This window comes from Gossypium arboreum, chromosome 4, assembly GCF_025698485.1.
Source record: "Gossypium arboreum isolate Shixiya-1 chromosome 4, ASM2569848v2, whole genome shotgun sequence".
In the NCBI taxonomy this organism is placed as follows: Eukaryota; Viridiplantae; Streptophyta; class Magnoliopsida; order Malvales; family Malvaceae; genus Gossypium; species Gossypium arboreum.
This window is the reverse complement of record NC_069073.1, coordinates 115,318,310-115,390,398: the sequence shown is the minus strand read 5'-3', so window position 1 is coordinate 115,390,398 and position 72,089 is coordinate 115,318,310. Positions and strand designations below refer to the sequence as shown.

Here is a 72,089-nt window from a genome sequence, read left to right as displayed (position 1 = left end):
AAAATACGATCCTCTTTTTTTATTAATGTTAATTTTACAAAAAATATTTGGGTAAATCGAAGTGGAAACTAAAGACCTTATCCCAAAGTAATAAAATGTCACATCAGTACGTTAGGACACGACATTTTAAACCCACGAGAATAAGCTTGTCTTTTGATTTTCGAAACTCATGCATTTTAATTTTAAAAGGATATTCGGTCATTTGGATCAAGCGAGAAAAATTGAAACCCAGTATGTTAGGGCACGATCTCTCGAATTTCTAAACACGAAATATTGCCTTTATTAGAGAATTTTATTTTTATGAAATAACAGCAAATATGGAATTTAAAACGATGTGTATTTATTTCATTGGAGTAAAAATACTTAATCATTTCTAAACATAATGCATGAAGTGGGGGCGATGAGTCTATACAAAATGATCGCTTAGATAGCTTGTTGGAACGATAAAATATAACATAGATAAAGGCATATTTCAATAATAATTTAAGTAAAACTAAAAAATGAAAAACTAACATACGATTTAAGAAAACGAGACTTAGAAATAAACGGGAAATAATAAAATCACAAAGAAAGAGGAAAAACAAATAAAGTAATATAAAATAAAATATGAAATACAAGGATGAAAATATGTATAAAATACGAACCGAATGAAAATGGAAAAACAATAATAATAACAGATGGGTAAATATACAGATAATAATAAAATGGAAATGTTGAAATAGTAAAAACGAGATAATAAATAATAATAAAATAGTAAAAAGATACGAACGGGAAAATGTAATTATTTTGATTTAATACATAAAAGCAAATAATCAATAGTAAAAAAGAAGAAAATATATGAACATCAAAATATATATAAAGGAATAAATAATAATGAAGGAGGAAAAGATGAAACAAATAGGTAGATTCTCGAAAGAAATAAATAAAAAATATTAAAGTAGAGAAATATTAAATAAGCGACTAAATAAAGAAAGAAAGAAATTAAATCGAAAAGGGGACTTAATTATAACCAAAATTAAATTAAAAGAATAAATTAAGATACAAAAAAATGAATGACGGATTAAAATGAAGACTGCGAAAACTATTGAGGACTAAATGGGAAAATAACCCGACTCCCCAAAACACGTGTCCTTTCCTCTGCAGGTTAACAAACTTGGGACTAAATTGAAATGCGCGGAAAATTACGGGGCAAAATTACAAAGCCAAAAGAAATTAACAGGATTTAATTAAAAATAGGGTGAAAAAGCGGAGGGACTCGTCGCATAAATATCCCATTTACAAAGAAAACACGCGGATCTTAGCTCAAGCTGGTCGGGTCACAAAGGTCAGCCTTAAATGGCGCCGTTTTGGCCCTTAAATGGCTAAAGCAAAACGACGCCGTTTTGCATCATCTATTTAAATAAAAAAAAATTTAACTTCATTTTCTCACTTCTTCTTCAAAAAAAAAAAAGCAAAAGAAAGAGCTCTCAACTCTCTCCCTCAGCCCCCATGGTCGGGCTAGCTCCGACGCCAAACCATTGTGGCTGCCGCCGGTCACCGGCGACGGTGCTGCTGTCCACAGTGGCCGAAAAAATAAAAAGTCCAATTTTTTGGGTTTTTCGGCTCGCCAAGCGTAAAGACATTGTTTTTCATCGGAAATAACGAACCTCGACCACCCACGGCGGCGTAAAACGCAAGAAAAGGTCAATTTTTGGCTCCTTTTTTAATCTTTGTTCGTTTCTTTCAAAACTAAAAGAAAAAATCAAACGAAAAAAACAAATAAATAAAATAAAAAGACAACCTTTAATATGTTGAATGTTTCTCTTTGTATTTTTGAAATCGTTTATTCGTAAAAAAAATGAGAGAGCATACATTTGTTGTTTGTGGGCTTTTATAGCCGAAGAAGAGAAAAAATACAATGTTTTTCTATTTTTTGCTACTATTTTCCTCTTTCTCTGTGTTGTCCTTGTAGGTACGAAAGCCAGTTGTGGCATGTGGTGGTGGTACGGGCTTGTTGACATGGAGGCATGAGCGGCAGCGGCAGCTAGGGTGCTATTTTGTTATTCATTTGCTGGAAATGTTAATGTCTTGGGCCCTTGGGCCATTAGGTCTTTATTTCTTTTGGGCTTGTGAAATTGGGTAGCACAGGGCCTGGTATATTTTGTATTTTAGGCTATTTTGTAACTGGACTTTGGTTTATTATTTTTTGGTTTTGTTTTGTTTTTGTTTTCCACATGGGCCCGGGCAAATTGGGCTGATTACAGCTGCCCCTCTTTACTCATTGTCGTGTAGCGAGAATAGAGCAAAAACTTTTAAGAAAAACCAATCTTGCAGGTCTCGCTGAATCTTGACTTCTTTTGGTGCTCCACTTCTTCAAGTAGCCTCGTTCTAATCCACTGCAACTTTAGGGAGATGAGACTTGTGGCTTCGATTTACTCCAATGTAATTTCAGGGAGATGAGATTTGTAGCTTCGATCTACTCCGCTGGAACTTAAAGGAGATAAGAATTGGTAATTTCAACCTGTTCCATTGCAACTTCAGGGAGATAAGGTTTGTGTATTTTCCTGCTTCACTGTAACTTCAAGGAAATAAGGATTGTGGCTTCGATTCGCTCCAATGTAATTTCAGGGAGAAAAGATTTGTAGCTTCGATCTACTCCACTGGTGTAATGGGCCCATTTTGCCTGGGATCCAAAACTAAAATAATAAACCAAAATTAAAACAAAATAGATAATGTTAACAGTCCAAAGTCCATTTACATCAAAAGCCCAAATAGCCCAAATTACATTTAACCCATTTTACAATCAAAAACCCAAAGTTCTAGCCCACTAAACCTAAACACTTTCAGCCAAAAGAAACCCTAGGCGTCGTTTCCCCCCACGTGCCTCGCGCGCGTCGTCCGCTCCTTGCACCAAAGCGGAAACCTTCTCGCTCGTTGATCTCCTCTTAGACCTGCAAAAAGAGCAAGTAAAAGAGTAGGACAGAGACAATGCAACATGCAAACAGTATGCAGAAACAGTAGAAAGTAAACAGTGACAAAAACTTTTTGTAACCAGCTATAAAACCACGAACGAAAAAGAGATTGTATTACACACATTATTAATCAAAGAAACAAAGTTCAAAAATTAAAAAAAAAAGGTGATTTTTTTATGTATTTCATATTTTTTATTTTTTTAAATAAACAAAGAAAACAAAAAAAATGATCGAAACATACCTTCTTCTCCGTATCTCGCCACCATCGAAGCATACCTCTATTTGCAAAAGACACAAGAGACCTTTAGAGTTTCATTTCGGGTTTGTCGAAAGAAATACGAGGGGGCGAAGGGTGGAGAAGGGCGTCGACCAAACTATATTACTTCATCTCTTTCTATTTTCTTTTCTTCTTTCTAGGCTTTTGCCTTTAGATCTAGGTTAGGCTTAAAAGAGGGGAAAAAAGGGAAAAAATTTTGCCCTTCAACCACCGTGGATGGCGTAGCCTTCGCCGGCAGCCGACAGCCGCCACGGTAGTCCGGTGACGGGTTTGGCCAGACATGGGGCTGAAGGGAAAAGAGAAAAGGGTTGAGAGAGTTTTGAATTTTTTTTAAAAAAAAAGGAAGTGGCTAAAATAAGATTTTTTGGTTTATTTTTTGTATTTATATACACCCCAATATGACATCGTTTAGGGCAGTCTTCTAAAGCCCTAAACCAACATCGTTTTACTCAGGACCCGAAACCTGACCCGCTCAGGATTGAGGATCCGCGCATTTTATTAAATGGGTTATTTACCCTTTTGGTCCTTTCGCATTTTTTAAAATTTTAAAATTATTTTTTTATATTTTTTAATTTTCCCCTTTAATTTTATTGCTGTTCCACTTTAGTCCTCGTTGGAATTATGCGTTTTGAAGGATAAGGATAATTTCCCATTTGGTCCCCCATTTCATCTGCGCACTTCAAATGGGTCCATTATTCTATTTTTATTCCGATTTTTTCCTTTAATTTTGTTCTGATTTCAATCTAGTCCATGTTTGATTAATCTCATTATTTAAATTTTTATTGTTTGTTTCCTCTTTAAATACTCAAACTTAAATAATATCTATATATTATATTTATCTATCTATTTATTCATTATTTGTTTTTATGTTTAGACTTGATTTATCACATTTATTTATTTATTATTCTCTTACCCATCTCTTAATATTTAAATTTAGAATCATTTACTTGTCTTATTTATTTGTTTGTTTTTTATGTTATTTGTTTGATTTATTTTATTATTATTTTTACTCTTTAATATTTAAGTTTGATTTTATTTATATTTTCTCTTCATTTATTATTATTATTAGTATTCATGTTTTATTTACATATTTCACTTATTATGTATTCTATTCATTTTTTTATATTTTCATATTCTTTTATATTCTTTTATCTTTTATTATTATTATTATTATTATTATTATTATTATTATTGTAATTTATTTATCTACTTATTACCTTTTAGAAATATAAAATTATCTATTATTATCATTGTTATATTTTTATCTCGTCTTTGCTATTTTTATTATTTTTACATTTTAAAAATTTAAATTTAACATTATGCATATCTATTTTACCCAAATCCGTAAAAAAATTGAAAATAAATGCAATGTTTCGTATTTGGAAATTCGAGAAAATCTTTCCCTAACTTATAGGGTTTTGATTTTTCTTGTTGAACCAAAATGACCGAATATCCTTTTAAAATAAATACATGAGTTTTAAACAAAATTAAAAGGTGAGCTTATTTTCGAGGTTTCAAAATGTCATGTCCTAACTTATGGGACATGACATTTTGTTATCTCGAGATGAGAGGGTCTTTAATACTCGTTTCGATTTATTCAAGTAATTTTCAAATAAATTAGCATTAACGCAAAGAGGGATCGTAATTTAAACTCCTTTCAAAGTTCTCAAATTTTCGACACTAAGATACTAATTAATAAACTAGATACCAATTTTGGGCGTTACGAGGGTGCTAATCCTTCCTCAGGCATAAATGACTCCCGAACCAATCTTTCTAAATTTCATGGACTAAAATCGTTGTTTAAATAAATAAAATTGTTTATTAAAAAACCACTTTTACAAGGTGACCCGATCACACCTCATCAAAAAGGATTGGTGGCAACTCCCGTTTTTATTCGTTTTCATTTTCAAAATCAAATTCGATCCCCTTTTTCAAAAAAATGGTTTCGACAGCTGGAACTTTAAGGAGATAAGAATTGGTAATATCAACCTGCTCCACTGCAACTTTAGGGAGATATGGTTTGTGTATTTTCCTACTCCACTACAACTTTAGGGAAATAAGAATTGTGGCTTCGATCCGCTCCAATTTTCAAAGAGAAGAGATTTGTAGCTTCGATCTACTGCATTAGAACTTTAAGGAGATAAGAATTGGTAATTTCAACCTTCTCCACTGCAACTTTAAGGAGATAAGGTTTGTGTATTTTCCTACTCCACTGCAACTTCAGGGAGATAAGGATTGTGACTTGTAGCTTCAATTTGTTTCGCTGCATCTTCAGGGAAATGAGATTCACTATCTTCAGTCTACTCCACTGCAACTTCAGGGAGATAAGGCTGGTGGCTTCAATATGCTCCACTGCAACTTCAGGAAGATAAGATTCACCGTAATTTGTAGCTTTAATCTGTTCCACCGCAACATCAGGGAAATAAGATCCGCTGTCTTCAGTCTGCTTCACTGCAACTTCAGGGAGATAAGATCTGCCATAATTTGTAGCTTCAATATGTTCCGCTGCAACTTTAGGGAAATGAGATTTGCTATCTTCAGTCTGCTCTGCTATAACTTCAGGGAGATAAGGCTGGTGGCTTCAATCTACTTCACTGCAACTTCAGGAAAATAAGATTCGCCATAATTTGTAGCTTCAATCTGTTCCACTGCAACGTCAGGGAAATAAGATATGCTATCTTCAGTCTGTTCCGTTGCAACTTCAGAGAGATAAGGTTTTTGTCTTCAATCTGCTCCACTGCAACTTCAGGGAGATGAGATTTATGGATTCATTGATCTTGCTACACCGTCCTTTAAGGGACATGACCTGTAGAATCTATTTCATTGGCCTATGCTTATGCCAAACGATTAGGATGCCATGATCAGAATGAATCAAATGCTCCTAACTAGATGTGTATTGAATGATATTTGCATGAATGCAGAATGTCATTTTGCAAGAATAATCCCTTTCTAATGCTTAGGTTGTCATTACTCATTGTTCAATCAGGGTTTTATCACTAACGTATTATGTTGTCTTCTTGCTCAGCTGGTATCTTTGACAGAAAACCCAAAGAAACAATCACATTTGCTCAGCTGGTTCGCTCCACTGCAACTTTAAGGAGATAAAATTTTGTTTCTTCCATCCATCCCACTACAACTCAAGGGTATAGGATTTGTATCATCTTCAATCCATCCCACAGCAACGTAGAGGTATAGGATTTGTATCTTCTTCAATCCATCCCACTGCAGCTCAGGGGTATAAGATTTGTGGCTTCTTCAATCAATTGGTCTAGGTAACATGACCAGATGTGTATGTAGGAATGTAGAATGTCATTTTTTTTAAGAATGATCCCTTTTAATACTTGGTTGCTCGTTATTCGTCGAGGTTGTATCACCGACACAATATCTCGTCTCCTCTTTCAACTGATATCTTTGACAGAAAATCCGAAGAGATAGTTACAATTTAGACTCCCCTTTCTTAAACATTTCCAACCCTTAGGTTTGGTGAGTTCTAAACAATAGTCCTATTTCAGGTTTTTGTACTATTTAGAAGCTTCCAGAGTAATATGTAGAGCTTCTTTTGTGAAAGTATTATTAGCTTATTAATCGTTTTTTTAATGAAAAATGCTTGGAACAGATCATAACAATGGACAAGAAGGAAATTGATCAGGAGCATAGCTCAAAATGAATTAATCAAATATAAAAAATGCAATAAGAAGGAAATTAACTTGAAATGAATAAGTTAATCAAAGATAGAAAATATAATAAGAAGGAAATTAACTCGAAATGAATAAGTTAATTAAGGATAGCAAATGTAATAAAAAGGAAATTGATTGGGAGTGTAGCTCAAAACAAATACAGTAATCAAGGATAACAAATTCAATATGGGTAAGATGAAAACTAGGTGCCCTAGATATTGCAGCCTGAGCTTCTCTGTACGAACTTCTTGAGAACCATTTTGAGCTCAACATGTTGTCGATGCCCCAGGATGTAGCATATCTCTTCCTTGTTAATTCAGGCATAGCAAGACTACCACATACCCTATTTTTTACCAAAATTTGAATTGCCCTTTATGGGTTTTCAATTCAAAACCCCTTTGGTCTCAAAGAGCCCTTTGTGGGTTTTCGCCTTGGCCTCTCCTTTTTTTTTTTTTTTGGAAAAATTTTTGACTGAATCTAAATTTATGGGATTAGGCAGGTTCTTGCCATCTATCTAGGTTAAAATCAACGCTTTTCTAGAGAAGGTATTCTTTACCACATAAGGTCCTTCCTAATTCAGCATCTACTTTCCTCTGAAGTTCTTTTGTATATGAAGGATCCTTTTCAAAACTAAGTCATTCTCATAGAATTCTCTAGGGCAAGCCTTCTTGCCATAAACTTGCATCATTCGTTTTTGATACGTTTCACCATGATGGATACTTTCAAACTCTTTTCTTCAATCAAGTTCACTTGATCATATTGAAACTAGACCTATTCTGCTTCATCCAATTCTTGACTTAATCGAAGCTTGGAGAGAAGGAATCTTGATTTCAATGTGCAAAACTACTTCCATTCTATAAACAAATAAGAAAGGTATTGCCCCGGCAAAGGACTTGGCCGACATTCGATGAGCATAGAGGGTAAATGGTGATTTCTTATGCCAATATTTACAAGTCTCGGTCATTTTCCCCACGATCATTTTTTGTTTTGTTTTTTTATATATTTTGTTGTTTTTTTTTTTGCTTCCTCTACTGCATCGTTCATTTTGGGGTAATATGGCGTCTGATCTTGAACTGATTGCAAACTTTTGATATCGTGCTGTTGTGCATTGTTAGATATGATCCTTTCTGGCATTCTTTGTCGGCACATGGTCTCTTTTTTTTTTGGAATTTGGTGACTGTGGACTTTGTAATATTGGCATATGAAGCGATTTTTACCTATTTAGTGAAGTAATCGACGACTATAAATATTACGGTGTTTGCTAGAAGATTTTGACGAGATCGGCCTAATAACATCCACGCCCTACACAGAAAAAGTCTATGAACAAATGAAGGAGACACATGAATCTTGTCTCCATGAATTTGGCATTTACGACATAACTGATGCGATCCCCTTCCATGGTGAACCAACAGTATCTGAACCTCATGATTTGCCTGGCCATTGTAAAACCATTAACATGTTGTAAAACCATTAACATATGTTCTTCAGACATCCTTATAGACCTCTTCTAAGATTTTCCTAGCCTTAACAGCATTCACACGTCTTAGTAGCCCATGCGTATCTTGATACGATCGTACGAAAACATCTTTGAATTCTTGGAATAACTTAATAACATCTTACTTTGTCTCTATGGAGATATAGGCTCCAATCTTCACCTCTTTCTGTTCTCCTAAGCTCGCAAAGTCCATTGACCCTTTGTAAGGTAGAGTCTATTCCACATCTTGTTCAACCATCATTAACAAATTAGAACATAGGCTACAATCTCTATCATCTTCAAAGTCCTGAGATCCCTCTAGACACATATCTTGCTCAAAAGGAGATTCTAGGTAAGTAGCAGCGTCGTTCATGTCATTGATATTTGAAGACCTGTTGTAGGTACGAAGGAATATTCCAAAGAATAAATGAATCTATGAATAATTATTTGTATGATATGATCATGAATGAAGCATAAAAGAATATTTGAAAGAAAATCCAAGGAACTAAGAATAATAAGTTTGTATAGAATAAAAGAATATTTGCTCAAAATGATAGCAAAGATGCATTTTATTGAAATAAAGATTTTGGACATAAACCTATTTCACAAAAAGATTCTTATTGCTTCTAGGCTTAAAGCAACAAGCATGTTTTGAATATTATTCTAAATTGGCTCTAAGAAATATAAGGATCTCTTCCATAGTCACATTGTTCAAAACACTCCCAAGTATGTAAGGGTAGATGCCTAATAAATTCTCTTCCCCATCTCTTTCTTCGGATACAGTGTTAATGTTCAGATTTCCCAACATTCCTTTCGGGTTTCTAACCTGTTCAAAGAATTCCAACTCTTTGTTATCCATTAGACTTTACACCAAAGCTGCAAATTCGGTGCACTCTTGGATTTCATGACCTTCTTCCATGTAGAACTCACAGTAGCTCCTCATCCCTTTGGGTATCTTCTTCGAATCCTGAATGATTAATCCCATGTCTATCATTTGTTTCAAAACCCATTTTAGTGAGGTTTTTACTTCTGCAACATTGGTTTTGGTTCTCTTTCCTCCCTTCTCAATTATCGCGTTTACCCTTTGATCTGAATGACTGGGTAACGGATTTCCTACTACATAAGGTGCCGATGGATCATCGAATTTCACGATGCCCATCTTATTGAACCTTTTGATTAACTTTTTAAATGTGGTATAGTTCTCAATTGCGTGTTCTGTTATTCCTGCATGGTATTCGCATTGAGCATTCGCATCACCATTTCGGGAATAGAGGTTGTAAGGGTTCCGAGTAAAACAGGGATACCCTATATGCGTCAAATAAATTCTGGTACAGCTCTCTATATGTTATCAGGATGGGTTTGAACTAGAGCCTTTCTGTATTTGGCCTTGAGTTGGATTCTTACCTTGGAGGGCTTTGGTAACTAGTGCACTACAAGAAAATAGGTTTTTAGCGGCGTTTTAGTAGAAAACGCCACTAAAAAGCTAATAGATAGAGTATTAGTGGCGTTTTTAAAAAAAATGCCACTAAAGGTCGACCTATAAAACGCCGCTAAAAGATTAAGCCGAACTACGTCGTTTATTTTGAGCTTTAGTGGCATTAGCAGCGCTTAATCAAAAACGCCGCAACAGATTGAGCTTTAGCGGCGTTTTCCAAAAAGCGCCGCTAAAACTCAATCTATTGCGGCGTTTTTTATTAAGCGCCGCTAAAAGATTAAGCCAAAGAAGATTTAGTGGCATTAGCGGCGTTTTTCAAAAAGCACCGCTAATAGTGGCATTAGTGGCGCTTTGTCGAAAACGCCGCAATAGATTAAATATTAGCGGCGTTTTTTGAAAAATGCCAAAAAACACCGCTAAAGCTCTATGACTATTTTAAGGTTTAGGGATTAATATGGGTTTAAGGGTTGTGGCTTAGGATTGATGGTTTATGTTTTATGATTTAGGGTTTTAGATATTGTAGTTAAGGGTTTAGGGTTTATATTAATTAGTATTTTTTAATTTATATATTAATAATCTCTTATATAGCTTTAAAAGAGATAATATTAATTTTAATATATTAAAAATATAACAAATTGTTTATTGAAAATAAATAAAAAAATAATGATTGATATGGATAGGTAACTATCTATTTTAGATAGGACCAAATTATAACAAATTAAATAAGGTCTTATTTTTATTTTGATTTCGCTTTTATTTAATTTGATCATATCTGAAACCGACTTTATAAACAATATAAATTAACTACACCATTCACTTAGTTATGGGAAAGTTAATTTCATTTTAGTTACTTAATTATGAAAAGTTACAATTTGATAACTTAAGTTACCAACCTGTTAAAATCAATGTTATGATTTTCTCTAAACCCTAACGCACTAAACCCTTAAATCGCTAAACCTTTAAACCCTTAAAACTCTAAACACTAGACCCTAACCCATAAATCCTAACCCATTAACCCTAAATCCTAACCCCTAACCCTTAAACCCATAAACTATAGACCTTAAATCTCAAACCTTAAACTATAAACCCTAAACTCTTAAATCATAAACCCTAAAATCTTAAAAATAAATTTTAATATAATATTAATGTGTATATAGATATTAATATAAAAGCAAAAAAACAAAACACAAACCATGAAAGAGGGAAAAAAAGTGAAATCACAAAATGATGCATTTGGCTAATGGAAGACTACTAATATATTGAAATATCAATCCAACATATATTTGAAGATTACGTTTATGTTTATGAAAATTATTTTTTCGAAATTAATAATTATCTCACTTAAATTATGGTTAGCAAAAAGTTTAACAATGGTGATGTTGTTTCTGACTATTAGTGGGTTTAGTGATTGGGGACTATTAGAAAAAATCAAATGATTTTAAGGTTTAAACAAGCAATAAGAATCTTGACGTTTATGGTTACGAATTTAAGGTGCATGGAATTAGGGGTTAAGGTTTAAAATTTAGGTTCAAGGTTTAGGGTATTAGGTTTGAAATTTAGTTTATAAGGTTTAGGGTATTGGGTATTGGGTATTGGGTTTAGGGTTTAGTCTATAGGGTTTAGGGTATTGGGTATTGGGTTTAGGGTTTAGGGTTTAGTTTATAGGGTTTAGGGTATTGAGGTTTAGTCTATTGGTTTTGGGCTTAATTATACTTATAAAAATTTGTGTTTAAATTAAAGGCATTAGCGGCGTTTTAGTCTAAAACGCCACAAAAAACATTTAAATTTAAACAAAACGGCGTCGTATTGGTTTTACATATGGGAAATTGAATAAAAACGTTGTCGTTTTAAGTGGCACGGTTAGTGGCGCTTATTAAAAAATGCCACAAAAATATGATTAAAAGAATGAAAACGGCGTCGTTCTACTTGGAAGGCCAGTGGAGTTAGTGGCGCTAGGTCATAAACGCCACTAAAAGTATGAGAAATTTTATGGAAACGTCGTCGTTTTATTTCGCGGGTAGTAGATTTAGTGGCGCTATCTTATAAACCCGCTAAAAATATGAGAAACCGAATGAAAACTACATCGTTTTATGTGGCGCGATTTAGGAATTAGTGGCGCTATCTTAGAAACACCGCAAAAAAACTGAATTACTGCGCTTCTTTATAAATGCCGCAAATGTCATTTTGTTTATACCAAAACTGTGTCGTTTTGCGTTTTGGTTTCATTCGTTTTAACCCATTTCACTCCCCCGATACTTCTTGTTTTTTCCCTTAGCAAAATTTCCCCAATTCAGGCTATTCCCCCCAAATCCTTAAATTTTCCCTAAGTCTAAATCCCAACCGATCCGCTGGTGAAGACGCTGACCCTACCACTGCTTCATCGCCCTCGACTAACCCCTCTGTTGCGTCACCGTCGGTCTCCGCTGTTGCAGTCAATCGGTAAATGTCTCTCCTCTTTCGACACTTTATGTTGTTTATTTCAATAGAAACCCAGAGAACGCAGATTTCTATTGTTAATGCTTTCTGTTGTTAATGCTCAGCACTCAACCTTCCTTCCACTTGTAAATTTTATAATAGATGATGTTGGTTTAGTAGTTTAATCAATTTAGGCCCTTAGCGTTTATTGTTTTGAACTAATTTCATTGTTGCGGTAAGCTTCTATGAGGCTTCAATAACTGCGTGTTCTGTCACAATACTTGACCAGAAGAGTAAACTAGTTCACATTGGAATAAGACATTATATCTTTCCATGTAATGTCGTATATGCATGTATCTTTATTAGATTGTAAAGGGTTGTTAATAATTTTCTGATATATAAGTTCCAAAAAAGGAGGGACCTAGCTAAATTTATTATTGCTGCATTAAGTTTCCTGCTATCTGCAACAGTGTTTTCGAATGGAATCTCACTCAAACTATAATATACATGCAAAATCTGAACCTGTACAAAACTTGAATACCGCCTATATGAAATTTGTAGTGTCCATAACTAGAAAATAATTTGATTTTCCTTTTACAACTTGTTTTGTATTTACCTACTATCTGATTTTGGTGGTAAATAATTTTATTTATAAAGATTTGGGTGAATTGCACTCGTGGTTACTGAAATATTAATAAGTTTACACTTTGGTCAGAAAGTAATCCGGTGGTCTTCATTTGAGTTTTACTCCTAAAAAATCTACTTCATTTTCCTTTTGGTTTGAAACCTTGTTGCTTATCTGATTGTATATATAGTCTATCTAGCTTGATTTATTTGGATCTTCTTAACCCTACATTTTTGTTTAAACAAACCCTAATTTTTACATTTTTGTTTCCTTGGTGTTGTAGATGATTCAAGGGCAGGCATAGAAAACCCATTGGAGTGGCTCTTTTCTAGCAGTTTGGCATCAAATTATCAGGACCTGCATTTGTTGCTCTTTTCATACACTAAAGCAATACACAGAAAGCCTAGATAGCCAAAAGGTTAGTTAATCTTTTATTTTATTTTTTTCATTTTTTAAATTACTATTCTTGTTTATCCTTAAATTATTTTTCAATTTCGTGCCTGTTCATTGTTTGCAGGCGTAATTTAAATTGCCATCCAATTTAATCGACTCTACCATCCAATTTACAATTTTTAAGAGGTATGTATATTTACAAAATTGTTTCTCTTGTCCCCATTTTAGCAGAAATATTATCCATGCTATTTATGGCACAGTAGGTCCATTCAACTCTTTTAAGTAGAACATATTTATCTTATATTAAATATTAAAAATTTTATCAGCAAATTGCACACTAAAAAAATAAAGCTAGTTTTAAACTTTAAAATGATATTATTGAAAGAAAATGTTGAAATGTAAAAGGGAATGAACTTTAATGAATGTTGCCCAAAGCCAGCTCTTCAAAGCAGTCTCAAGCAATTCTGGTAGACATTACCATGAAATGCTTACCATTTATCAATTTATGATGTCTTTACATTTAGTTTCTTGGTATCTATCAAATCCCTTTGTGATCTCTTTATTCATTTGTGTTGGTAAAAAATTGAATGGCTGCCACATTACACATTTTAGAATCATCATGGTTTGGGAATTTGCAGGCATACATTAGAACTTGGGCTAGAAGTCCAAACCCCATTTGTTATATCAAATAAAAGTAAAAAGTTGAACACTAATATGAGGATTACCACTTTTATTTATTTATTTATTATATTAACAACTCCTCGTTCTTGAATTTCATTCAGAAAATTGAAAGAAAACTGTTGTTGAGATGTCTAGAAGGTTCTTAGCTCGTTGTTTAAGATATTTGGGAAACTAGTCTTTTTTGGTTTACTATGATTGTTTTTTATTTGAAGTAGTTATTGTTGATAATAATTTTGCTGCCGATCCAATGTGTGTTATTAACTTTAGAATTTCTTTGCTTTTAACATGTCTCTATTCGGTCAAATATATTTTTCATAAAATCAATATATTTTTCATAAAATCAATATATTTTTCATAAATTATTTTCCATAAATAGTTTACACAAAACAAATAGATCTTAAGTTTATATATTCTATCAATTTGATCTTGATTTAACAAATTAAATCGTAATATTTATATCTTCTGTCAATTTAGTCATAATTTAACAAATTTAGTGATAACATTTATACATTATGTTAACATTTTACACAAATTACATGAAAAATAAATATAATGCCAAAGTTAAATGTATTTAATTGTTACCTTTTGGAATTAACATGAATTAAATTTCTTTAATTTATTTAAAGATATAATAAAAATGTTTTTATTTGATATTTATTTTAATATAATACTTATTCTTACCTATAATCTTTAAAAATACTCTTTATTTTTTAAAAATTACTAAAATTAGATAGTATATATAGGAAAGACCCTTATAGAAATTCAAATAATTTAATACACTTTTGTAACTATTTATATAATTAATAATTTAATAATCTAACCATTGAAATTTATATACATCATGCATGTTAAATTCCAAACATCCAAATTCTAAACTATTATTATTATTTTAAGCTTTAATAATAATAATAATAATTATTATTATTATTATTATTATTATTATTATTATTATTGTTGTTGTTGTTGTTGTTGTTGTTGTTGTTGTTGTTGTTTGTTGATTCGAGTATTAATTTTCATTTCATTAAAAATTCAATATTTAATTTTTTAAAATGAGTTTGATAATTATAATAAATTTTATTTAATTCAAAATTTTAAAAATATTGATTACTTATCATTTAATGTAGAACATAGTAAATCGATTTTATTTATTAAAACATTAAAATAAATTATCCTTTTTTGAAAATAAGATATTCAAATTATCATATGTATCTTTTATTCAAAATTATTCAAAATAATATAAAATGTTATATTAATAAAATTAAAAATAAAAATAATTAATTTTAAAATCAATATTTACTTTTACCAAACAACATAATTATATGTTTTACTCATATTTATTAATTTACTAAACTATTTTCTAATATAAACTCATCACTTATAAAATTAACAATAAAAATTACTTAACCCACGTAATACATAAATATATATCATAAATATATATCATATCATAAGTTACATAACTTACATACCTTACATAAATGTATATCATAACATAACTTACATAACTTACAAAACTTACTTAACTTACGTAATACATAAATATACACTTGAAAATCCTGTTGTTCTAATTAGTTTACACCCATTAGATAATTTATACTTGATATATATTATCTATTTTAGTAAACGCAATTTATTGTCAACTTTAGAGTTCAAGAACAACGAAATGGATAGGAGTTGGATGAATTTGTCAAGGGTAAGCAACGACTACCGAAATGGAGTACAAACTTTTCTAAATTTTGCATTTCAAAATGCAAGCCAAGAGAATATGATTCTTTGCCCATGTAAGAGGTGTGGCAACATCAATTGGCATTTTCGTGAAGTTGTCTACGAACATCTAATTGTTGATGGCTTTATTCGGAGGTATAAAAAATGGATTTTCCATGGAGAGTGTACATCTAGTCGAACTTCTTCAACGATTAATCTGACTTATCCTGATACTGATTACCACCAGTATGTTAGACAAGATGACATGGATGGTATGTTGCGGGATGCATTTAATATGCACAGTCATGGTGAGCAATCATTTCTACCTAACTTTATTGCATCCGATGATTGTAATATTGGTGGAAATGTTTTTTTGCAAAACGGGAACTAGTGTACCTGATGAGGAGCCAAATGAAGAAGCGGCTAAGTTCTACAATTTACTTAATGAAACGAATGAAGAACTTTACGAGGGATCAAAATATTCGAAATTGTCCTTCTGCATTCGTCTATTTCACTTAAAATGTTTGGGAAGGTGGACCGGAAAATCTTTTACAATACTGCTAAAGTTTTTGAGAGAGATGTTTCCATTTGCAAAAATCCCCCAGTCTTGTCAAGATATGAAGAGACTAATAAAAGATTTGGGTCTTAGGTATGATAAAATTCATAGTTTCCCAAATGACTGCATGTTGTACTGGGGTGATCAGAAGAACCAACAGTCTTGTCATGTTTGCGGTAAGTCTCGTTGGATGAATGGGAATACAGAAAATGTGAATGCGGATGAATGTGGGGCACAGTTAAGAAAGAAGCCAGTCAAGGTTTTACGATATTTTCCCCTAATACCAAGACTTCAAAGGCTTTTCATGTCGTCAAAGACGACCGATTCTATGAGGTGGCATAATGATCAACGAACCGATAATAGATTATTAAGGCATCCTGCTGATTCTTTAGCTTAGAAATCATTTGACAGTAAATTTCCAAGCTTTGCAAGCGATCCTCAGAATGTAAGGCTTGGGCTAGCAGCTGACGGCTTTAATCCTTTTAAAATCATGAGTACTTCGTACAGTACTTGGCCTATAGTGCTTGTTCCTTACAATTTGCCTCCATGGATTTGCATGAAGCAATCTTCATTTATTTTATCAATGATTATCCCTGGAGAGAAAGGTCCCGGAAATGATATTGATATCTATTTGCAACAACTTATTGAAGAGTTAAAACAGTTATGGTCGGGTGTTGAGACACACGATGTATTAAGAAAGGAGAACTTTAATTTACTGCAGCTTTGTTGTGGACAATTAATGATTTCCCGGCTTATGCTAATTTATCAAGTTGGAATACTAAAGGACGTTATGCCTGTCCTTGTTGTGCTACACAAACTTGTTCAAAGTGGTTGTATAATGGGAAGAAGTTCTCTTACATGGGCCATCGTCGGTAGTTAGATGGAAATTATAAATTTAGATTTCAAAAGACTCTATTTGACGGTACTGAAGAGTACAGAGGAGTTCCTGAGAAGACCGTTGGATCTGAAATCTTATTTATGTTAAAAGATATCAACTTCAGTTATGGGAAGATGAATCAACCACCTAACACGCAAACAAAGAGAAGATCGAGGGATGAATCTGACGAAGAGAATGATCCTAATGAGGCGGACTTGTGGAAAAAAATGAGTATTTTTTTAGTTACCTTATTGGGAGCACAACATTTTACGCCACAATCTTAATGTCATGCATATTGAGAAGAATGTCTGCTAGAACATAATTGGGACAATTTTGAATGTCGATGGAAAATCAAAAGACAATCTCCAGAGTCGACTTGATTTGGTTGACATGAGAATTCGGCGTGATCTTCATCCTCAAGCACTTCAAAATGGGAAATATCGGTTGCCGCCTTCTATTTTTTTAATACCAAAGAAAGAGAAAGAAGTGTTCTGCATGGTGTTGAAGGATATAAAGGTCTCAAATGTGTATGTGTCAAATATATCTTGATGTGTGAGTCTTAAAGATCGAATATTATATTCATTAAAATCACATGATTACCACTTCTTGATGCAAGATTTACTCCCAGTTGCTTTACGGTGTTGTATGTTAAAAAATGTGACGTCCTGTATAATTGAACTATCCAATATAATGAAAGCTAATTGTGGCAAAGTTTTGGATGTTGAAGAACTTGAGAAAGTATAGGATCGAGCGGCTTTGACTTTATGCAATTTGGAGAATATCTTTCCACCTTCCTTCTTCAATATTATAGTGCACTTGGTAATCCATCTCCCTCACGAAGCAATACTTGGTGGACCGGTTTTTTATCGATGGATGTATCCTATAGAAAGGTGCTAATTTATTTGTCAAGTATTCATTCATTTGCCTCTATACATTTAGTTACAGCTTTTGATAAATATTGTACATCGTGTTTAGGTTCCTAAGCAAATTGAAGTCTTATTGTCGTAATAAGCATTATCCAGAAGGATCAATTGCTGAAGGCTACTTGGCAGAGGAATGCATGACCTTCTGTTCTAGATATTTAGAAGATGTTGAAACACGATTGAATAGACCAAGTAGAAATGCTGGGCTCAATGATCATAACTTGGCCGAAACTTATTTATTCCAAAGTTATGGAGAACCAATCGGCAAAGCTGAAATTGCAGAATTAGATGATATATCGTGGATACAAGTACATCGATATGTACTTTTTCACCACAATTCAGTTGAACCGTTACGCAAGTAAGTTCTAAAATTTCCTCACATATTCGTCGTTTTGATTTGTTATCTTCTTTCCAATTAAACTTGTTTTTAACATAGTAAGTACAAACAAATTTTGAGATCTTGTCCATGCTCTCAGAGATTAAAACATCGAGAGATTAATAAGTTATTCACAGAATCTTTTCATGAATGGTTAAGCCAAACGGTATGTAATTAAAGTTAATAAGTTACATATAATCATGAAATTTAGTTAATCAAATAAGAATGTTTTTACATAATACATTTATAATTACTCAATTTACTTTCAATTCAATAGGTTTGGAGTGGGAGGGACGTCAATAACGAAATTAAATGACTTTCCCAAGGTCCGAACAGAGTAATAAAAAGATATAGTGCCTTCCTCATCATTTGATACAGATTTCATACAAAATATCGTGAGAGAATGAGGAGAACTCAAAATTGTGGAATTGTTGTTAATTCTTCAATTACAAGTTATGCTAGTGCTAGGGACAGTAATTCGGTTGAGGGTAATGTGGAGTATTACGGACTTCTTACCAACATTATTGAGTTGGATTATTATGGCAGATGGAAAGTTGTCTTATTTCGGTGTGATTGGGCTGATGTTAATACTGCTCGCGAAATTAAAAAAGATCTATTTGGTTTTAAAATGGTTAATTTCTCTCGCTTGATTCACACTGGACAACAATTGATGGACGAGCCATATGTATTTTCTTCTCAAGTGAAACAAGTTTTTTATTCGAAAGATCCAACTGATGAGGGTTGGTATGTTGTACTCCGGAACACCCCTAGAGACTTGTTTGACATGGGTAATGGAAATAGAGATGACATCGTCAAAAGATCAGAAACATTATCTTTTCCAGAACAAAACTTAGATGAAAATATCCCTAGTACTAGTACACAACATCAATAGGTTCGACATGATGTGGATGAAGATATTTACAAATAATGATGTAGTAATATTTTATGATTTTTTAATTATATTTAATATTATAATTTTAATGTTGGTCATGTTATATAATTTAACTATTTTATATGTACTATTATTGTTGTAATTTGTTACTAAAACTTCAACTATTTTATGTGTATTGCAGGAAAAATGCGTAGAAGAAGATTACGAGATTTAAGTATTGTCCAGAATACTCCAAATTCGGAAGAAGCAAATAGTGAACAGTAGATAATTGTTGGATCTTCGAATGTGCTGGAGACACTTGACGAGCCTGCAGAATTTCAAAGTAATGTTAAGTTCATTTTACATGTGTTGACTTTTATTATTGATTTATTTATCAATTTTAATATAATAATAATATACCGTTTTTCAGCTAAAAGTGGTGGGACGCACAGAGGTGGAGGACATACGCTGCTTAAAGATTTATACGACTTAAATCCTGTCGAGCGTGTCAAAGTAAGTAGAAACAGTCATGGTCAGCCTGTTCGATCTGAAGCTTGACTTTTAGCAGGCTATTTAGGCATTATATCACGAAATGCCAATATGTTGCCCATTAACTACGAATCATGGCATCACATGCCTGATAGCAACAAAAATCAAGCTCTCGATAATATTAAGGTAACAAAATGTAAATGTAATTTATAATACTTTGGTTTAAGTTTCATTTATATTTATATTCTAAACTTGTGTTTTTTTAAGAGAGATTTGCTTTAGAGGTCTCTGATGACTATATCAAGAAGGTATTGGGTAAAAAATGGAGAGACCATAAAAGCAATTTGAAAAAAAAACTATATTTTAAGAAAGACATAAGCCTCGAGGAAAAATTGAGAAATGTCCCGCCGGGAATGCTGAGGCACCAATGGGAAAATACGATTAGATTTTGGAATTCAAAGAAAGGAGAGGTATTATGTATTTCCAAACTCTTATATATAGTGTTTACTATATACGTAATAATAATTTCATTATGTAGGACCGTTAGCGAGTTGGAACAAGCAGCAGGCAAAAACAAAAATTCACGCACACGGTAGGGTCGAGAAGTTTTACTTCTATAGCTGAGGCAGAGGTATTATGAATTTATTAATTCTTTCAAATATTAATGACTTTCTACTATTAAATAATATTTTTACTACTATATTGTAAGAAGTCTCGTCTGGTCAAAAAGTTGGACGCCTTTAGCTTTTTGAGATTACGCATAGAAAGAAAGATGGATCTCCTATGACATCCGAAGCTGGAGAAATTATGGCATATTTACTTAATAAAATTTGATTTATTATAAATATTTATAATGTTTAACTATAATGGTTTAATTCGTCATTAGTAGTTTTAAATAATGTTAAGTTATGTTGCATTCATTTTTATTATATATTTCGTTTCTAACTCTTTAATTGATTTTTTAGGAGAAACTAAAGGAGAAGAAGGTGGAGTATTAGCGATTGCTTGATTGATAGTTTTGTTAATCTTGAGAACATTGATAACGAATTATCACTGAAGTTTTGGGTCCCGAAAGGCACTAGGGTTCGATTTCAAGGATCCGGTGTTACCCAGACCAATATTTTGGATCCGGCTCCCAAGAATACATGTCTTCCTAAGTCAAGCTCAAGTCAAGTTCGAGGTTAAGAGACCGATAACTCGGATGCAAGCGAACACGGTTGAGCAAATTGCCGAGGTTCAAAGAAAATATGAAGAACTCCAGAACCAACTTAGAGCGAAAGGAGCAGCGAAGGAGACAGCGGCAGCAGCGAGGGAGGCAGAGGCAGCAGTGATGGCAGCAGAGCAGAGCAGAAAGTACAATGAGCTCCAGCTACAGTTTCAGCAAATGATGCAGATGTTTTAGCAGTCACAAAAGCCGCCATCTTAGACATTAGTTTTCTCCTTGTAAGAATGTTTTTAACATTGTCACATTTAACATTATTGTAAGAATATTACTTAATTTATTAATTTACATCATAAATCTTTCGTTGAAATTGAAGTATCATTTAGATTTAATGTTTTTTATTGTATTTTTTATGCTACATTTACTGTTTTTGGTTAGATTTCATGTTATATTTGCTATTTTTGGTTGGATTTAATGTAGGAAGGGTTGGATATTGGTGAAAAATGTATATTTTAAATCTTCTAAAATTAGCAGCGTTTGTAAAAAAAGCGCCGCTAAAAGCCATGACTTTTAGCGACGCTTTTCTCACAAACACCGTTAAAAGCCATGACTTTTAGCGGCACTTTTATCACAAGCGCCGCTAAAAGCCATGACTTTTAGCGGTGTTTTTTCACAAACGCTGCTAAAAGTCTTGATCTTTTGTGGCGTTTTTTTCAGATAAACGCCGTAAAATTTGTCGGCATTTTCTATAGCGGCGTTTTTTGCGGCGCTTGGAAAAACACCGCTAATAGTTTTTGCGGTGCTTAAAAGCGCCGCTAAAGGCTAAAAAAATGCCGCTAAAAGTCTATTTTCTTGTAGTGGTGGTTACGGCCCTTGGCTGGCCAACAGTGACTGATTTGGAATACCCTTTATTATACATGCTCGGGTTATTCACTTCATTTTCCTTGTTCTTTGGGGTTGATCTTTTGACACTTTCCCCTGCATCTATCTTCCCACTTCTTATTGCATTTTCAATCATCTCGCCAGACATTACTATATCTGAGAAGCTCTTCGTAGTGCTTCTTAACATATGGTTAATGAATGGGGCATTCAGAGTGTTGATGAAAAGCATCGTGGTTTCTTTCTTCAGAAGAGGTGGCTGGACTTGCGTTGCCATCTCTCTCCATTTTTGGGCATATTGTCTGAAGCTCTCATTTTGCTTCTTCTCCATGTTCTGCAATGTGATCCTGTCGGGTTTCATGTCCGCCACATGACTATATTGCTTCATAAAAGCTTGTGCTAAGCCTTTCCATGAATTTATTTTGGCACTACTCAATTGGTTATACCATTTGGCAGTTGACTCAATCAAACTGTCTTGGAATCAGTGGATTAACAATTGATCATTATTGACGTATCATGTCATCCTTCGACAGAACATAGTGATGTGAGCTTCTAGACAACTAGTCCTATTATACTTTTCAAATTCTGGAGTCTTAAATTTTAGCGGGAGTACTAAATCTGGGACCAAACTTAGATCCTTGGTGTCAACCCCGCAATGGTAACCAGCATTCTTCATTGCTTTAAGTTTTTCTTCGAACCACTTGTACCGATCTTCGAGTTGTTTTGGCAGTTCCACCCTTACTTTTTCTATTTCTGCCATTTCGTCTAGATCAGGAACTACAAGATTGGTTGGATTGTCCCCTGGATTGGAACTTGAGCCTGTCAAGTAGTTCATTGGAGTCGAGGTACCGGTATGATATTGTTGGGGTCTGATATAACGGGTGCCCTTTGTGGATGCGCATCTGGTTAGGCTTGGGTGCTTGTCGGGATAAAGCCTGGAGGATAAGTAGGGTCTTCATTATCGTTCCCTGAGTTAACCGCAGTGCTATTCCCTTTTTCGCATTCTCTAGCTAGCAATTGGGCCAATTGGCTTATCATACTATTTTGGAATTCTTACATTTGTTCCCTCATGTCTTGTAGGATTTTGGCTAATTGCTCTTGCATCTGTGCTTGTAATTGATCTTGAATATCTCTTTACATTTGTTCTAATCTCTCCAATCTCTGATCCATTGCTTTGGTTTTGCGGCGGGTACTATAGTGATATTTAGTTGGTAAACTCTCGTTGGTTTCCAGATTACTAAAATGATTTTTTTTAATTAGGGTCCTTTTGTGAAAATCTAATACATGTGATGCAATGTAATGCAGATGCATGGGATGAATGCAAAAAGAAAGAGAGGCATTGATTCTGAATTCAATTATATTATAACAACTTTTCTAGAAAACAGATTTCTTTACATAAAGCGGATTACATATGCGGCCTTGCCCTCGTACTCCAATTGAAGACATCGATCTTTTTCTTCTTATCCGGATGTTAAACTCAAATCTTGCGAATTGTCCAAAATATTATTTCCTTTTTGCTTGATCCGGGCCGTGACCTGATGTTCGTTAGCTTCTTTAAGAAAGTTGACGGCTCTCAAATAATCTTTGTCGGCTTGAATCCTCAGGCAGCGAAGCATAGTCGTATATTTTTCCTCGGACTATCAGCCTTCTCTCGTTGTGTTTACTCGGACCATATTCGGACGACCGTATTATATTCCACTTTATCAAGAAATCCATTTTCCATAACAAGCTCTCTATTTAGCAACTAAACGTGAATCAATACCTCTTTTCTATGATAATGGAATGCAATCATAAACAAAAGAATAGAAACACGTTAGTACACAAAACACAAATGATAGACAGAGCACCAATTTGGGTGACCACTAGGGTTGGAGTGGTTCTACCTAGGGTGGGCTCTTAAGGCTCGCTATATGCAGTTTGGTTCTAAAGACAGGGTACCTGAACCAGCAGATTCCTTGATCCTCACCCATTATAAGCTCATATAAACCGAGTTCGGTTCAGGGGAATACATTTTCCTATAGCTATACGGAGATAAAAATCTCACGAAGACATAGGTACGGGTGTATCCCAAAATCGATTCACTATCCTATACGAAGGTTAAAACCTCACGAATGACTAGTTTCTCACTCCTACTTAAAAGGGTAGATCGAACAATCATGCAATGCAATATGCGAAAACACCTAAAGACTCGAACCAATAAAGCACATATTACAACCAAGATCACAAAAAATGACAAATGAAATGCAATGAAAGGATCGTATTTTAAAACGAATTTTTCAATTTTCAACAAAAAGACAAAAATTAATCAATTTACGGCTTGACTCTCTTATTTACTCCCCAGCGGAGTCGCCAAACTGTCGAAACCATTTTTTTGAAAAAACGAGGTCGTCAACTTTTTATTTTGAAAATGAAAATGGGGAGTCGCCACCAATCTTTTTTGTTTAGGTATGATCAGATCACCTCGTAATTTGATTATTTTAATAAAATGTTTTGTTTTACTAAAACAACGATTTTGGTCTATGAAATTTGAGAAAACGGGTTCGAAAGCCGGTTACGTACGAGGAAGGATTAGCACCCTCGTAACGCCCAAAATTAGTACCTAATTGATTAATTAATGTCTTAATTTTGAAAGTTTAAAATCCGTAAAGAATTTAAAAATACGATCCTCCTTTTTTATTAATGTTAATTTTACAAAAAAAATGTTTGGGTAAATCGAAGCGGATGCTAAAGACCTTCTTATCCCGAAGTAATAAAATGTCACATCCAGTACGTTAGGACACGACATTTTAAACCCTCGAGAATAAGCTTGTCTTTTGATTTTCGAAACTCATACATTTTAATTTTAAAAGGATATTCGGTCATTTGGGTCAAACAAGAAAAATCGAAACCCAGTACGTTAGGGCACGATGTCTCGAATTTCTAAATACGGAATATTGCCTTTATTAGAGAATTTTATTTTTATGAAATAACAGCAAATATGAAATTTAAAACGATGTGTATTTATTTCATTGGAGTAAAAATACTTAATCATTTCTAAACATAATGCATGAAGTGGGGGCTATGAGTCGATACAAAATGATCGCATAGGTAGCGTGTTGGAAAGATAAAATATAACATAGATAAAGGCATATTTCAATAATAATTTAAATAAAACTAAAAATAGACAAAAATTAATGTACAATTTAAGAAAACGCGACTTAGAAATAAACGAGAAATAATAAAATCATAAAGAAAGAGGAAAAATAAATAAAGTAATATAAAATAAAATATGAAATACAAGTATGAAAATTTGAATAAAATACGAACCGAATGAAAATGGAAAAACAATAATAATAACAGATGGGTAAATATACAAATAATAATAAAATGGAAATGTTGAAATAGTAAAAACGAGATAATAAATAATAATAAAATAGTAAAAAGATACGAACGGAAAAATGTAACTATTTTGATTTAATACATAAAAGCAAATAATCAATAAATAGGTAAATAAATAAATAAAAATAGTAAGAAAGAAGAAAATATATGAACATCAAAATATATATAAAGGAATAAATAATAATGATGGAGGAAAAGATGAAACAAATAGGTAGATTCCCGAAAGAAATAAATAAAATAATAATAAAGTAAAGAAATATTAAATAAGCGACTAAATAAAGAAAGAGAGAAATTAAATCGAAAAGGGGACTTAATTATAACCAAAATTAAATTAAAAGAATAAATTAAGATACAAAAAAATGAATAACGGACTAAAATGAAGACTGCGAAAACTATTGAGGACTAAATGGGAAAACAACCCGACTCCCCAAGACACGCGTCCTTTCCTCTGCAGGTTAACAAACTTGGGACTAAATTGAAATGCGCGGAAAATTACGGGGCAAAATTACAAAGTCAAAAGAAATTAATAGGATTTAATTAAAAAAAGGGTGAAAAAGCGGAGGGACTCATCGCATAAATATCTCATTTACAAAGAAAACACGCGGATCCTGGCTCAAATGGGTCGGGTCACACGGGTCAGCCTTAAACAGCGCCGTTTTGGCCCTTAAGGCTAAAGCAAAACGATGCCATTTTACTTCATCTATTTAAATCAAAAAAAAAATTAACTTCATTTTCTCAATTCTTCTTCAAAAAAAAACAAAAGAAAGAGCTCTCAACTCTCTCCCTCAGCCCCCATGGTCGGCCTAGCTCCGGTGCCGGACCACTGTGGCCGCCGCATGTCGCCAGCAACAGCGCCGCTGTCCATGGTGGCCAGAAAAATAAAAAGTTTAATTTTTTGGGTTTTTTCGACTCCCCGAGCATAAGACGTCATTTTTCATCGGAAACGACGAACCTCGACCACCCATGGCGGCGCAAAACGCAAGAAAATGTGAGTTTTTGGCTCCCTTTTACTCTTTGTTCGTTTCTTTCAAAACTAAAAGCAAAAATCAAAAAAAATAATAATAAAATAAAAAAGGCAACCTTTAACATGCTGAATGTTTCTCTTTGTATTTTTGAAATCGTGTATTCGTAAAAAAAAGGAGAGAGCATACATTGGTTGTTTGTGGCTTTTTATAGCCGAAAGAAGAGAAAAAACACAATGTTTTTCTATTTTTTGCTACTATTTTCCTCTTTCTCTGTATTGCCCTTGCAGGTACGGAAGCCAACTGTGGCATGCGGTGGTGGTACGGGCGTGTTGACATGGAGGCATGAGCGGCGGCAGCAGCTAGGGTGCTGTTTTATTATTCATTTGCTGGAAATGTTAAGGTCTTGGGTCATTGGGCCATTAGGATTTTATTTCTTTTGGACTTGTGAAATTGGGTAGCACAAGGCCTGGTATATTTGGTATTTTGGGCTATTTTGTAACTGGACTTTGGTTTATTATTTTTTAGTTTTGTTTTGTTTTTGTTTTTCACATGGCCCAGGTAAATTGGGCTGGTTACACATATATTATTTCAATTTCATTTTTTTAGATTCTCCCTAAATTTTTGTATTTTATTTAGTTTAGTCCTTAAAATTGAAATTTTCATAACTCTTAAATTTGAGCTTCGATTTCGAAGTCGATCTCAAAATTCATTCTTATATAATTCACTAGAATCTAATATTATAGAAATTTCATCTCACTGTTTACAGTTTTTACACATTGTCCTTTTTGACAAAACTTATATAAGGATTGTCACATTCATCTTCCTTGCCCCGCAAATGACAGGGAATACATTTAAACTGTTAAGTATTCACTTTGATGATAGCAATAACCTGCAATGAGTACTAATGAACTAGTGCTAAAGATGATTTTTCGGGGAAGAAAACAGTAAAACGAACATTAAAATGAGAAAAAAGTTAACGGCTAACAATTCCTATCAATTTCCTAATAATCTATTAATTTACTAATCTACATGTCAAAAAAATATAGTGGTAAGGCACGTAAAGGGGCACATAATAGGGTAGAGGAATTTTATTCCTTCAATACCATATTGGAGAATATTTGTATACATATTCGGAACTATTTTTATACCCTAAACTTACACTATGGCGATCCGGAGGCTTATGCAAATTAACAGGGATTTGAGAGTCATGAGACCTTTAACCAAATTTTTATCCCACTAGTGACCTATTTCGGGGAATAATTCTTGGACTTTCATGTTTTCGATACCCGCTAGAGGTGTTGAGTCAACAAAAAAGTTTATCTTCACAAACCATGGGTCATTGAATACCTCAATGGTGGCTCCATTCCTCAGCCACCAACAGATACCCTTTGCAAGCAATAGTTTGGTAATAAAAATGCTCTTTTAAATAAAAGAATGATTATTCCATTCATTAGCATCAAGAAATCCACAACTTTGAAAGTCTTACTAATTAAGAAAAGAGTCATAATTAGAGATATATCTTGAACGCATCTTCAATACTATTACCACATAGGTTTTAGTACTACAAACATTTGGAGAAAAACAACTTAGTTAAGAATGGAAACATATGAATCTCTGATCAAGAGATGGTAAAATTCAATCAAAACCACAATAGAGCAACCAGTAAATTATTTAAAAAAAAAAAAGGGAATCATAACCGCTTCCTTAAAATGAATATTACTAGGATGCAAGACCAGCCTTGAGAGCTTGAATGGTAGAAACATCAGTTTCGAAGGATTTAGCCAATATAGTGTCGTCGATGCTGGTGGCAAAAAGGGTCTTAGGGAGCGATACGGTTCCTGCATTTGCACTTCCAAACGAAGAAATCGCGATAGCTGGGTTATTGGCATCCGCATTGTACGGATAGTGCACTAACCCTTTAGGGAAGATAAACATGTCGCCGGCTTGTAGACTCTGAGTGAAAAGCTTGTTCGTTGTGTCGACAAAACCAACTTCCAGGCTCCCATCAACGAGGAAAAGCAGCTCGGCCGCACGAGGATGAGTGTGTGGAGGGTTGAGAGAGCTTGCAGGGTATTGAAGAACGGCGTAGGACACACTTTGACCATTTAATGCTGGGAATTCCACCATGCTAGCTTTCAGGATCGTGAAATTTGCAGGGAAGGTGCTTTGGTTGACGAGGACTCGCATCCCTGTGTACGTGAAGAAGCCTCCACCAACGTTATTTTGGTTTGCAGGGACTAAAAAGTCAGAAAGAACATCAGGATCACTAGCCAGGGCTATTTGGACAATGACAAATGAAGATAACACAAGGGAAAGCACTTTCATGGTGGGAATCCTTGAAGCCATGTTAGAAAAACTGGGGAATGTGGTGCCTACCTTGATGGGATGGCTCAAGTTTGAAGGATGGTGGTGTATTTATAGAGTTGAATTAAGTGTAATGGCTTTGTTGCAAGACAAATTTGGTGATATTGCAACAGGTGAAGATTACCGAGTCCCATGTGCTTGTACGTGGGTTGGGTTGGAATTTAAGATGTTAAAAGACGAGAAGAACTATGAAGTTCACCCAAATTCCTATATATCCTTATCCATCAATATACGGAATAATTTATTGGAGATATTCCCAACAGTTTGGTTGTCAAATTTTGCTTGTTTCTGTTGATTAGTATAAAAAGAGTCGAAGAATCAAGCACTTTATTATTCTATATTTTTTGCCAAAATTAAATGAATTGTAATAAGATAAGGGTCAGAATGTTTGTAAGTGAATAATTTATAGTTTATTCCACTAAATAAATATAGGTGTGCAGTTATAATGATGTCACTCTTAATCAAACTAACAAACAGCCATGCAAATGAAGTCCTTCAAAATAATAAAATATTATAAATTACTTCTATGTTTAAATTTTTGGTCTTTCCGTAAGAAACCAAATCTTGATCTTGTTCGCAATGACACTAGTCTCCACGTTGATTGCTAGTTGTGGCTTATTTTAACAGTATTCTTAGATTTTTCATTAATTTTTAGTTTCAATCCACTCTATTTTCTCTTAAAACTATTGCGGTTCTTGTATAATTAAGTTTACATTATCCTGAATTTTGTTTTTGTTCACTTTATTTTCTTTGGAAATTGTCGTGGTTCATGTCCACTTTGTTTCTTCTAAAGCAGTGGTTGTAGCATATATATATATATATATAAAACAGTTACGAAGATAAAGGTGACGTCAGATTTATTAGGAATCATTCTTAGAAGACTTTATCATGATAAAAAAATTGATGATATTTGTAAAATTAGACTTTGAGATTAAGAGGAAGAGAAAGAGGATAGGTCATTTAAGACTTGGTGGTGTTTCCTTGATTAACTAGAGTTCATCATCATGTTGGTCTGAGAATGGAGAGTTAAGATGCAATTTTCAATGATTTGATTAAGGTATCTCTAGTTTGTTTTTGAATTTTTTTTTTGTTATAGTTACTATTTGTTTATCTTTCTCCTCTTCTAGGTTTAAGCTACAAACATTGGCATTTATACATCAATTCGTAGTATCATATTGATCATTTACACTATGTATCATATCTTTATATTCTTTTTGTCCAAGATTTCACTTAATGATAGTATTTTTTAAAAAAATTATTAATTATTAAATTTCATATCAAGTCGAGATAGGTAGGCCAACATTTGGACATGTTTAACTGCATATGTTATGTTAATTAGGATGTGTTTGATAAACTATTAAATTAATATAAAATTTTCAATAAAAATATTGAATAAGATGAGTTTGGAAAATTTTGGGAAAGGATCGTTAAAATGAGTTTTCCATTAGCTCAAGAGAATTTTATAAGAGATTTAAGTAATTTTTTTTTAAAAAAGTAATTAATTATAAGTAACTTCGTAAAAATATTGTAAGAGATTTGAATAATTTTGTAGAAAAATTAATAATTTTATTACAAATTCAGTATTTACACAATTATAAATAATTTCGCATGTGTTTCAGTAATTTTATAAAAATATTTTAATGTTGTAACAAAGTTCAGTAATTTAAGTAGTTCATGTTAGAAGTCTCGTAGTAATTACTTATTACTTAATTTAAAAATATTAAGATGATTTTTATTTATTAATTTTTAAGCATTAATTTTATTATAGATTTTTTTATATATAATGTCTAAAACTACCCATAATCTCTCTCCAACTCTTAAATAGGGAGATAATGCACTTCAGTGCACTCGAACTCACGTCCTCCTGCACTAACAACAATACCGATGGCAATCGAATTAAGACTCAATCGACTATTTATTAAAATTTTCTATCTGAAACAAATTATTTGAAAAAATAAGCATTCAAATTACTGCATTTAATTTTTGTCTAAATTATCCAAATAATATAAAAACCATATCAATAAAATTAAAATTAAGATTAAAATAATTTTCAAAAATAAATATTTACTTTTATCAAGTAACATAATTATATTAAGGATTTAATTTTACTAATTTATCAAATAATTTTTAATATAATTTAAGTAATTATAAAATTTAGTATTAAAATTTAATACTTAAGATGTGTCAAGTTTGAGACAACAGTTTTCATTTTCATTTTTCTTTCAGAAAACAGTTTTCAAAATAGAAATGAAAAATAATAATAAATAATTAAATTAAAGCATAATTTATTAAAAATGTATTACAATAGTACAATGAAATGTAATTAAACAAGAAAAAGGTTTGAAGGTTATAAAAACAAAAAGTTGTTACTAAAAGGATTTGAAACAGGAAAATTTATTGCACAAAATGAAATTTTAAAAATTCCCTTGTTTTCAACTTTTTTTCTCGAAATCATTTTATTAAAAATAATGAAAATATTTTTTATTTTCTAATTTTCATATATTTTTATTTCCATTTTTAAAAATCATTTTCAAAATTTTAACTAAATATATTTTCTTCACTATTTTCAATTTTCTAAAAGTATGAAAATAAAACCTGAAACCAAATTTATCTAATAATATCTAAGACCACCTTTAAAGGGTAAATGTAATCTTTAAACTGAATTAGTTAAGGGATCATTTTTTTATGATACAACGATAATCAATTTGGTTAAGTGTAATCTTTTTGAATTGTAGGTTAAACACGTTCATGAGTTGGTTCAGTTAGGTCCAGATCAAATTAAAGTATGATATTTACATACTTTATTCTTTTATGATTCAGCACAAAATATGGACTTAAAATTTTACACATACCTACTCATATTTGTAAATAACTAACATAAGCCAATTTTAGATCTATCAATTTTTAAAAAATATTTATAATATTTATAGTTGATATTATTTTTCAATTATTAAAATTGTATATAAAGGTATCTTAATATTTTTTTAATGTTTACATTATATTATTATATTAGTAAAATACCTCTCCAGCCCCTCTCAATTTCGATATTGAGCAAATTGGTCCCTCTCAAAAAAAATAGAGCAATTTAACCCTCTTTCAATTTCGATAGTGAGCAACTAAGGACAATTAATTACAAATTACAATGTTAAATTTTTTCATCAATTTTACATAAATTTTACTGGTATAATAACAAATTTAGCTCTCATAATTTACACATTTTATCAATTTGGTCATGATTTAACAAATTTAGCCTGCAATATTTTTGTAAATGTGTAATTGTTGAGGTTAAATTTGTTGTTTTTAGAATCAAGACTAAATTAACAAAAATATGTAAACATTGAGGACTAAATTTGTTATTATACCAATCAAAATTATGCACAATTGACAAAAGACATTAAAGTTGTGATTAATTGTCCTTAATTGCTTACTTTTAAAATTAACAAAGATTAAATTGCTCTAATTTTTTTAGAGGGACTAATTGGCTCAATTTTAAAATTGAGAGGGACTAGAGAGGTATTTTTACCTATTATATTAACATAGATTTAATTTTTATGTGTTATAAATGATATAGTATATAAAAATAGTATAATATAATATATTACAAACTTAAAAGACGGGTTAAGCCATGCTCAAGTCGTGAATGTTCAAGCATGAGCCCGATCGCTATTTTAAACGGACCCAATTTTTCCCAACCTAATTTTTCAAGCCTAATATATTTACTTAATCCCTACAAAATTTAAAGTAGACCTTCATAATTAAATAGACAACTTGACCTATAAACATGAACAAATTTACTTTAATTAATAATCCAATCAAATAAATTTAAAACTCATAATTTTAGACTTTTAATTTACTGGCCCAAACCCACAATATTTTTTCTCTCCAATTTTCTTTCACCCATTATTATCTATACACATCATCAATTTATTTTGGTTCTATGTAATTAGAGGGTTAGTACTCGGACGCACATAAACATACCCATACCCATACCACACACACTACGTTCAAAAGGAGTTGAGCTAAAATAAAGACCTATCATATGTTCCCCAGATGCTCCAACCTAAATAAATTCTATAGATGAATAATCTTCGGTCATCATGGAAAATATTAGATTTCTACCCATTATCAATTTCAAATTACTAGATTTTCATTTGTTTCTCTTTTTGGGTGAATATCTTCTCTTTCTTTCTTCTTCTCATAAATTCTCCCCAAAATTTTCCTTTCGTTGATCCTTTCTTTTTCTTTTTTCTTTTGTATCTTTGCCCCATGGTTTACTTTCAATTCAATCTTTCTTTCTCTTTCAATTCGTCTTCTTTTAGTTGAGGTCTTCATTTTGTGATTGGTTGGATCATCAAAGGCTCTAATCTCCTTTTAGTCACAACTGTGGTTAGATACAATAAGTATTAAGTTAAAATATACTCTTTTCAAACTTGAAATTTAATCTCTATACTTTTATTTTTTTAGATTTCAAAATTTAAATCTAATTCTTAACTCTATTAAAATTATTTTATTTTGTTAGCTTCAACGTCCGAGCAAGTTGTTGGTCACAACTTCTTCAATAGTGTTTACTTACTTTTCTTTTTGTTTTCAATTTCAGTCCATATTAGCATAGTTTTTTCCACACTTATGTGATTTTTGTTTTGTTCACTCTATTTTTCGGAGGATCTATGAGATTTGCTAGATAAGGCTACCACTAGATTTATGAAGAACTATTCTTGAAATCCCTTGTTATAATAGAGCATATATGATGTTTGTAAAATTAAAATTTAATATGATGAGGAGGAGAATGATAGATTATCTAAGACTTGACCTTTTTGTGTATCACTGATGTGATGAGTCCCTTAGGAGCTCTTGGAAATGATTTCTTGATTGGTCGGAATTTATCGTCATATTAATCTAATAATGGAAGGGCTAGGATACAATGGTTTGATTAAGATGATGTATCTAAATTCTTCTAATGCTAAGATTACTATTAGTTTATCCTTCTCCTCTCTTCTTTTGAGATTTTTCTATAAGCATATCATTTGTATATCAATTTATAAATTCATCATTTGAATTATTTACTATGTTTTGTATTTTATTATTCATATTCTTATTATTCATAATATTTTCTAAATTGGATTTTTTGCCTACGATTTTCATTTTTTTTAATTTAAATGCAAAAGGTTAATTACATTTAGAAAAAGGGTAAACTGTCTAGTTGGTCACTTAACTTTTAGGGTATTTTCATTTTGGTCACCTAAAATGAAATTCTTGCAATTGGTCACCTAACTTTTAGGTCGCTTTCATTTTGATCACCCAAAAATATTTTTTAAGTATTGATTGGGATAAAAAAATTAAGGATTAAAGAGAAAGAGTGATAAAACTAAAGTAATACACAAAAATTGTCAAACTTGTTTATCCCATTACCAAAATTTTAAATTTAATTTTTAAATATTAAAATTTTAATTTCAAAACATCAAAATAAATTGAATAAATTGTTGAATTTTTTTTACCCATTGATAACGTCAACCGATTAATTACTATAATATTAAAATTAATTAATTGCTTGTTCTTCGTTTGAGTAAAAATGATAAAAAAATTATGAGTTTTGTTAGGAATGAAAGATGAAATTAATTAATTTAATTAATGCAATGATTTTTCTTTCTTTTTAGCTTAGTATGGTAGATTCAAGATCATATAATCAAAAGAAATTTAGATTTTGTAGACAACTATTAAAGACAATAATTTTGATAGATAATTTTGAAAATAATTTCAAAACACCAAAATAATTTTTTTATCTATTGATAATGACATTCGAGTTGCTACTATAATTTTGAATCTTAATATTTAAAATTTATATTTCAAAATCCAAATTTAGAATTTCCAGCAATGGGATAAACAAGTACAATCTAAGAAATTTTTTGTATTATTTTCGTTTTTACTTCACTTTAATTCTTGAATTTTTTTTACCCAAATTAACACTTAAAAAGGTATTTTTTAGGTAACCAAAATAAAAGTGACTTAAAAATTGGATGACCAAAATAAAAATATGAACATGACGTGGCTTATGCAGTTAACTGCCATTTGAGATCCAACGTTTGAATGACTAAAATAAAACTGACTAAAAGTTATGTTACCAAATTCTTATGATTTCATTTTGAGTGACTAAAACGAAATCGCGTTAAAAGTTGGGTCAGCAACTAGTCAGTTTAACCATGAAAATTAAAGGTAAGGAGTAAAAAGGGATTTGGTAAACGAAAATAGAAGTAAAATGGACAACCAAGAAAACCGACTCCTAGAAACTGGATGTCCTAGGCGCTGTAACCTAGCAGTATCGCTAAAGCTTGCGATCTTCAGTCCTTCACCCCCATTCGAAACCCTAGCATTGATCCTCACTATTCATTCTCTCCAAACTCCATTTCCCTTTTGCTTCAAAAGGGAAATGAAAACTGAATAAAACCATTCATTTATGGATCCTTTCTGAATAAAACCATTCATTTATGGATCCTTTCTTAAATTTCAAAATTTCAATGGTCGCTGCTTCAAGGTGCTTCAACATTCTCCTTCGATGCAAAACCACTTTCATCTTCAGTTCCAGTCTTGTCCGAGGTTTGGGTAATCGTGTATCGATTCCACATTATCGTCCCCATGTAAGTCAAAATCTGCTCCCTTTTCTTTGTAAACCAATCGCATGCGTCTTTGATTGATTAATTTCTATTCTAGTGTTCTTTTTAGCTTGTAATCGATGCCTTTGCTTCTATCCCAGAATTACTTCACTTGTATCCGCCTGTTTTGCCCTATTGTAAGCAAAATCGTCGGAAATTACAACTCGCTTGCAACTCAGGCTGCTCCAGATGATGAAGGAATGGCTGATGAATTCTTGAACCAAATCCTCGCTACCTATCGAAACGCGCCGAATTCAAGTAAGGAAAGGTGTAATGCTTATGTTCATAAGCTCTGCAAAGCAGGGAATCTTTCTACGGCTATTAGATTACTGCAATCTTTGCGTGATAATAATATATTTATCCCCAATGCATATAATACACTTTTGGCTGCAGCTGCTGAAAGAAATCAGATTGACCTTTCGTTTCGGATATTCAAAGATTTATTAGTTTTTCATGGACCCTTGACCTTAACTTGTTATCTTAAGCTTGCAAGGTCTTGTGCTGATACTAATGACTGCACAGCATTGATTAGATATGTCAAGCAGGTGTCAGATTTGGCTTTCCCGAATAACATGATTGTTATAAATCGAATCATCTTTGCATTTGGTGAATGTAGGCAGATAGAGAAGGCTCTTTTGGTATTTAATCAGATTAAGGGTTTTGGATGTAAGCCCAATGTAATAACATATAATACTATTTTGGATATCTTGGGTCGTGCCGGTCGGGTGGATGAAATGGTACTTGAGTTTACTTCTATGAAGGAAGCTGGCTTTGTTCCGGATTTTGTTACTTATAATACATTGTTGAACAATTTGAGGAGGGTTGGGAGATTGGATATGTGCTTAGTGTTTTTTAGAGAAATGGATGATCGTGGAGTTGAACCAGATTTGCTTACTTACAGAGAAATGATTGAGGCATTTGGCCGATCGGGGAACACTGGAGAAGCATTAAGACTCTTTAATGATATGAAACAGAGGAAGATACGCCCGTCAATCTACATATATCGATCCCTAGTTGACATTTTGAAGAAAGCAGGGAAGGTGGATTTGGCAATGTCGATTTCACAGGAGATGAATTCATCTACTTCAGACTTATTTGGTTCGAAGGATTTTAAACGAAAACGTAGGTAGTTATGTAATTGATTCAGGGATTGAATTTCCAAAGAATCCTTTTTACTGTCAACATGAGTACTTCTTGGCTCAAACTATATAGATGCACGGATATTCCCTAGTGCATTACTGTTGATATCGGTATGTGTATTCTGCAGTCTACTTCATCCTTCTGTAAATTTGATTGACGATTTATGGTTGCAATGTAACATATGATCCATGTTAAATGACTGATAACTAGGATTTGTGTCATGCAAAGATTATGCTTCTATAGCGTAACATACAACGCGTATTGTCGATAACTATGCTAATTTATGTTGTTTTCCTTCAGGTATTCTTGACATGAGAAGCAGAGCCAAAGGCCAAGCCTCAACCATGAACAATGGTGTAAATTGGCTGAACTGAGTATGCATTCAAGCATGGCATTCATATTCCTTGTAATAGAAAATTAATTGTCTTTTTCGCCAATGGTCGACATACTTCATGGCAACATTAGGGTCAACGAGCTTCAAACTTTTTTAACTTCAATTTTAAGTGGTTGCCTTAATCCAATACTTTTTGTCATAGGATAAGAAGAGTATATTTTATGTAAAAAATCAATTTGATTTATGTATTTGGTTCGAGCTTCCACATACAAACTTCGTCAGATCTTGTGAATTGGTCATTGATGATCCCTATGAAAAATATGGAAATACCAAATCATTTATAGTCGAAGATCAATGTAAGTTTAATTATATAGCCCAAAGTGCTATCTTCATGGATCTTACAAGAAAAAATATTGATAAGCATACACAAAGACAAGGAAACAGCATAATGAAGAGAGTAAAAGCTTACATATATATCCATACGGATGGTAATACTCATGTACAACAGATGCAATGCAAGCACCATATGAATGACGATTGAATGAAATATTATTACGAGGTTCTCTGTTGCTGCCTCAAATGCGGCTTGAATCTCTTCCAAAAATGAATCTTCGAGTCCAATCGGATACCACCAACACCCGAGTACGCCAGCTCACTTGTTTGCTGAACCAGAATGAGAGAAAATTAGTTGTGTCAAAAGATGTCCCTCAATGTAATGTGCATGTGCTAAGCAAGTAAATGTAAAACAATAGGAAGATGACCAGGATTTCACCTTGCATATACAGAGTACCAGAGCCACTGTGTGCTACGACCCATGGAAACCCAGTCCCCAGGCAGCTCAGCAGCTGCTTGCTCCCCTCCTAAAGGAGCAAATTGCCCAAGGTGTTTGTATCTTGCAGTTGAAATGAAAAAACATTAAAATTAGGATTTGTCCAAGAACTATTAGCATTTATGGATGCATTCAAATTTAATTGCATCTAGTTACTTGCATAGGAAACAACTAAGAGCACATACTGAAATGGATGGAATTGATGACGACCAGACCCTCTAAAACGCCGTGGGCCTTCAGGATTATCTTTCCACTTATACTTGCGGTTGAAGCATTTAGAAAGATATGCACCTTGTTGTGCCGCAACCTGAAGATCAAGCGATGAGGTCGTGTGGTCTCTACACAATACCTAATAAACCCAACCTAGTCCAACTTGTATACCAAAAGACAAATACCTGAGCTGTTGCAGGCAGATTCTTCACTTGTGAATCAGCTTGACAAAGGGCTAGCTTAAATCCTTCAATGTCCACTTTATCTATATAATTCCCCTCGGAATCTTTCATCAGATCAGTTACATCCCTCAGGTGCTTGCTCTTCAAATAGTGTTCCACTTGCGGATACCTCTCAAGGATATCGTCTATAACATCTTTAAATTCTTCAACGGTTAAGAAACCAGAGTTATCTTTATCTGCAGCCTTAAATATGGCAGCGATATCTTCCTGAAGGAGCATAATGGAAAATTACAGACTATAATATTCATCAAAAGTTTGCAGAATTAAACTCAAAAGATTAAAGGGAAATACCATGACTTTACGCTGATTTATAGTGGCGCAATCACCAAGGGCATACACATCTTCACATCCTTTTACTCGCAACCATTCATCGGTTGCTAGAACACGTCTGTTAGCCTGAAATGTGAAAACTTATCGTATGTGACTTGACTGCAACATAACCAATAATTTCAAACATAACAACTGATGACAAGAAAGTATCACACCTGCCCGATTTGCCCCATGAAGTCCTTCACAAAAGGGCGAGTCTCAACTCCAGTAGACCAAACAACCAATCCATGAGGTACAGAACAAATCTCTCCTTTCGCCTTGAGCTTCATAGTGATTTCCTTATCGGAAACACTAATAACACGAGATCCAGTTTGAACTTCGATACCATCTCTTCGAAATTTTTGCTCAGCGAAACTACTTATTCGTTCATCAAACCTGCAGGGAGTGTAAATCTGCTAAGATCTTTGTGATTTTGTCTATAAACTGCATTGCAATTTATCAGCAGCATTACAAATACCTCATGAACAATAGTGTAAAACCTGTACCATTACATGTTTAGATACAGAATATGACAGAGAATGAAAAGAGAAAGATAAACAGAATCGAATAGTTCAGTCCTCAGTCACCGAAATTCAAAAACCATACAGTGGAAATAAAATGAAAAATCATATCCTCTTACATATTCAGAATATGGTCCCCTGATTGAATCACAGTTATTTTCACCAGATCTTTAACTGAAGGATATAAGTTGATCAAATCCTCCTGAACAAAGTCATGCAACTCTGCTGCAAACTCCACACCAGTAGGTCCCCCTCCAACAATTACAAAATGAAGGTTTATCCTTCGTTCTTCTTCACTTAGTCCAGGAAGGACAGCCTTTTCAAAGCAGTCAATAACACTCCTCCGTATCTTCTGTGCATCCTCGACTTCCTGCATTCAAGTGGGGGCCCGGAAAGACTTTATTTACAAAAGGATGAGCTTCGGAATGCTATCAAATGTCCATTTCACTATAATATATACAACTAAAATGACTCTACCTTCAGAAAGAAGCAGTTCTCGAGGACACCAGGGGTGTTAAATGTATTTACTTGTGCTCCCACTGCTATAACCAAATAGTCATATTCCAAAGAGAATTCATCATTTCCCACCAAGTTATTTTCCACAGTATACCGGCAGAAAAGTTTCTTGTTTGCAGCATCAATCTTCATACATTCAGCTTCCCAAAACTGTATTTCTCCATTTCTCTGCCATCAACAATATAAATTGCTTTTGAATAACATTTCTGTTCCCTTACAATTGTTCAGATCAATTAAGCAAGCAATGCGCCAAAACTAACTCCTCGGTGCAATTACAATGTGGTCACAGGCTCACAGCAATTCCAAGACATTTTCTATATGCAATCTAGAAAAGTATTGGTACAATTATAGCAACTACAACGCTTCATCACGAAAAGAAACCATATGCCTTACTCAACAGTTTATATATTATGGAAGTCAAGAAGTATCAAAATATCGCAATTCAACGAACCAACATAGAAAGGCCTATACGTAATACACATCCATGAAGCTCTAACTATGTATGCATCTACATGCATATACAGTCAAGTATATTATTTAGCACCTACCAAACAATTAAAGAGAAAAGGAAAAAAAATATATTGTGCAGCTCTAGTTTGTTTCATCTACCTTCTTTATAATGTTTCGAACAGGCTCTACAATGCTCCGTGCTTCAACGGTTCCACAGGTGACACTAGGCAACAATGGGGTGAATGCAAAATAATTCCGGGGTGAAACAACCTGAACATCGTAAGCTGAAACATCAAGATCTTTAAGGAAACTAATACCGGCCCATCCCGTTCCAAGAACCACCACTCTCTTTTTCTTGCAATCTTTTTCGTTCACTTGAACACTAGTTTTGCTAGCATCTACTTGTGCTTCTGAGTAAGCCACAACACCTCCACCACTGCACTAAGCCAAACATAAAAGGTAATTAATCTACCTTGTAAAACCAAATGCTTCATCTAAAATTTACACAGTAGAACAAGTGGAAAAGCAAAGTTTTACTTCAAAATGTCTAATGGTTTTCAGCTGGAACTAAATCAGTTCCCTTCATATTTAACCATAGATACCAACATTTTACAGTAAAATCAACCCTTTTGAAATTGTATCAAATCAATGCATACCTTTACCACTTACTGATCCCATTATGATCAACAAAATACACACTTCAGTCCCACTAAAATTTTACTAAATAAAAAACCTAAGTTTTATAGTACTATCAGATTTACTAATTTCACTTTTCACTATCCCAATCTACTGTTAGCAATAAAACAGAAGCCAAAAGAACTAAAAAGTAAACAAAAGTGGGTATTTCCTCAAAAAGTGAAAGAAAAAGAAAAAAAAAAGGGAAGGAACCTGAGACTGAGAGTACAGAGAAGCAAAAGCTTGGAAGAAGCAGGGTAGCCATTGAAAGCCCGTGAAGCTCTGGTGAAGAAAGAGAGGATTGTCATTTTAAATGGGGAAATTAGAGAGATCTTTTAAAGAAATCTTGTCTTTTTTTTTCTTCTCTAAACAAGAACAATTACAAGAGCAGAGGAGTGAAGATGGTATTTCAGAGTTTTAAGTTTGACGCAAAACGACAGTGCGTTGGATCAGCTTTCTTTTCACCATACGTTGACTTTACACGTGGTAAGTTCTTTTTATCACTAATTATTTTATTGTTTTTATGATATTCTTGTCCTATAATTACATTTATTTCCTTAATTCTTATAAAATGTTTTTTCAACTACTAGATAGATGAAAAAAAACATATAATAAGGTTTAATTTATATACAACGATAATTAAAATTCTTGTTAGAAATCATTTCAATACGAGTTTGAATTGTTTTACTCTCACCTTCCACCTCAAATATTATAAAAAAACATGTGAAACTATTGGTTTAATTTTTAGGTAAATTATATAATTGTTCACTCAATTTTTACGAGTTTTCATTTTAGATATAGTAAATGTTAATAACTGTTTTAGACTTAATTCAATATTATTTTAATCACCTAGCTTTAATAAATTCTTATCACGCATTTTACTTTTCTAATTTTCTTTATTTTTTAAAATTAATTTTAATTTTTCTTAGAGAAAATTGGGGTTTTAGAGGAATTGGTTTGCTTTTATAAGGAAAAACTTTTTATAGGGAAAAAATTCATCTTTTTATTTCTTTTATTTGTTTGTTTTTAAAATTTTTTATTTTTTAGTAAAATGAAAAATTGAGGTTTTATAGAAAATCATTACAGAGAAAAATCAGTTTTTTAAAAATTATTTTTATTTTTGGTAAAAGGAAAAACATGTGTTTTATAAAATAATTTAATTTCAATAAAAACTCAAGTTCTTTTTAAAAGTAAAATTAATTATAAAAATTAAATGAGTGATCAAAATAAAATTTATTAAAATTTGGATGATTAAAATATGTGTAAAATAATATTACTTAACTCTAATTTAATGGTAGATGACCAAAATGAAAACGATTGTTAACAGTAATTTCAAAATGCATTTTTTTATAATGCTCAAAACGAAAACTTATGACAATTTAGTAACTAACTGTATAATTTACCCTTAGTTTTTTATTAGATATGCATCAATTGACTTAATAACTAGTCAATATTATATAACATATATATAAATAACACACTTGGCACAAATCACGAGAAATTAAGATGAGCAGTGAAGATACGCTTTTATTTTTTTCCCTAATGATGGTTAAGTTTTAAATTAAGCTAATCTCACTCATTCCTCCCATTGAATTGAATGCATAACTGCATTTGCATCCTTTTTTGAAAATAGAGAAAATAAAATTATTAAAAATATGGGTGTCACCGTCAACCCAATTGGTGGTGTTATGATTAAAAAACAAATTGTTGAAATTAAAAATATTGGCCATGAAATGCATTTTGATATATTTATTTTAAAGTAAAAAAAAATAATGTTTCGGTCAGGAGAAAATAAAATAAAATGGTGTTTTTTAAATGTAAAAAATAAAGGGTGTTTTATTGAAAAGGGCCCATTTTCAATTTTATTTATGGAAATGGGTCACTTAAAACATTATTTATTAGAATGATCTAAAAAAACGTAAAATGCACTTATGTGGAAGTGTTTTAAGGGGAAATTTCATAAAAGCGCCTTCTTGTGGGAGTGCTTTTGCTGGCGCGTTGATGTGGAAGCGCTTTTGTTGACATGGCAAAAGCGCGCTTATGTGGGCGCGTTTTAGCCCTTGTTTTTGCTCCAACAATCACTTCCAACGGTCATTTAAAAAATTAACCGTTGGGGCCAACGGTCATGAAAAAAAATTTATAAACCCCCACCCATTTTTTTCACACAAAATTTCCTCCAAATTTCTCTCTAAATTTCTCAAAAAAGCTCTCAAAACTCTCTAAGTTTTTATTTTTTGTCTAAATTAATATTATTATTTTATAATTTTTAAGAAATTTGGTCGTGTTAGCAATGGCCCGGTAATTAATTTGTCTCAATGATAAACATATCTCTGTCAACCAAATGAAAATGGTAAAGGTTATTTCAAATTTTTAATATTATTTAATTTTTTTCATTTATGTAATTTAATTAATATTTTTTTTATAATTTTTTATAACAGTCAGTAGATCGGGTGTTACAATGTTATATTAGTAATATGTCTAGTCCTCTATCACTGTTGATAGAAAATTACTTGAAGGAAACGGGTTTTTGGCACGTGGCCAATATAAGCCATGAGTGCAAGTTGGAACTGAAACTCATCAGCGCGTTCGTAGAGAGGTGGAGACCCGAGACGCGCACATTTCATCTTCCATGCGGGAAGTGTACCATTACTTTGGAGGACGTGCAGATACAATTGGGGTTATTAGTGGATGGGTCTGTACTCATTGGGCCCGCTCAATCTGCTGATTGGAGAGTCATATGCTACGATCTTTTAGGTGTGATTCTGGATAATATTTATGGAGGTCAGATCGAGCTGGGTTAGTTACAAGACACTTTCCCAGAGCCTAGGGATGATTCGATTGAAGTAGAAAGAATACGATACACTCGGGCATACATCCTTAAGATCCTCAGAGGTTTCTAATGCCCAACAAGTCACGATACCTCGTACATCTGAGGTGGCTGCTGAATCGTCGATTTTAGAGCAGAACTCAATTAGGGGTCTGCCATGTTGTCGACATTGTACCGAGAGATGTGTCGGGCGATGCAACCAAACAAAATCAAAATTGGAGGTTGCCTCTCACTCTACAATCATATGCTCGGTTTCGCTTTCCATTTTTACGTCCTCGAGTGAACCACTGGTATACATTCATACTCTTAACGAGGTAAAATATATATTAGATTTTACACTTATTACATAGATTTAAAATATAATTTTATGTTAAAATTTTATTTAAATAGGTGGAACCATTTGATGAGTTACAGGGGAATACCTATTGCTCTTGAAGATATACGGCTTCTATTAAACCAATGGTCGTACCTTGACAATATAAGTGGATAGCGATAATTACATACCACTCTTCCATTTAGAACAAATTGAATATTACAAACCAAATAATATTGTTGGCGATTAAATACCCATGTTGGTCACTTGTCGTCGTTCAGTGGTAGACCGATATTGTAACACCCCTATCCCGTATCTGTTGCCGGAACAGGGTTTCGGGGCATTATTAGGATTTACATATCATTTAACAAAAATTTCAATTAAATACTTACCGATTCAATGCATCATATAAATAAACATATTACCGTTCAATCAATAGCTTGGCACTTGTCTAAGTATCAAACAACAACATTGTTAGTATACTTGTACATATTTCATATAATTTCAACATTGATATATCTATTTTCTCGACATATCACACTTGAGTTTAATAATAGTCTCAACTTACACAATTTCCTTATATCAACATATCAAAGATAATCATATATGCACATGTCACGAAACATGTTATTCTCTTATTGTTTCTTCATAAGCATATATCATTTATTTCGTTATATCAATATTTCATGTACCATCATTTCCATATATCTTATGTATATTTATTTCGATAATAGTTAATATTAAACTCAACATAAATTAAATTCCATGTACCTATACTTATTTCATTTATCTATCTTCTTAATTATTTCATACAACTATTTTGTACATATATTTCCATATAACCAATTCTTGTAAACATTTCACACAACCATTTTGTATAACCAATTCATATAACCATTCGTCATCTGGTACATATTACCTAAATATTAGTTGTTCAACAGATGTCTTAACATCTCTCATCCACGATCTTATTTATCTTCGACATGATGCCATAGTGTCTTTCAACTATGGTCTTACTCATTTTCTGTCATGTTGCCATGGTATCTTTCAACCATAGTCTTATTCATTTCCTGTCATGTTTCCATGGTATCTTTCGACCATGGTCTTATTCATTTCATATCACGTTGTCATGGTATCTTTCAACCATTGTCTTATTCATTTCTCGTCATGTTACCATGGTATTTTTCAACCATGGTCTTACACATTTCATATCATGTTGCCATGGTATCTTTCAACCATGGTCTTACACATTTCATTTCAGAAAATACACTCCTGCGAATCTCATCCTTAAAGCAGGATTACTAGTTCAGGCTAAATCCCCTGTAATATAAACTCATAGAGTATTGTCAGGATTACCAGTCCAAGCTAAATCCCATGCAATGACAATTACTCTAATGAGCTTGGATTTGAATTACCAGTCCAGGCTAAATTCAGATCCTAATTCGAATTACCCGTACGGGCTAAATCCATTTTACATGTATTCTTCGGAAGGGCTATATCAGGATAGGATCACCCGTCCGGGCTAGATCCTTTTTACCATCAATTCCTTTTCAGAGATCCATCGAATTTTCCTTTCATTCAACCGAGATTTCTTCCCCTTTTTATCAGATATATCAATGTTTCATCAATTTTCATACAAGGGATATTTAAATCATATTCACATCAATAATATACATTTCAAGTATTTAAGAATATAATTTAAGTTACACGAACTTACCTGGCGAAATTGCAGAAATATCAAGATTCAGGGACATTTTGGTAAATTTTTCATTTTCCCCGATTTTCACCCAATCTTGATCCAAATTAATAATTTCATTCAATTTATTAATTTAATCAATAAAACAATTCATTTCCTTCATTTTGGTCATTTTTTACTTTTTTACAAAATTTCCCCTACAGTTCTTCTTTTATTCAATTTAGTCCTTGAGTCTAAAACATACAAATTATCCATTTTAAATGTAAACCCTTGCTAGCTAAAAATTCATATATTTATTTTCCTCCTCTTCCTCTCCATTCCACATTCTTAATGTATATATCATTCTTATAAGTAACATTATCTATGATTTCACTATTTGCTTATAAATTTATTCAAAGTTGTCCATCCCTGTCGTAGTCACTAAATTATTTTTATCTTGAGCTAAAGAACTCCAAATTTGTATTCTCTAATTTTCCCTGAAACTAGAATCACATATCTTCTTACCATAAAATTTTCAGAATTTTTTCTTTATCCAATAAGTACAGTTTATTCTTTAAAGTCACCCCTGTTTTGCTATCTGACAATTCCGACCCTTCTTTACTAAAAATTAATTATCTCCTCATACAGGATTCAAATGATGTTCCAATTTATTTATATTGAAAATAGACTCATTCATAATTCTAAGCATATAAATTTAAGCCCATAATTATTTTTATCCAATTTTTGATGATTTTCCAAAGTCGGAATAGGGGAACCCGAAATCATTCTAACCTTGTCTATCTAAATTTGTTATATCTCACAATTTACAATTTCATTGCTTACATCGTTTCTTCTATGAAAAGATAGACTCAACAAAATTTAATTTCATATTTTATTCAACTTCTAATTCGATTTTCACAATTTTTGGTGATTTTTCAAATTCAGACCACTGCTGCTGTCCAAAACTGTTTTAGTGCAAGATATTAATTACCATGTTTATAACACCCTTATTTTCTTTCTCTACACTATTTCTCATCACTTTCTCTTATTTTCTCTTCACTAACTTATCAAGAACATAGGACCATATGTAAGGAAACTCTATATTAACATCAATCCCATACATTTTCAATAATATCAAACTTAAAAATATACTGAAATCATGATGTTCTTACCTTGTTCTATTGATTTCAATCTTCATCTTGATTTTCTCTCTTCTTCAGCTTTCATTTCTTGAATGCAACTTGATATTATAACTTCTCATAGTCTCCTTAACATTTTTCTCTCTTGGTAGCTAAGGAAATTCTTTTGATTTTTGGGTGAAAATGGTGAATTTTTAGTAGAAGGACCAAATTGTAAAGAAATAAAAACTTATTTTCTTCTTCTTCTTCTCACGTTAGTTTTGCATGGGAAAGAAGATGAAAATTCTTCATCTTTCCTTCCTTTTATACTAAATAATAAATAATAAAATAATAATGAAATAATAATAAATTAATAAAATATCTTATTAATAAAATAATATTTATCTAATTAAATAGTTATAAAATATCATCAACATCATTATTACTTTCTAGATATCTCTCTCTTCTGTGACATCTCTAATTTGACCCTAGTCGAGATGTGGTTTCGGGACCACAAAATCGAGTTATAAAATTTATTAAATATTAAAATTCATATCTACTATGTGTGATAGTGCATGTGTGAAATTTTGATACTTAAATTCTGTTAGTTGAATGTGAATTTTAGTCAAAGGGTTTATGTGAGACATTTGTGAAATAGGTTAGGTAAATATAAAATGATCTATTAATGCATGTATTCAAAAATGTGGACTTGCATGTCAAAATACCCATTTTGGGATAGTGGCAGTCATGATATTGTTTTATATATAATATGTATTTTGATTTAACATTTTATATTACAAATGAATTAATAAATAAAAAGGAGATATTAGATAATAGTTAGTGGGAGGAGAAACCAAAGTTGGTTCATCCTTGTCCTCCATTGCCGTAGCTTAAAGTGAGGGAGAAGAAAGTTTTGTTGTTTGATTTTTGGCTTAGATGATGGCTAGAATGAGGTATGTATTGAATAATTCTTGAAAATTTATGCATAATTGAGATGATTAGTTCAAATTTTACTTATCCCATAGATTAAACTTAGGTTTTTGAGGTTGGAAATTCGGTCAATAAGCTTGAAACTCATAGTAGATACTTTTTTTTTTTTTGTGACATTAAGATGGTTGGTTATATATTGACTTATTAGCTTTGAAAGTTGAATGACATTGGTTAATTTGTTCATGTGGGTATTCGGCCTTGTGAATGTTATGGAATAAGTTTCAATTATGTACATATGTGATTTTTGAATAATCGGTCATTTATCTGGTATATGTATAAATGGTAAATTGTTTTTAACTTGAAAGTTGAGATTAGTGTATTTAAAGAGAGTTGTCGAATGTGGTCCTTGAAGATGTTTTAATGAATAAAATGTGTAGTTGAGTTATAACATTCGGTTAAGGATTAAGAGTTCTAGCAAGTTGGTATAATGTATAGTTGTAAATCGCCTTGTATTTGATGTTTTTTTTAAGGATAGGAAACGGCTAATTAAGATGTTGTTGGATAAAATTCTAGTTAGGTTATGTTAAAGCATTCGGCATTTCTTATAGTATTGTATACGAGAGTGGGAAAAGATTAGTAATTATTCTAAGTGAGTTATGATCTTAATAGGAGCAAAATAGAATCGGCTATAATTATGATGGAGTGATTCGGTCATTGTTTGGCATAGGTGAAACCATTATGAAATTGCTACTTTGATCTTGGAATGAAAATTTTAAATGGAGGTTAAATTTATTTGGTTAGGGCCGAATAGGGTTTATAAGTTAATGGTATGCTATATATATATATAGTTAAATTTGTGTATATGAAAACGTGGTAAGTAATGTGAATTTTTGTTTGTGCATGCGAATTAGGTATTGGTATAATAAGCATAAAAGTTAGTCATGGCATATTTTATAAACATATTATGCATTGAAGTTATATGATTGTCAAATGTGACTATTAAAGAAGTAATGTTGAATAAGTAATTAAACAAATTCATTTGTTTTAATTAAGCTCATGAGCAAAGAGGATCTAAATCAGATAAGGGAAAGGAGAAAGCAATCGAGTAGCCTATCCGCAGTTGTTCAAATAAATCCGAGGTAAGTCTTTGAGTAATGGAACTTAGCTTAAGATTTGATAAACGATGATATATATTTATATGAACATAATAAATAAAATGTGACCTAATGGTTCTACTTGAATTACATATTGAAATAAATAAGTTTCTAGCATATAAGTTTAGTTATAATGAAGAATGATATGGAATACGGGTAAAGATGGGACTATGAATTGGTGTAATTACCTATAGTAAAATGATAAGGAATAAGTTACTTCTATGAGCCTTAGCCGATTGGTTATTAGAAAAGTGATATTTAAATTATGATTTGTATGTGATAATAAGAAGTACTTATATATGATGATATGTTTTAAACTCAAATGGTAAGTTCTTAAGTGTTTGGACTTGGAAATTTAAGAGCAAATTGTAATAATCTGCTTAGGACAATGACGATGGCGTGATTTTGAAAATCACCATAAATTGTTGGAGTGGAATTAGAGACTGAATAAAATATGTAATCAAATATCAATGAGTCTAGTTTCTTATAAAATAAACAGTGCAAGCAAAGGAATTTCCACTTAGTAATAAACAGTGTAAGGCCTAATCTTAAGCGACTTAGTAATAAATCAACAATTACGGATGATCAGCACATTAAGTTGGCCAGGTATGTATTATGTACTTGTGTAGGCTTATTAAGCCCATCGAGACTTCACTTGGATTTTGTGTAAGTTATAAATGTATTTAATCCAACAAAGTTAATTATTTTACTTAAGACTTACTAAGCCTTGAAAGCTTACTCTGTTGTTACGTTTCTCTGTTTTATAGATTATCAAATTTGGCCTTTGCTCGGGGATCGTCAACAACTCGTCACACTATCACTATCCACTGTTTGGTACTGCTATGTTTTGGATTATTTTATGGCATGTATAGAATAAACTAGTAGCGGAATAATATTCTGGTTAATGTATATAAGCCATGCGAAAATGGCATCTTTTGAATTTGTACTTATAGAAGTTTAATTTTATCCCTGGCTGTATTTAGCATTTATCTAAATGAATGATATTTATTTCAAGAAAAAAAAAGAAAAAAAATTACTGTTCTGACATGATTTACAAGTCTGGTAATACCCCTTTCCTATTCCGACAACGGTTACGGGATAGGGGTGTTACATCTTCTAATTGACCATTTTGTCCTTTATTATCTTTTAAAATTTCATCATTGAGTCATCATTTAATTTGATAAAATTGCAATCTAGTTCCTCATAATTGTTCACCTATTCAATTTGGTCCTAATTCATCCATTTTCCTTAGTTTCTAGATCATTCTACCCTTAAAATATTTGCACTATTGGTCATTCAACTTTTTCATATTTACACTTTAACCCTCAAATTTTGAGTATTTACTCTTAGGTAACAAAACTTTTCTCACTTTTACAATTTAGTCCTTTCCTGAATCAAGATATCATAATTTACTTCTCAATATTGTCATAATTCAAAATTTCCCTTTTTGTCACTTTATTTTCTTATTTTACTATATCAAAGATAATATCTTACTATAGAAATTTTCGGGGTATTACAGATATGACCCGTAATAGTTGGACGCAACGTGCTTTATACAATACCAATGGTGTGCGCAATTCCATAGGCTTCCCTATCGCTCAATTATGGCTAGTATTCTAGCGCCTCAATCCGATATAACGCAGATATTAAGTTGGGGGAAAACATGCCTCCTCAACCTAAAAAGAAAGAAATCTCAGTCGTCACCTGACTCCCCCAGTGTTATTGCAAACGCAATTGGAAAGATCATCCCATCACCATCTTGTGTCACAGCTAGCAATAGCTGATAGGTGTATCTACCATACATAAAGGTACCATCAATTTATACCAATGACTTGCAGTATACAAATATGTCCCTGCATTGCTTAAAGCTCTAGAACAGACGCTTGAATCTATAGAGCAAGCGGTCGTTGTAGTATGTAGGAACCATTTCAAGGTCTATTACACAACCTAAGACGTACCTCTCTAACACCTGATACCAGTGCCACACCTTATTATATGAAACGTCCCACCCACTGTGCATCTTATCTAACGCCTTCTGCTTAGCTATCCAAGCCTTGCGGTAAGAAGGCGTATACTTGAATTGGCTATGAATATTGGCAATTAAGACTGACACAACAATATTGGGATCCGCCTTCACCATCGATAATATTAAGCCCGTTATCATATTTGAATCCATCTTGGAATGATCTTGTGAAACACCTATCAATCCATGAGTACGTTAAATAATACAACATTAAATAATAACAGTAATATTCAAAAACTCTAAACACCCAGTGATACTGTACCGACAACATACTTATGTGGATCTTTGAACTTCTTTATCTCCCACAACCCTGTCCTCTTCTTAACCAAAGCCATGATTTTCCATGAACATGTATTGTCTCCCACTGCACAATTGGCCTCAAACTTCTCGGATTTAGATTTAACCATGTGGTAGTTAACCCCGTTCATGATGCTATATTCTTCAATGCACTGAGAAAACCATCTTTACTGGAAAACTCCTTACTAACTTCCAATTCACTTAAATCCAACGATAAATTTTTATGGTCACGCCTCCTGTGTAGTAGATATGGAAACTTCAACCATCATATGTCGATAGATTGACATTCTGTATATGGGCTAGAGGCGAGTACACCGCGAATCGTGAATCTTCTTCTTCTTCTTCATATGAACCCCCTTCACTGTATTCAAGTTCAATTGGAATAGGTTTCGTGTAACACCCCTCACCTGTATTCAATACCGAAATAGGGTTACAAAGCATTACTAGACTTACAACACAGTTATACAAACTTTTCACATACATAATATCATTTCGTACATTCATTATTCAACCTCAATAAATTTGTCTCTAATACAAGCCTACGAGGCCCAAAACATATTTTAGGAGTGTTCGGGACTAAACCTATAACTTAAGAAACTTTCACGAACTTGAAATTTTTTTTCTCAAAATAGGGGACACACGTCCGTATGGCCAGGCTGTGTGTCTTACACGACTACCAGACACGCCCGTGTTGCAGGTCGTGTGGACATTCGAAATGGAAGCACATGACCGTGTCCCAGCCCGTGTCCTACTTATGTCCAAACAAGTGAGCTTACTTACTTGGGTCACACGGCCAACACACACGCCTGTGTGGCTAGCCTGTGTGCCCTAAAAATGGCCATACACCCCCGTGTGCCAGGCCGTGTTCTAGGCCGTGCCAAACCTGTAAGGTATACTGACTTATGTCACACGACCAAGTCACATGCCCGTGTGCGAGGCCGTGTGGAGCATACTGACTTGATTTCTAAAACCACCCGAAGGGATACATGACCGTGTACTTAACTGTGTGTCACACACGGCTGAGACACATGCCCATGTCGCTGCCCGTGTGGATAAAAATAGGCTATTTACCAAGCCAATTTGCCACCCCATTTGATACGCAGCTTCACCTACACATATGGCACCAAAACAAAGCATAATAGGTAACCCAAAACAACCAAATCAAACATAATTCATACCATTTCATCTAAGCATTTCTTAGCCTAAACATTCAATCACAAAAATCCTCCTTTCATCAACCATTTCCAATCAAACATTAAACACATCACAAAATGACACTAGCATACCTGTAAACATATATCACCAACCAAACCAAATAGGTCAATTTATATAGCCATATACAACATTATAAACATAACTTTTATAGCACAACACAAATGGCCAAATTCACTATCAAGCTATAATCAAAATGACCAAAGTCCCTATATATGTCATACGACCCAAAACAAAGTTTCAAAGGTACCAAAGTGTCAGTGAATAGTGTGATATAGTCTCCGACGATCCCCGAGTTCGAGCTAACTTTGAAATCACTATAAAATATGGAAAAACAACAAAGTAAGCTATATAGCTTAGTAAGCTCGTATGTTAACAATAAGCAACTATCACCAATCATTAATCATTAAAATAATAGAAAACAATGTACAACTATTCTATTAAATCTCAAAGCTATCAATTGATCATTCGCATAGCTTACCAATGACTTATCAATTCCATAGTTTCAAAACTCAATTCATTACCGTACGTACCTGTACCATCTCGTACCAACCTCATACTCAACCATATCTTTCATTTACCCGTTGAACCATTCGAAATAGAAGTCGGATACTCAAGGATCCCACACGATAAGTTCCTATACCATGGTCCGAAGCCAAATCAATGTAACTTATCCAATACTAATATCATATCCCGAAGCCAAATCAGTTTATCTCGCACCCGAAGTGCTAAATCATGGCCCAAAGCCAACTCAAGATATCCCTAATGACATGTCACTAGCATCCTAAACTATTCCTAAGGTTCAATCGGAATTCCAACTGTCGAATCTTCGTCGAATCATTTTTGAACTTTTCCATAATCACATAATCAAAATTCATGATATATCAAATCATATATAATACTTTGGAAATAAAATTATAATATACGAACTTACCTCGGATGTTAAAACAACGAATCAAGTCGATTAGTTGATAACTTTATCTTTTCCACGATCCAAATTCGTATTTCTCCTTTCTTGATCTAAATATATTCCAAATTGACTTAATCAATCATCTATTCATTCAATTTAGTCCAAACACACTTTAAAACACATTTACACTTTTGCCCACATATTTCACATTTTTCACAATTTAATCCTTATTTCATAAAATCACAAATTAACAAAATTCCAAATATACCCAAGCTATCTGAATTACCAATATGCCCCTAGCAGCCTATATTTTCATTTATTTCACATTTTAACTACTAACTTTACACATTTCTCAATTTAATTCTTATTTTGCATTTTCACTAAAAATCACTTCACAAAACTTGTTTAACTATCAACAAGTATTCAAAATCTATCATCAAACATAAAAAATCATACATATTCATCAATGGAAACTTTCAAAATCTTTAACAGTTTTGCAAATTAGTCCCTGGGCTAGCTAATACTAGTTGCAACGATCATAAAAACATAGAAATCATTAAAAAAAAGGGACAAAAAATGGACTTATATGCTCAAGATACCATGGTCGAATATTCCAAGCTTTCAAATTGTGTTTTTCAAGCCCTAATCTCGATGATGGTGCTTAATGAAGATGAAGACTTAATGTTTTTATTATTTTAACTTAAGTTATTTTATAATTACTATATAAACCTTAAATAATTAACCTTTATTTTTAACATGTCCATAAATGTCCACTCACCAATATAATGGTCTAATTACAACATAAAGACCTTAAATTTTAGGTTCTATAGCTATTTGACACCTTTAGGTAATAGAACAACACTTTTGCATTTTACGCGATTTAATCTTTTTTATTAAATTGACCAACTAAACGATAAATTTTCTTAACGAAATTTTCACACAATTACATTATCATGTTGTAAATATTAAAATAATAGTAAAATAAATATTTTGACCTCGAATTTTTGGTCCCGAAATCATTGTTCCGATTTGACTAAAAACGGGCTGTTACATTTTGGTTCAAAAAATAAAACAATTTCTACACCATCGAAACCGGGCTCTCGGGGTGGATCCATATCGAACTCATCATCCTACCCACCAAATCTGCAATGTGTGAGGTCCCCTCGCCGGTGGACGTCGTAAAGAATACATCATCCCTTCTCGTGGACATTTCATAACGTCCCCAATCAGATGTGGATTGTCAACCACTCAAAGTTGATGCCATTCCCCAGTACATATTTCCAGCATTGAATATCAACCCATCGAAGTGCACGTCTCATCTACTAACGGAGTGTCGTACAGGGGACATGTATTCCATCCTACCTTAAAAAATAAACGTTTCCGTGTTCTGCCTCCCACTAACGGAGTGTCGGGTAGGGGTCGTGTATTTCTCTCGAATAACAGTAGATGTTGAAGTTACAAGTGCTTCATTTGGCAATGAAAATTTCACATATAACTCAATCTAGGGTGATCCACTAGCAAGATGAGTCTGTACCATCGCCTCCAAACCATGAGTACCTTTAATATCAAATGAGTCATATGTCACAAGATCAACTAAACCACAAAATCTATACTTAATAGACGAAACTCTCATTGGCATCGTTCCAAAGATTTTGCACCTAATTCTTTTACAAAGTTATGTCAATTCTATATTCTGGTTAAAAACCAGTCGCACTGCGTTCTCCAATAAAAAAATAATATCGTTCTCGGTGTCACGAACCTCACCGTCGTAGTAAATAATAGCACTCATACATTCAATCATTTTCAACCAAATTATCTGTCGAAAGAAATTCAAAACAAAAAACATTATGCAAAAATATAATTATTCATATAAATATTAATATGATAAATCAACTTATACCTTCTTAACTTCTTCAATTTCTATTCTTGTGGACTTCTTCAATTTCTCTTGCTGTAACTTATGCAACAAGAAAATGAAATTTGGCTCATTTATACCAGACTACTGAAAAGAGCGTCCAACTTAGAGCTTTTTTTCAGTATATTTGTTGATAGTGCATCCTGCTTGAAGCGTTTTTCAAACCCAACTATCAAATTTCCCGTAAATCCCGAGATATTTTTCAAAACCATCCTTTCAAAATTATTTTTGCAAAATCTACTGTACAAAAAAAAGTCAAACTGGGAGCTTTTTCAGTACTTTTGCTAACAATGCATCCTACTTGAAGCGTTTTTCATCCCAACTATCAAATTTCCTGTAAATCTTGGGATATTTTTTCAGAACCATCTTCTCAAAATTATTTTTTCAGAGTCAATTGTACAAAAAAAAGCGTCCAGCTAGAAGCTTTTTCTATACATTTACTGATTATACAAAAAAAAAAACAAAATTCATCTCGTAAAAATAATTTTTTCAGAACACATCACTTCAAATTTAATTTTCATAACCATAAAACCCAAATTTATTTTTTCCGAAACAATATTTACTAATTTAAAAAATCTTAAAACCCTAAACCTTAATTTATTTTTTTTCAAAAACCTTAACCCTAAACTCTAAAACTCTAAACTCATAAACCATAAGCCATAACATACAAATAACCCAAAAACCTTAGAAAAAACACAGGCAAAAGCACGCCCACGTCAGCGCGCTTTTTGCTGACATGGCAAAAGCGCACCCTTGACAAGGCGTTTTTTATGCGTTTACCCCTTAAAGTGCTTTCACGCAGGGGCGTTTTGGGTTTTTTTTTGCCCATTTCGGTATCTTTTAAATGGGCCATTTCCGTAAATAATGTTAGAAATGAGCCTTTTTTAAGTAAAATACCTAAAATTAAATTGTTCTTTTAATAAAATGTAGGTAAAGAATGATGTGACAATTATTTAATTATGATATGATTTTTTATGAGAAAAATTTCCATTTTTATCTTTAGTTTTACTTTAGTAGTTGTGATGATAAAATCATATCTGCCACCTTTAACGATTGTTTACATATCCAAGAGTATATCTGGGTTCAGTGGCGAAATTAGAGGCTGGCAGGACCCTTTCCTCTTAAAATGAAAAACTTTTTCATACGGTTTCTTTAAAATTTTAAATTAGTAAAGGTAAAATTGTACTTTGGCCCCCTTAAAAATATAATAATTTGATTTAATCCTTTAAAAATTATAAATATATAGATATTAAAATGGTGAAATTGCATTTTTTTTCTATTGTAAAAATTACAATTTAATTTTGGCCCTCCTAGAAAGAAATTTTGGTTTGGCCCTGTCTAGGTTTGTCATAATATATAGCAATTGAATCCAAAATATTGGAAAAAAAAATTATCACAACACCCACATTAATTTCTTTTTCGAAGCAAACAAAATTTGTTAAAGTTTTTGCTTAATAGAGTGGAAAGAAAACTGAAATGGTAGAAAATTAAAAGGATAAAAAAAAATAATAAGTGTACTTGATAGGAAGGATGAATATTACAGAACATATACTTAGAAATCCTATCACACACTAATGCGTGTGGAAACTAAAAATTTAAAACACAAATGTGCGTTTAAAAATAGTATACAATAAATAATGAAACATATGATTTGAAACTAATTAATAATACATAAAAATATGTACGATATTATTGATATATATAATTGATGGAAGTAATAAAATGTACATAATGAAATTAAAATGTATATATCGATTAAAATATATCTATACCTATGATAAGAAAATGATTAATATGTAGTTTGTCCTTTAAACTTGTCCAAAAGTATCAAATAGGTGCCTAAACTTTTTTTTTTATCTAATTGCTACTGAACTTGTATTATGTTACCTAGGTTAATACCTTTGCACTGACACCATTAGTTTGTATTGACGTGACATTGATGGCCAATCTTATAGTGACATGTGGCAACCTCTTAATATACACGTGGCATACATAAATTAAAAATCTTTATAATATTTTTTTTGACGAGTTTAGGAACTTTTGACAAGTTTAGGTATCAACTAGATACTTTTGGACAAGTTTAAGACGCAAACTACATGTTACCCCTTAACAAAAATTAATGTTGTCAACAAATTGAGGCAATCTGTGGGGTGTGCCTCATATTCTTCTTCCAATTAAACTTTTGTTATATTTTCTTAGTTGAACTCTTATTACTCTAAAGATATTTTAAGTATAATTAAAACTCTAATTTAAGCCTATTTAAAGGGACCATTGTATCCCTGTTTTGATATGTCAATCAACAAAGTTTTTTTAAAGCAACAATATGTAGTCACATATAAGTTTTGATGAGAGTTTTCGTGATAATTATGGAGAATATTTTATACTCATTTTGTGATTACCTTACAAGATTTAGGGTTTCATTTACCGATTTTCTCTTTGAGATTTTGAGCTATATTTGGGGTTTTAAGTAATGTACAAGTTGTACATTTAGATTATTTTCTTCATATTGTACTCTCGTTTGTTTACTTATTGCTACCTTCGCCAATGAGAGTAGCAAGGTCTTTTCTACCTCGCAAGTCATGCATAAGAGATACTATATCCATAATGTGCCTAAGTTCTTCTAGCGAGCTACTACACTCTCTTGAATCTGAATCTGTAGCACAAACACCAACAATGCTTGCATCACCAACAAGATTACCATCAACATCACTTACCAGTGCATGGGAGCTCGTAGAACCTTCCTGATCACTGGTAGACAAGGAAGACCACTTGCGAGGTCACTACTTACAATAGGGATATAAAAAATTTACAGACTCCATTTTTCTTCCTAACAAAATTAGCCCCAAATCATCAGAAGCACTGTGGACTAGGCGAGCTCTGCACGCAACATAAGATCCGGATTCGCGTCGTTCCTAATATCGATTGCCCGACAACCATTACGACCTAGTTCCAGATGGTAATATGACATATGTTTCACAAAATTAGCAAATCCTAAAATTTCAGCACACGACCCTTACATAGCCTCGCATATTGAGTAGTGACGAGCTCGAAATCAAGGGGTTGGCGTTGTGTACAAATATCTGTACTTGGAAAGGACCATTTAATAGGAAAACCAAAGTCATCTCCAAATTTTCGCTTCACCCTTGTATATTTACAACGATTAACCCAAAGATTTGATTACCAATTTCGGATAATCAATTCAAATCCTTCCCAGGGACAAAAATATGTCATTCCCAATGAGTTTTCCAAATTCGAAACCTTCAATCGATCAATTCTCTGGAAAACAGACAGCAGTGGAGGCTTATCCCGAAGACAGCAATCAATGAAGTATGCAACCAATTTCCACTAAGAAAAGTTGGAGCTTGTCCCAGTACGATTCTATACTCTTAAAAGACAGTACAGAAAAAAGGATGAAGAAGAAATGGAAACATGCGTCTTTTAGATGTAAAGGCAACATAAAACCCTCTTTAGTATCACTCAACCTTTTTCACCCTCGACAATATCAAAATCAAAAGTAAAGTTCGACAACTTGATCCCCCAAACAGCAAGATATCGAATCATCTCTTTCTTTTCTGTTGTACACCGATATACGTTGCCCTCTATAGGTACATAAGCCTCACGGCGCTTCTTTCGGCCACCACCTTCACTCTCAACCCCAGACCCATGACCTCGGCCACTGCAACCACCACCCCTGCCACCCCACCCCAACCCATCCTAGCCCTAGCCATATGAAGTAAACAAATTCAAAGCAAAAAAAGAGCAGTTGAACGACTTATTTATAAGCCGATGATTTTTTTCCACCAAAAGGTTGTGATATCTCTCAGTTAAGAGTATACTAAAACTGCAAAAGAAGAAAAATGGGAAACCCAGATGAAGGAGGTAGTCAAAAAATAAAATAATAAGAAGATGAACTTTGGAAACAAAATTTTCGCGAGATAATGTAGGGTTTGTGCGAAATTCTTTTTTAAAGGAAATAAAATGATTCAAATTTATTTCCTTAAAATTAATTCCCCAATAACCTTATTATTTATGTACCCCATTGTCAAGCAACAAAGCTTACTCAATAAGTTTTCAGTTAAAATGTGCATAACAAGCCCCCAGCTACACGATTTATGCGTGTAAGTTTATCTTAAAAAGGGTCAATTTATAATTCTTATTCAACAAAGTGAGAGATAAATTATTATAAAATATTTCATAATTCGAAATTCAATCCGTTCTTATGATCATGGAGTCCAACCCACTTCATGAGGTGAAATGCTTGTGACCTTCTTCGAAAGGTGGAGGGAGATCACGTGTGAGCACACCATACACACTACCAATATTTTATGAGGTGATCGACTCACCACCTCGACAAGCAAGTACAAGGGAGATCACGTGTGAACACTCTACACATCATTGATATCTCGTGAGGTAGTCCATATGCAATTTGATCCCATCATGCCTCACCACCTGACAAGGTGGAGGTGGAAAACGAGAGACGTGCGAGTAATGCTAGTTCCTTCCCTATGATGATACCTTCCCACTAAATAGACACGTCTAAGAGTACGTGTCAAGCCTAAAAGAGAAATATGTTGTATGCATAACACCTAATTATTCCCTAGCATATCATATAAAAAATCATGCAGTATAAATACAAAAGAATTGTTGTCAAGAAGAAGAGACCGAAAAATAACCTCATCAATCCTTGAAAATATTGATGAGATGTACTTAAATTTAACAGGTAAATTGAAAAACAGACTGACGGCAAACTTATATAAAACGAAAGGTACAGAGGAAACTTAATTTACATTTCTATCGCCACAAACGAGGGTAAAAGAACAGAAGAAACATGTGTTTTTTTTTTTCTTTCTAAAAGGTAATCAAATTGGGCCTTAGGTCCTAGTTTCTACATTGTTCTATGAAACTCAATAACCGATACAGATTCAAGAACAACCCAGAAAACGGTCGTCTTTCTCTCTCTCGGCATCAACGACAGTGCCCTGAAACTTGGGCAACTACAAGGCCCTAACTATAAATATCATAAGTTCCTTACGTCCAAAGTAACATTGCCTTTTTCTCTTTGCATTAAGTCGCTCTACCTAGATACTCTGAAAAATGGTTCCTCCGACAGCTATTGTTACTGACCCAAGCTACCCCGTTCTTCGGTAATCTCTTTTTCATTTTCATTCAAATTTAATTTACTGGGTCTTTTTTTAATCAATGGGCTGTGATTCTGTAAAACTTCTGAGTTTTAAGTTGATAAAATATTTTGGTGATTTTTAGACAAGTTGATGTATATGTTTGGTTTGGGTTTAGCCTTTTTAAGGTTTTCGTCCATCTTGAGTTACGCCTTTTGTTTCTTTTTGGCTCTTTCTATCTCTTCATTTTTGTGATTTAGGTATTTGAATGAATATATTTCATAGTTAAATGTGAGACTTTTAGTTTGCTATATTCTTATGTGTTTTTGCTAATGGGAATTGACTGCTAAATTTATTGGAAAACCCTTTGGTTATTTAATCGGTCAGGACATTCATACATGTTTGTTTCTTGTATGCTTCTGATCCTGCTTGATAACATGTTTGTACTCACCAGGTCTAAAGTTTTTATTTTAGACCGACACAACCCGAGATATAAGTCCTCGGTTGTTGCATTAAGCTCAAGTTTGCAGGCCAATCCTATGTTGTCAAGCAACAGTGGTTCACAGGGTTTCTTGTCTTCTACAGGTACTCTATTTTGTATTGCCTTAGAATATATGAGATTTATAGTCTAAATTATGTATATTTTGATAGTTCATAATCCGTTCGCAGGCGCACGGTGTAAGGCACTTTCGGCCTTATCATCACCATTTTTAGGCGAAGATGACGATGACTTGTGGCGTAAAACGAATGTTTTACCTCTACGGTCGAGATCTGTCTCTTTACCAAGAGCATATAAGGATGACGTATTCAAATTTCGCTACCCTGTAATAACGGAGAAGCCTGAATGGTGGTTGAGGACTTTAGCCTGTGTTCCATATCTACTAGCTTTGCAGATTTCCGATGCCGGATATTTTCTTCATCCCTTCCTAGAACATTACGAAATGTTCGAAAACTTGATTTATTTCGTCCCGGGAGCCATAAAGAGATTACCTCCATGGTTCTCAATGATATATTACTACTTTGGATATATTGGAATTGTGAAGAACAAAGATTGGCCTCATTACATTAGGTTCCATCTCATGATGGGCATGTTACTGGAGACCGCTTTGCAGTTAATATGGTATACGAGCAACTTTCTTCCGCTCATACACTATAATGGCTGTTTCGGGATGCACTATTGGGCCGGCATCGGATTCGCCTTTATCCTCGTGTTGTTTGAATGTGTTAGGTGTGCTCTTGGTGGCAGGTATGCCCACATCCCTTTTATTAGTGATGCGGCATATATACATACTGTGCTCAATGTAGGAGGTTTTCAGAGACCATTCTAGGGGCTCTTTAATGGGTTTGGTTTTCAAAGGACAAAAGCAATTGCTTAAGGTTTATTTGAGGAGTTGTAGAGTTGTTAAGAGTATTTTACTTTCACTTTTTAAGTATTTTTTTATATGACTTTTAAAAACACTGTAAAAATACTACAAAACTTATCATTTATTTTGAAATTAATTAATTAATTTCATTAAAAAATATCATTTTCATTTAAGAACTATTGTTTTATTTGGAGATATATTTCTATTAAATTAGAATATGTGACATTTTAAATTTTAAATTATGATTTATAATTTAAATTAATACAATATCATTTAATTAAGTTTATATCATAAAATTATTATTTTACTCAATTTTTTACTTACATATAATCAAAATGCATAATGATAAATTTCATCCTTAATATTTATATTTTTTTATCAATTTAATTATTTTTTGGCTACATTAGGCTTTCAACCAAAAGTGTTTATAAATTGGGTTGAATTTAAGTATGATATTAAAATATTTTATATTTATGTACATTCCGCTTGAGTCAAAATATGGAGTTACAATTGTGTGCAAGCCTATTTTAGATCTCATCTATATTATTTTAAAAATTTAAAATATGTTTATATTACCCAATTTAGATCTCATCCATATTATTTTTAAAAATTTAAAATATGTTTATATTACTTTTTAATTTAATATTTTTTATTAAAATTTTATATATAATTATATTAAGGTTTTTTTATAATGTTTATATTCTAATAGTGTTATAAATTATATAATATTAAACATTACAAACTCAAAAAAAAAAAAAGCTCAACCTATATTTTAATAGACTTAATTTTTCTCAAGCTTACTTTACGAGCTTAATATGTTTGTTTAAATCTTTTCACTTTTCGAGTCATGAACAAGTTTACTTTCAATCTTTTTGAAATAATAGAACCAATAATATTTAAAAAGGTCGAATTATTATTTTATAACAAAAATAATAATTAAAGCATTTAATATGGCAATCTATGTGTATTTTATTCTATTGCTTTGGAGCTTTTTATAGTGTTTTTTTAATTATGAATATTTTTATAAAATTTAATTTATTTATTTGTGTTAATATGATAAAAATGTTATATTTTTGAACTATTATATAGTATTAAGTTTTTATAAAGTACACATAAGCTATCACATATGTTATTGTGCAACACCATTAAAAATAATATTTTAGTTAACATTTTCATTTAAATTTTAATTATTTGAGTCTCTTTAAAAGTTAATGATTAAATTTAACTTAAAAAATTACTAATTTATATATATATATATATATATATATATTACAACACTTCAATTTGTAAGTGGTGAAAAGTTGATTAATCATTTCTCATTCTAGTTTTCATTTTTTTCTTAAATTTTCCATTTGAGTTGCGATGCTAAAATCAACTGTGGCACCTTCAATGATTGGGGGTTGCATATCCATGTGTAGGTTACCTTTTCTCATTTATGATAAAATGTATGGTAAAGTATGTGTAGGTTCCCTTTTCTCATTTATGATAAAATGTATGGTAAAGTGTTAAAGTATTATGGAGGGTTTTGTATTAAGAAATAGATTGTAATTTATTTATTTTATTTAAAAATAAAGAAATTAATTATTGTACGTTAAATTAAAAAGTAAATTGGTTCGTTTAATAAAAAATTTTATTCATTTGCACCATTAAAAATTAACGTGGTTGATGAAATTTTTTATCTAATATATAATGAATTTTGTTTTTTATGATATGGAAAAATATTTTGTATTTAAAATAGTGAAAATAATTTTAAAATTTTGAAAAATTATTGTTTTTAGAAATTTTATGAAAATGATGTTGAAATTTGTCAAATAATATTGAAAGTCAAAAAATTATTTTTATCAAAATAAATCTAAAAAGTTAAAAACAAAAATGAATATGAAAAATAGAGAATCGAATCGAGCTGAAACGAATTATGATGAACAATTTAAAAATCTAAAAAAAACTAATTGATCCAAATTGATATCACCCTTAACTAATTAACACGAGTCTCAAAGCCTAATTTCAGGCTTATAAATATAATGAGTTGACACTACCTCAAGACTTAATAACAAGAACAATATATGAGGATAAATCTTTTCAAGGGAAAGGGGAATGATATGTGCACGGAATGTGTGAAATTTATTAAAGTCAAATTAATAAAGCTGTTAATTTTTAAGCTAAAAATATTAATCAACTTGTGACGGATCTTTGGATGGGATCTAGAAATTTATGAGTTTAGATGTCTGCATAGTATTTGAAAACTTCTCTCTTAGCTTCAAATTGCATGTTGAATCACTCGATTTCAAGTTCGGGAGCTTAAGTTATGACTATTTTAGTAAAGACTGCGCGTGCAAAATTTTTAGACGAGACTATTATGGAAATTACGAGTTTTAGGCTTTTTAAAAAGTTTAAATCATATTGGATTCGAATTTTAGGCTTAATTTTTTTATATACTGGTCCAATATTATATTTGCCTATATAGATGCATATTTATTATATAGAATTAATTCATTCATTTTCCACTTTGAGTTAATAAAATTGTCTTTGAATTTTCTTATTAGCCGTTTTCATTACACAAAATTAATTCATTCAATTTTCATTTTGAGTTAATAATATTCTCTTTTGAGTTTTCTTTTTAAGAATCTCTTGTTTTCTTTTAAAAGAGTTTTAACAATCTTTTCAAATTATGGGATCATTTTCAAGCATTTTCTTGCCAAGTTTTCTTCCTTTATGTATTTCAGTGTTCTTAACCATCCACTCATTTTTTGTTCAATCCTCCATTTGTTTAGCGATACATGTACGGGAATCCATACAAAGGATAGTGAAAACTCTATACGGTTCATCTTTTGAGCCCTCTTCAAGTTAGATTGACTAGTCAACCTGTAACACCCATCAATCGTATTCAAAGTCGGAATAGGGTTACGGAGCATTACCGAACATATTATACAATTACACATACATTTTCTCATACAATTTCAATTTCATGCAACTATCAATCAACAACATTCGTATAGTCCCTAATACGAGCATACGAGACCCAAAACATGCATTCGGGGTGGTTCAGGACTAAATCGATAACTTAAGAAACTTTTAGAACACTAAAAAAATTTTGCCAAAAATAGGGGACACACACCCTTGTGGCCTAATTGTGTGTCTCACACGGCCAAAGACACACCCGTATCACAGGCCGTGTGGACATTTGAAATGGAATCACGCGGTCGTGTCTTAGCAAGTATTCGACCTCGTGTAACTCTCTGACTTGGGTCACACAGTCAACGCACAAGCCCATGTGCCTTAAAAATGGCCACACACGCCTGTGTGCTATGCCGTGCCAATCTTGTAGAGTATACTGACTTAGGCCACATGGCCAATCACACGACCGTAGGCTAGGCCGTGTGAAGCATATTGACTTGATTTTTAATTCAACACTAGAGGACACACGGTCGTGTAACAATATTGTATGTCACACACGGCTGAGACACACGCCCGTGTGGACAAAAATAGGCTATTTACTAAGCCATTTTGCCACCCAAACTTGCACAAACCTACATCAATCCAAATGACACAAAACATGGCACAACTAGCCATTTAAAACAACTCCAATCAAACTCAATTCATACCATTCAATGCCAACGAATACATAACACAACAATGACATAATATACCATTCAATTCCATATCAAATCTCCTAATTTCAAACATCAATATGAACACTTTCAGATTTTGCATCATGTAGCTTAATTTCACAACATGCCAAATTAAATTCTCAACCATTTAGTACCCCTAATTGCGAAATATCAACAAGCATAAAATATTCATCTTTAATCACATAACCAAGCCATATGCACATTGATATATATACATAACCACATCAACCAAAATAAGCCAACTCTCATGGCTATATAAAAATCAAAACATTTAACATTTACAAGCCATTTCAAATGACCAAAATCATTATCAACTTACAACCAAAATAACCATAAATCCTATACATGCCATATAACCAAAACATAAGCTCAAAAATACCAAAGTGATGTAGGATAGTGTGACGAAGTCTCCGACGATCCTGGAATCCGAGCTAGCTTTGAAATCACTATAAGACACGGTAAAATAAACAGAGTAAACTTTATAACTTAGTAAGCTCGTGTGAAATAAACTCAATTTGATTATAAATATACAATTCAAAAAATTGAATATATCAACATGTAACTCATATTAACTAACAAACCTTTCTTATATTCAATCATAAAATTATACGTGTCCTTTACAAATTTCTTCGATTTAAAGCTTATACGGTTCGTGTACATTCCTGTACTATCTCGTATCAATCTCATACACATCCATGTCTTTCATTTACCAGTTGAACCATTCGGAGTACTATCGGATACTCGGGAAACTCGCACCCTAAGTGCCACATATTTACCAGAAGTTATCTCAATCTCATATCACACATATACTGTTCACACTAGAGCTATCAATGGGCCTGCTCACACAAGCTGTTAGTCAAGACGTAGCTACACGGTGCTGCTCACACAAGCTGTCAAGTAACCGCAACACATGCTGGTATACTCAGCCACCGGTAGGACGTACAGGACCAGCACCCGGATCACAATATCACAATAATCCCTAATGACATGTCATTCGTATCCTAATCTATTCCTAAGGTTCAACTGGGATTTTTACGTTTGTCGAATCATCGTCGAACATGGTCGTAGTCTCATATTCATAGTTTATGCAATATCAAAGCATTTAAAATACGTTTATATAAAAACTTATTACATACGAACTTACCTCGATTCACAAAAACGATGAAATAGGTCGATTAGTCAAGTACTTTATTTTTCTCCTGATCTAGGTTCGAATTTCGCTTTTCTTGATCTATATGTAATCAAATTTAGCTTGTTTAATAATCTTTCTATTCAATTTAATCTAAAACACTCATTAACACACATTTACACTTTTGCCCCAAGTATTTCCCATCTTCTACATTTTAGTCTTTATTTCATAAAATCACAAATTCATGCAGTTTAATACCAACCCATGCTAATCAAATTTTCTTAGTACACATATCAGCCCATATTTTTTATTTATTTCACATTTTAATCAAAAAGTTTTCACATTTCACAATTTAATTCCTAATTTGCATTTTCACTAAAAATCACTTAACAGAACTTGTATAACTATCTCAAACATTCATAATCTATCATAAACATCAAAATACTCATAGAGTCATCAATGGAAACATCCTAAATCTTTAACAGTTTTGCAAAATAGTCCCTGAGTTAGCTAGACCTAGTTGCAACGATATCAAAAACATAGAAAACATTAAAAAGGGGACAAAAACGGACTTACAATTGAGCTAATGAAGGTGCCGAATGCTTCAAGCCTTAAAATGGTGTTCTCCCTTCAAATTTTCAGCTAGATAAGATGATAACTAATAAAATATGGTTTTGATTTTATTTATTTTACCTTAATTAACCAAATTACCTATTTAACCTTATTCATTAATTTTTAAAACCATTAAAAAGATGTCCATCTTTTTCCAATCATACTATTAATGGTCTAATTACAGCATAAGGACTTCCAATTTAAGGTTCCATAGCTATTAGACACTTTTAGCTAATAGAACACAAGTTTTTCACTTTACGCGATTTAGTCCTTTTTATCAAATTGACCACTTAAACAACAAAATTTCTGAACGAATATTTCACACAATCATATTATCATGTTGTAAACCTTAATTTAATAATAAAATAAATATTTTGACCTAGGATTTATGGTTCCAAAACCACTATTCTGATTTAACTAAAAACTGGTTGTTACAACTCTCCCCCCTTAAGGATTTTCGTCCCCGAAAATCTCACCATAAAAAAGGTTAGGGTACTGTTTTCTCATAGCTTCCTCAGGCTCCCACGTTGCCTCTTCGACACCATGTTGTTGCCACAATACCTTCACTAAAGCTATGCTTATATTTTTCAACTGTTTAACCTCACGAGCTAAAATTCTGTTCGGTTTTTCGTTATACGTCAAATCAAGTTAAATATCAATATCTTCCGGAGAAATTAAGTGTGATGGATCTGATTGATACTGTCGTAACATTGACTCATGAAACACATTGTAAATCTTTTCCAACTTGGATGGTATGGTTAGCTAATATGCCACTAGTCCTATTCTCTCGATGATCTCATACGTCCCAACGAATCGCGAACTCAATTTGCCTTTGCAACCAAAATGAAGTATTTTCTTATACGGAGATACTTTCAGAAATACTTTATCACCGATTTGGAATTTAATGTCTTTTCGTTTCAAATTGGCACACGATTTCTGTCGATTTGAAGCTACTTTCAAACTATCAAAAATTACTTTCACTTTATCTTCTGTCTCTCAGATTAAATCAACCCTGTGAATCTTTTTCTCACTCAGCTCGATCCAATACAATAGAGTTTGATATTTGTGGCCATACAGTGCTTCATACGGTGCCATCTTTATGCTCAATTGAAAATTGTTGTTATACGCGAATTCAACAAATGGTAAATATTTCTCTCAATTGCCTTCAAATTCTAAAACACAACAACGAAACATGTCTTTCAAAATTTGAATTACTCTTTCAGACTGACTGTCGGTTTGCGGATGAAATTCTGTAATAAAATTCAACCTTGTACCTAGAGTTTTTTGCAATTTCTTCCAAAATCGTGTTCTAAACCTCAGATCTCTATCCGAAATAATTGAAACTGGCACCCCGTGCAATCTAACTATCTCAGCAATGTACAACTCAGCCAATTTATCAAGTGAATAATCTGTACGTACTGGAATGAAATGTATGGATTTCATCAGTCGATCAACAATAGCCCAAATAGCATATTTCTTCTTCAGAGACAGGGGTAATGCCAATACAAAATCCATCATAACTCTATCTCATTTCCATTCTGGTACCATCACAGGCTGTAGTAATCCCGAAGGACTTTGATGGTCAACTTTTACTTGTTGACAAGCTAAACATCTCGATACAAATTTTGAAATGTCTCATTTCATGCCCGACCACCAGTACAATTATTTCAAATCATTTTACATTTTAGTACTTCCTGGGTGAATAGATAAACATCCACTGTGTGCTTCATTCAGAATTTTCTGTATAAGCTCTGGATCTCTCGGTATACAAACTCTACCTCAGAACAATAAGCAATCATCGGATCTGATCTGATAGTCTGAATCACTAGTCGACTCACATTACATTCTTTTGGCTTGCAATTCATTATCACACTTCTGAGCTTTACAAATTTGCTAAAGAAAAAACCAGTTTAGCTTTCAACTTTTCTAAAATCAAACCATCATCAGATAAGGTTAACTGAGTATTCATCATTCTCAAAGTAAATAAAGATTTTCTACTCAAAGCATCCGTGACTATATTCGCTTTCCCCGAATGATAATCAATCACTAACTCATAGTCTTTCAGCAACTCTAGCCATCTTTGTTGTCATAAATTCAAATATTTCTGAGTCATATATTTTAAACTCTTGTGATTAATAAAGATATGACATTTTTCACCGTATAAATAATGTCGCCAAATTTTCAATGCAAATACAATAGGGCTAACTTTAAATCATGCGTCGGATAATTCTTTTCATGTGGCTTTAACTGTCTGGAGGCATAAGCTGTCACTTTTCTTTCTTGCATTAAAACGCAACCCAAACCATTCAATGACGCATCGCTAAAAATCACAAACTCTTTACCTGACTCAGGTTGAACCAACATTAGTGCCTCAGTTAACAATGCTGTCAACTATTCGAAAATCTATTGACATTTTTCAAACCACTCAAACTTCACATCTTTTTGTAGCAATCTAGTATCGGTGTAGCAATCATCGAAAATACTTTGACAAAACGTCGATAATAACCAGCAAACCCCAGAAAGCTTTTGACTTCGGATACATCTCTAGATGGTTTCTAGTCAAGGACTGAGAAATCTTGCTCGGATCAACTAGTATACCCTCCGTTGAAACAATGTGTCCTAGAAATCCAACCTCTCGGAACCAAAACTCGCATTTACTGAATTTAGCATACAGTTTCTTATCTCTCAAGGTTTGTAGCACAATCCTCAAATGCTCGACATGCTCAGACTCATCTCGTGAATAGATCTGAATGTCGTCAATAAATACCACAACAAATCTGTCTAAATACGGTCTAAAAATTCATAATTTCTGTACCTTGTTCTGAATGCAGTTTTTGGCACATCTGAATCTTTCACTCGTAACTAATAGTAACTAGATCGCAGATCAATTTTTGAAAACATTGTTGCTCCTTTCAACTGATCAAATAAATCATCTATTCTCGGTAACAAATACTTGTTCTTTATCATAACCTTATTAAGCTGATGATAGTCAATACACATTCTCATTGATTCGTCTTTCTTCTTTACAGACAATACTAGAGCACCCCATGGCGAAAAACTAGGCCGTGCAAAACTTCTATCCGTTAACCCTTGCAACTGAGCTTTCAACTCATTCAACTCTGTTGAAGCTATTCTATACGGAGCTATAGATATCAGTGATGTCCTTGGCACTAATTCAATATCAAATTCAACCTCTCTAATCAGTGGTAACCCCGATAATTCTTCAGGAAACACATCCAGATACTCACAGAAACTGACACTGATTCAATCTTAAATTCAGACACTTTCGTATCTAAAACATAAGCTAGGTAAGCATCACAACCTTTTCTCACATATCTCTGAACTGACATCTATGAAATCACAGTAGGCAATCCACTTAACTCATCTGATTCAATTTGAAGAATTTCATTGTTTTGACATTTCAATTCAATTGTCTTTCGCCTACAATTGACAACGGTATCATGTAACGTCAACCAATCCATACCCAGAATTACATCAAATTCATCAAAAGGTAGTAGCATCAAATCAGTAGGAAAAACAGTAACCTTGAATCATTAAAAGACAGTTCTTGAAAACTTTATCAACTAAAACGTACTTGCCTAAGGGGTTCGATACTTTAATCACAAACTCAATAGACCCAACAGGCAAACCCTTACTAAACACCAAATTCATACAAATATACGAATGAGTCGATTCAGGATCAATCAATGCAACTACAATAATGTCATAAAGAGAAAATGTACCAGTGATAACATCAGTGACGATGCATCTTCGCGAGCACGAATAGCGTAAGCTCTAACAGGTGCTCTAGCCTTTGATATCACTGTAGAATCTCTTGTAGTACCGTGATTACCACTCATACCCTAGTGTTTTGGTTTGGTCTCCCTTTAGCAGTTGTATTGATTGATCTTGCATTCTGAGATTTATCTTTCTCATTTAACTTAGGATAATCCCGGATAAAGTGATCTTGCGAGCCACATTTGAAACAAGCCCGGTCATTCATTCTACAATCACCAGGATGACGTCTTCCACATTGTTGACATTCAGGTCTATTGAACCTAGCATTACCAATGCTCGCTATTGACGTAGCTTGGGCTTTAGAACTAGAATGTTGCTTCCCACGATCTCTATGGGAATATCTCGCCGAAGCTGTCGAACGGTTATACGAATTTCATGATTTCTTTAACAAGGATTGATATGGTTTGTTCATCAATCTCTTTCTCTAATCTCTAGCTTCAAAATTAGCTTTTCTCTTTTCATCACCAAGTTCTTTGGCTTTACAGGCTCTGCCAACTAGCACCACAAATAATTTCAACTCTAGAATCCCGACTAGCAATCTAATACCAATAAATGTAACACCCTTCACCCGTATTCAAAGTCAGAATGGGGTTACGGAGCATTATCAAATATATTATACAATTATGTAATAGGCCCAATTTGCCCGGGCACATACAGAAACAAAAATAAAACAAAATTTAAACCAAGTAAATAAAGTCCACTTACAACAAATTACAAGTCCATTTACAATGGCCCAAATGAGCCTAAAACCAAAAAACCTAGATGGCCCGGATGGCCCACTACCTTAACATTTTTAGAAAAAAAAACCCTAATACCCTAATGTCGTCGCATCCACCTCCACGTCGAAGCTCCCATGTACAGCCTCTTTACGCACTACGTCACCTCTGTACCTCTGTACCTGCGAAAAAGACAAGCGCAAAAGCAGCAAATAACAGTAGCAAAAAAGCAAGAAACCATTGTATTTTTCTTAGGCTATAAAAAGCCATGAACAAATGATTTTAAGGACTTCTTTTTTTTCCAAATACACGAATATACTTAGAGAAATCAAATATAAAAACCCTAAAGGTGATCCTTTTTTTTAACTACTGTTATTAGTACATACTAAAATAATAGGAAAAAAAGAGGGAGAAGCTTACCCATTGCTTCGAATTCTGCTACCGAGAGTGGCTGAAGCCTTCACCTCTGATGAAATGTGACCCATTTAAAAAAGAAAACCATAAATCGAAGGGTTCTTTTTGTTTTTATTTCTTCTTCTTTTCGATTTTTGACTAAAATACTCCAAATCGGGGCTTCATTCAAAAAAAACAAGGGCACAAAGCGGGGATTTTCTTGATTTTTCGGCCATCATGGGCGGCGGCACCGTCATCGGTGATCGACGGCAGCTACGATGGTTCAGCGCCAGAAACTGAGTTTGGGTAAGGGGGATTTGAGAGAAAAACCAACGTTTCAGTTTTTTTTGAAGAAAGAAAGCACAAAAATAAAATTTTTAAGGAAATTTTTGGCTTTTATATACATTTAAAACGACATCATTTAGGGCCCTAATCCCAGTTGCCAAAATGGACGCAACCCGCGCGCGACCCGACCAGCATAAGCTAGGATCCTCGTGTTTCCAACTAATGGGATATTTACACCCCTGGCCCTTCTGCTTTTTCTATCCGTTTCAATTAGATATCTTTTTATTATTTTTCTTCTTTTAATTTAGCCCGATCATTTTGATTTTA

The 72,089-nt window shown here is 32.8% G+C and overlaps 4 protein-coding genes and 1 long non-coding RNA gene across 6 annotated transcripts; 3 read left to right on the top strand and 2 right to left on the bottom strand.

Annotated features, from left to right (window-relative positions):
* Positions 1–27,827: 27,827 nt before the first annotated feature.
* On the bottom strand, positions 27,828–28,454 carry LOC108459049 (germin-like protein 9-3). Its single transcript, XM_017758417.1, has one exon. The coding sequence runs from the start codon at positions 28,452–28,454 to the stop codon at positions 27,828–27,830; it is 627 nt and encodes a 208-aa protein (XP_017613906.1).
* Positions 28,455–34,681: 6,227 nt separating this feature from the next.
* Positions 34,682–36,866, top strand: LOC108460661 (pentatricopeptide repeat-containing protein At1g11900). The gene is made up of 3 exons (XM_017760244.2): positions 34,682–35,104; positions 35,221–36,369; positions 36,560–36,866. Exons 1-2 carry the CDS (start codon positions 34,955–34,957, stop codon positions 36,247–36,249), a joined length of 1,179 nt encoding a protein of 392 aa, XP_017615733.1. The 5' UTR covers positions 34,682–34,954; the 3' UTR covers positions 36,250–36,369; positions 36,560–36,866.
* Positions 36,867–36,930: 64 nt separating this feature from the next.
* On the bottom strand, positions 36,931–40,800 carry LOC108460660 (external alternative NAD(P)H-ubiquinone oxidoreductase B1, mitochondrial). The gene is made up of 10 exons (XM_017760243.2): positions 40,559–40,800; positions 39,830–40,106; positions 39,182–39,388; positions 38,824–39,074; positions 38,360–38,579; positions 38,166–38,270; positions 37,818–38,081; positions 37,608–37,729; positions 37,366–37,485; positions 36,931–37,256 (listed from the first exon to the last, which is right to left on the bottom strand). The coding sequence occupies exons 1-10, from the start codon at positions 40,651–40,653 to the stop codon at positions 37,169–37,171; spliced, it is 1,749 nt and encodes a 582-aa protein (XP_017615732.1). The 5' UTR covers positions 40,654–40,800; the 3' UTR covers positions 36,931–37,168.
* A 7,337-nt stretch (positions 40,801–48,137) lies between these two features.
* On the top strand, positions 48,138–49,357 carry LOC128291474 (uncharacterized). The gene is made up of 2 exons (XR_008281266.1): positions 48,138–48,347; positions 49,130–49,357. It is a non-coding gene; the product is annotated as an uncharacterized LOC128291474 (long non-coding RNA).
* Positions 49,358–59,275: 9,918 nt separating this feature from the next.
* LOC108459844 (protein TIC 20-IV, chloroplastic-like) lies at positions 59,276–61,313 on the top strand. 2 transcript variants are annotated; one of them, XM_017759238.2, is made up of 3 exons: positions 59,369–59,863; positions 60,291–60,421; positions 60,506–61,313. In XM_017759238.2, exons 1-3 carry the CDS (start codon positions 59,814–59,816, stop codon positions 61,162–61,164), a joined length of 840 nt encoding a protein of 279 aa, XP_017614727.1. In that variant the 5' UTR covers positions 59,369–59,813; the 3' UTR covers positions 61,165–61,313. The 2 variants fall into 2 exon arrangements, with proteins under 2 accessions (XP_017614726.1, XP_017614727.1); XM_017759237.2 differs by having other exon boundaries at positions 59,276–60,421.
* Positions 61,314–72,089: the final 10,776 nt, after the last annotated feature.

Bases quoted from the DNA above. Each gene is read 5' to 3' on its own strand.
- LOC108460661 (XM_017760244.2), top strand. From the start codon at position 34,955: ATGGATCCTTTCTTAAATTTCAAAATTTCAATGGTCGCTGCTTCAAGG. The intron at 35,105-35,220 runs GTAAGTCAAAAT...CTTCTATCCCAG, and splicing joins TTCCACATTATCGTCCCCAT to AATTACTTCACTTGTATCCG.
- LOC108459844 (XM_017759237.2), top strand. From the start codon at position 60,235: ATGTTTGTTTCTTGTATGCTTCTGATCCTGCTTGATAACATGTTTGTA. The intron at 60,422-60,505 runs GTACTCTATTTT...ATCCGTTCGCAG, and splicing joins GGGTTTCTTGTCTTCTACAG to GCGCACGGTGTAAGGCACTT.
- LOC108459049 (XM_017758417.1), bottom strand. From the start codon at position 28,454: ATGGCTTCAAGGATTCCCACCATGAAAGTGCTTTCCCTTGTGTTATCT.
- LOC108460660 (XM_017760243.2), bottom strand. From the start codon at position 40,653: ATGACAATCCTCTCTTTCTTCACCAGAGCTTCACGGGCTTTCAATGGC. The intron at 40,107-40,558 runs GTTCCTTCCCTT...GGCTTAGTGCAG, and splicing joins CTCTGTACTCTCAGTCTCAG to TGGTGGAGGTGTTGTGGCTT. The intron at 37,257-37,365 runs GTGAAATCCTGG...ATTCTGGTTCAG, and splicing joins TGGTACTCTGTATATGCAAG to CAAACAAGTGAGCTGGCGTA.